The sequence below is a fragment of the Lissotriton helveticus genome, chromosome 11 (assembly GCF_964261635.1).
Source record: "Lissotriton helveticus chromosome 11, aLisHel1.1, whole genome shotgun sequence".
In the NCBI taxonomy this organism is placed as follows: Eukaryota; Metazoa; Chordata; class Amphibia; order Caudata; family Salamandridae; genus Lissotriton; species Lissotriton helveticus.
The window spans coordinates 382,160,542-382,232,630 of NC_136072.1; positions in this window are offsets into that span (position 1 = coordinate 382,160,542).

The following is a 72,089-nucleotide window of genomic DNA, read 5'->3' on the forward strand; positions in this document are numbered from 1 at the left end:
TGGCCCACAGATGTACCATTATCATTAGTGCAGTAGGTGCACTGGTACTGGACACCTGCAAGGGGAAGAGCCAACAGCAGCCTGTTTCAGGCATTAAGGACTGGGATGCTGCTATCATTATATTGAATTGTACTGCAGCACTTACACGGTGCTGCATAGTCTTATATGGGGTGCTGAAGCAAAATTTTGGAGAGTAGTTTGCTGCACCAAGAGAGTGTGTCTTTGGCAGAATGTTGCATTTATTGTGGTCATAGACATGCTCCTATCTTGTCTTGGGTCGCAGTGCCTGTGGATAGATAGGAACTGTGAGAGATAGGTTAATGTTAATATAGTTCGGACTGAAACATATAGGAAGCAACAAAGTCTTAGCATACTCAGAGGGACAACAGGCTGCTGAATGCATAGATCTCAAAAAGTGCAATAATCAGAGTTCTAGTAATAAAATTGGCAACATGCACAAGGCAAAAATCCGGTATAATTATGCCAAATTTGCAAGAATGGGAGTTGGTGATATGAGCAGTAGCCATGCACCTTTTTAAAGGCCTGCGCTCTACCTACCACTGTACAATTAGGTCATTGGCTTTGGGGCAGAACTCTATGAAATGTGAAAAGACTGGTTCACTGAAAGATCTTGAACTAAAAGAAGTGCTGTTCATGCATATTCTTGTCATAGTTTTATTATATTTAAAAGAAGACCATTGGCTCTGTTAAACTTGATTACATTGCAAAGGACTTGCGAAAAAAATTACACAAACATTGGCACACAGTCAACATTTTTGTACATATGCATATGTAAGTCAAAGCTACTGGCTTTGCTTCTGCTTCCGGAAAAAAAAGTAATCATACCACATTACAATATACATTTGTTTTGTAGGGCAATTGCATTTGTGGAGCCCAGCCTTTGAACTTAAGTTAAAGAACATTAAATTGTTGCAGCTTTTAACTTTTTTTTTCCACTGTACAGTATACTTTAAGCATGCTGTTATAATGCAAGTTGACTCTTCTGATAGGTCACTGCAGTTCATAGTAATCTAATGACACTGGGGCCAGGGGGTGAAAGCGGCCGGGCTGCCTCGGCGGGAGCTGGGGGTGTCAAAGTCTAGGCCCTTTGTCAATCAGAGGTGCCTGGGACCTCTTCCTCCTCGACTACTGGGATTACAAAGGAAGCCTGCACCTTGCACATCTGTACAAAAGGGGGTGGTGATGGATGGAGCATCCGAACCAATCAAGCACTCACACCCAGTCAAAAGATCTGGGTTTAATCCATCACCGTTCTTTAGCCCACTCTGCCACCCCAGTTCAGACATGGCTATATGCAAATCAGTCTGACCCTGTGCCTCATGGGAACAGTCCAGCCCGAACTGCCAAGCCATGCCTTCCCTGGACCGGAAACAAGCTTCCGGGGACCGGTTTCTAGCACTACAGCCGTCTTCAGCCCGGCTTGCTTGAATCCAGTGGCAAAGTGAGCAAGGGACTCACGTCTGAGCATACCCTGCCACACTTATGGCGGCCAAAGCGGTACAAAAGGGGGTGGTGATGGACGGAGCATCCGAACCAATCAAACACTCGCACCCAGTCAAAAGATCTATTTTCTAGCATATTAAAACAGTATGCTATCTATTTTACCTCTTGGGGGATTAGATGATCTGCCTGGGTAACCTCACCTGAGAAATGGAGTTCTTAACAGATGATCGTCTAATTGAAAGTGTGACTCTCAGTGCCTCATTACTTCAGGAAGCTTGTTTCCGGTCCAGGGAAGGCATGGCTTGGCAGTTCGGGCTGGAGTGTTCCCATGAGGCACAGGGTCAGACTGATTTGCATATGGCCATGTCTGAACTGGGGTGGCAGAGTGGGCTAAAGAACGGTGATGGATTAAACCCAGATCTTTTGACTGGGTGTGAGTGTTTGATTGGTTCAGATGCTCCGTCCATCACCAACCCCTTTTTTACTGCTTTTGGCTGCCATAAGTGTGGCAGGGTATGCTCAGACGTGAGTCCCTTGCTCACTTTGCCACTGGATTCAAGCAAGCCGGACTGAAGACGGCTGTAATGCCAGAAACCGGTCCTCGGAAGCTTGTTTCCGATCCAGGGAAGGCATGGCTTGGCAGTTCGGGCTGGACTGTTCCCATGAGGCACAGGGTCAGACTGATTTGCATATGGCCATGTCTGAACTGGGGTGGCAGAGTGGGCTAAAGAACGGTGATGGATTAAACCCAGATCTTTTGACTGGGTGTGAGTGTTTGATTGGTTCAGATGCTCCATTCATCACCACCCCCTTTTGTACCGCTTTTGGCCGCCATAGTGGGGCAGGGTATGCTCAGACGTGAGTCCCTTCTCACTTTGCCACTGGATTCAAGCAAGCCCGGCTGAAGATGGCTGTAATGCCAGAAACCGGTCCTCGGAAGCTTGTTTCCGGTCCAGGGAAGGCATGGCGTGGCAGTTCGGGCTGGACTGTTCCCATGAGGCACAGGGTCAGACTGATTTGCATATGGGCCATGTCTGAACTGGGGTGGCAGAGTGGGCTAAAGAACGGTGATGGATTAAACCCAGATCTTTTGACTGGATGTGAGTGTTTGATTGGTTCAGATGCTTCGTCCATCACCACCCCCTTTTGTACTGCACCTTGCACATCAGCAGGAGAGGGAAGGGTATGTTACAGAGGACTGAGGTGGGATCGAGCTCTTCCCTTTAGAAGTGTATTGTTCTCTAGTTTGACGGACGGGAAAAGAGAGCTTGCAATGTTAGACCGTGCAAAGGCGCATTTCAGCATATTGAAAGGCTAACATGAAAATTGTCTTTAAAATCTTAAAAAGAAGCGTGCACCCCAAGCAAAACAAAAGATGCCTTATTTCAAATATTTAAATATATTTATTTTTAAGAAAAGCTCTGCTCCTGCAGTATTGTGGGAGTTTTTTTTCTGAAAACACACACTTTCGCCTGCTCTGGATGTAGTTGTGCTTTTCCTCTGATCTGAGAATGTTATTTATAAAATGTTTGGGCTTGCTTTAAAGATATTCCATTGAGTGCTGCATGTAGAATTTCCCCACACTAGGTTGTAGCAAGGGGTGTGCGCAAATAGTGACATTTGCTTTTGGGCCATTGCGAAAAATTATGGCAAACTTGAGTGAAATGAGGTGTAATTGTGCTAAATGCAAATCTCACAATTTTCATTAAATTTTAGTGCAAAATGCATCCCCACATAAAAAAAATTGGGCAAGAGGATGCATTTAAACAAACGCACCGCAAACATCAGCCACTTACATTCTGTTGGTCCTGTGCATTCTCTATACATTTTTACTGCAAACTGTGCACTCACAGTAAATATTTACTGCACATTGCATGCAATTACACAAAGTGGAATAATGGCATAATTTTAGGAATTTTGCATAAGAGGCATAACACAACATTCAAGAAATTCAAGAAATTACACCGTTGAAATGTAAATTTCACCAAGGCCTGGTTACCCTTCATAAAAGGGAAGTTTAGCGCATAAGCGTTCGGCCTGCAAAGAGTAGCCAATGAAATGCTGGTTTTATTCTTTAAGGAACTAGTAGTTTAGATGAACACATTGAAAATGAAGGACTACACGCCTTATGAAGAAAAAAAGGAAGGATGAGTGCCTGGTAATGGATAACTTTATCTTTAGTAAATAAAAAAAATCTTATATCTTAGAATTCCAGTAAAAATAGCTATTTTAAGGCTTCCTTTGGGTAAACATGACCATTGTAACTGGGACTGAGCCAGGTTTGCCTAAACGCAAAATCAAGCTTGCAATTAACGTCTCTGATTATCATATGCAAATTAGAAACAGTTCAGTCTTGTTTTTTTTACTGGTCCTTCAGATTTAAATAGTCCTCAGACTCGCACAGATCCAGGAATTCATCATACATTTTGACAATGTGTTTAACCTTTGATTACTGAGCTGGGCATATAGTTGCATCCTAAGCCAGCCACTGGCTTGCAGCCTTTAGGGCTCCTAACTGATCTGGGCTTATTCAATGGCCTGAAATATGATCTGGTCAAGGGCCTAAAATCTTTGCTGGGCACACAGCAGCTGGCTGAGCTTGGGGCAGGCATGTAGTCGGAGATGTGCATGAGACAGCTTAGGCTTGACATCTGACTTGGGCATAGGGTGGCAAACTGAGGTGGACACAAGCCTGCATTCTCAATTGAGCACATGACCTCGGTCAAAGCTGGGCACAGACCTGTACTTGCAGCTGGGTACACACTTGTAGTCTGATCTGGGTACAGATCTGCAGTCTGGGCTGCACACACTACTGCAGTTAGAGATGGGCACAATAATAAAGTCAGAATTTGGTGCAGGCCTGCAGTTTAATCTGGGGACAGGTCTGCAGTCTGAGCTGGGCACAAGGATGCCAGTCTGAAGTGGACACAAGACTACAGTCTCTATTGGACACAGCCCTATAGTCGAACCTTAGCACAAGACTGAAGCCTGAGCTGGCTGCTGGGCTACAGTCTGAGCTGGTCAGAAGACTGTAGTCTGAGCTGGATATAGAGCTGCAGTCTGATCCTGGTACAGGCCTGCAGACTGAGCTGGGCACAGGTTTGAACCTTGAGCTGGGAACTGGATATAGGGACTGCAGACTCAGCTGGGCATAGGACTGCAAGTGGAGCTCATCACGGTCCTGCAGTCTCATGTGAGCATAGACCTCCAGTGCCAGTTTGTGAACCGGGCTGCAGTCTGTGATGGACCGAGTCCTGCTGTCTGAAGTATCTATAAGCCTGCAGTCTCAGTATGTCATTGGACAGAGTCTGAGCTGGAAACAGGACTACAATTTAAGCTGTGCTCAAGGCTGCAATCTGATGTGGGCACAGACCAGCACTCTGGCCTAGTGAAGGGTCTGAAGTCTGAGCTGGCCAAAAGCCTGAAATGTCAAAATGGGCACAGGGCTTCTGTTTTTTATCTAGGCATGAGACTGTAATCAGATATGTTCACAGACCTGTAGTCAGAGCTCTGCATGGCCTTAAAGTCTGACCGGGACACATGGCTATATTCGGAGGAGGTGGGAAGAGGCCTGTAGTCACAACTGGACGCAGGCATGAAGCCTGAGCTGGGCACAGATTTGTAGTCTGTGCTGAGCAAAGTCTTGCAATATTAGCTGGGCATACACCTGCAGTTTCATCTGGGAACTAGTCTGTGGTGATACACACAGGTCTGCCAGTATGAGGTGGGCACAAGACTGCAATCTCAGTTGGGCTCAGACCAGTATTCGGAGCTGGGCACAGACTTGTAGTTGGAGCATGCCACAGGCAATGAGTCTAAGCAGGCTGCAGGCTACAATCTGAGCTGGGAACAGGACTGCGGCGTCAGCTGGGCACAGGCTAGCATACTGATGTGGGCACATGGCAGCAATCTCATTTGGGCACAGGTCTCAGTTTCAGTTTGGGAACAAGTCTGCAGATTCTGATGGCACAGTGCTGTAGGTTGAAATGGCTAGAAGCCTGCAGTCTCATATGGTGCGCAGGGTAGCAGCCATGGGTGACACAGACCTGTAGTCAGAGCTCTGCACAGGTATGAAGTATGATATTCTATTCTAGTAAAGTGAAAAATCACTGAAAAAGTATGTCTCATATTCACACAGCTTTGTTATACAAAGCACCGCTTGTTTCAAAGTGATACAATTGAAGATGATGCAGTGAGCAGTAGAAAAGTTAGAAATATCATCTCAATGAATGATCTTAAGATTGGCACACTCAGATTGTCAACAGCAATCTGGTTTGCACAGCTGTCCAAGCAACCTTAACCTTTGAAAGTTTGAATAAAAAGGAAAAGTTAAGAGCATCAAATCTTTATGCCGTGATCAACAATCAAAAGCTTTCTTAAAGTGAAAATCAATGTGATAGTATGTTGTCCACTTACAAATAATTGCATTGATTTCTGATACAGTTTCCTGTTTATATATATATATATATATATATGACAGTTGCTATAACACAAACGTGAAAGTTAAATATTTACTGTGTCCAAGGCTTTGGGAGTGGTATGTAAACTAAAGAATTAACAGGCTTTCAATGGCAAGATATACAACCGAACAAGTTGCTTTGCAGCACTGTGTACGTATGGAGTCAACAATGTCATCAGGCCAATTCTTTAAGCTGTGCTGGATATACAATTCTATTATTTACAACAAGGGGTGGTGATGGACAGAGTCTCTGAATTAAGCAGAGTACTCTCACCCAGTCAAGAGATCAGGGCCAGTTTCAGAACCTGGCTGTATGCAAATTAGTCTGTCCCTGGCCCAGTGCATCATGGGAACAGGGCAAACCAGACTACAAAAGCCAATTCTTACACTGGGAAGGAAACAAGCTTCCAGGGACCGGTTTCTGCCATTTCAGGCGTCTTCGGCCCGGCTTGCTTGAATCCTGATGGTGCAATGAGCAAGGGACTCACATCTGAGTATACCCTTCCACGCTTAGGGTGGACAAAATTATTTACAACAAGGGGTGGTGATGGACAGAGTCTCTGAATTAAGCAGAGTACTCTCACCCAGTCAAGAGATCAGGGCTAGATCCAACACCGTTTTTTAGCTCATTGCACCATCCCAGTTTCAGAACCTGGCTGTATGCAAATTAGTCTGTCCCTGGCCCAGTGCATCATGGGAACAGGGCAGACCAGACTACAAAAGCCAATTCTTACACTGGGAAGGAAACAAGCTTCCGGGGACCGGTTTCTGCCATTTCAGGCGTCTTCGGCCCGGCTTGCTTGAATCCTGATGGTGCAATGAGCAAGGGACTCACATCTGAGTATACCCTTCCACGCTTAGGGTGGACAAAATTATTTACAACAAGGGGTGGTGATGGACAGAGTCTCTGAATTAAGCAGAGTACTCTCACCCAGTCAAGAGATCAGGGCTAGATCCAACACCGTTTTTTAGCTCATTGCACCATCCCAGTTTCAGAACCTGGCTGTATGCAAATTAGTCTGCCCCTGGCCCAGTGCATCATGGGAACAGGGCAGACCAGACTACAAAAGCCAATTCTTACACTGGGAAGGAAACAAGCTTCCGGGGACCGGTTTCTGCCATTTCAGGCGTCTTCGGCCCGGCTTGCTTGAATCCTGATGGTGCAATGAGCAAGGGACTCACATCTGAGTATACCCTTCCACGCTTAGGGTGGACAAAATTATTTACAACAAGGGGTGGTGATGACAGAGTCTCTGAATTAAGCAGAGTACTCTCACCCAGTCAAGAGATCAGGGCTAGATCCAACACCGTTTTTTAGCTCATTGCACCATCCCAGTTTCAGAACCTGGCTGTATGCAAATTAGTCTGTCCCTGGCCCAGTGCATCATGGGAACAGGGCAGACCAGACTACAAAAGCCAATTCTTACACTGGGAAGGAAACAAGCTTCCGGGGACCGGTTTCTGCCATTTCAGGCGTCTTCGGCCCGGCTTGCTTGAATCCTGATGGTGCAATGAGCAAGGGACTCACATCTGAGTATACCCTTCCACGCTTAGGGTGGACAAAATTATTTACAACAAGGGGTGGTGATGGACCGAGTCTCTGAATTAAGCAGAGTACTCCCACCCAGTCAAGAGATCAGGGCTAGATCCAACACCGTTTTTTAGTTCATTGCACCATCCCAGTTTCAGAACCTGGCTGTATGCAAATTAGTCTGTCCCTGGCCCAGTGCATCATGGGAACAGGGCAGACCAGACTACAAAAGCCAATTCTTACACTGGGAAGGAAACAAGCTTCCGGGGACCGGTTTCTGCCATTTCAGGCGTCTTCGGCCCGGCTTGCTTGAATCCTGATGGTGCAATGAGCAAGGGACTCACATCTGAGTATACCCTTCCACGCTTAGGGTGGACAAAATTATTTACAACAAGGGGTGGTGATGGACAGAGTCTCTGAATTAAGCAGAGTACTCTCACCCAGTCAAGAGATCAGGGCTAGATCCAACACCGTTTTTTAGCTCATTGCACCATCCCAGTTTCAGAACCTGGCTGTATGCAAATTAGTCTGTCCCTGGCCCAGTGCATCATGGGAACAGGGCAGACCAGACTACAAAAGCCAATTCTTACACTGGGAAGGAAACAAGCTTCCGGGGACCGGTTTCTGCCATTTCAGGCGTCTTCGGCCCGGCTTGCTTGAATCCTGATGGTGCAATGAGCAAGGGACTCACATCTGAGTATACCCTTCCACGCTTAGGGTGGACAAAATTATTTACAACAAGGGGTGGTGATGGACAGAGTCTCTGAATTAAGCAGAGTACTCTCACCCAGTCAAGAGATCAGGGCTAGATCCAACACCGTTTTTTAGCTCATTGCACCATCCCAGTTTCAGAACCTGGCTGTATGCAAATTAGTCTGTCCCTGGCCCAGTGCATCATGGGAACAGGGCAGACCAGACTACAAAAGCCAATTCTTACACTGGGAAGGAAACAAGCTTCCGGGGGCCGGTTTCTGCCATTTCAGGCGTCTTCGGCCCGGCTTGCTTGAATCCTGATGGTGCAATGAGCAAGGGACTCACATCTGAGTATACCCTTCCACGCTTAGGGTGGACAAAATTATTTACAACAAGGGGTGGTGATGGACAGAGTCTCTGAATTAAGCAGAGTACTCTCACCCAGTCAAGAGATCAGGGCTAGATCCAACACCGTTTTTTAGCTCATTGCACCATCCCAGTTTCAGAACCTGGCTGTATGCAAATTAGTCTGTCCCTGGCCCAGTGCATCATGGGAACAGGGCAGACCAGACTACAAAAGCCAATTCTTACACTGGGAAGGAAACAAGCTTCCGGGGACCGGTTTCTGCCATTTCAGGCGTCTTCGGCCCGGCTTGCTTGAATCCTGATGGTGCAATGAGCAAGGGACTCACATCTGAGTATACCCTTCCACGCTTAGGGTGGACAAAATTATTTACAACAAGGGGTGGTGATGGACAGAGTCTCTGAATTAAGCAGAGTACTCTCACCCAGTCAAGAGATCAGGGCTAGATCCAACACCGTTTTTTAGCTCATTGCACCATCCCAGTTTCAGAACCTGGCTGTATGCAAATTAGTCTGTCCCTGGCCCAGTGCATCATGGGAACAGGGCAGACCAGACTACAAAAGCCAATTCTTACACTGGGAAGGAAACAAGCTTCCGGGGACCGGTTTCTGCACAACATAAAAAGGTTGTGAAGAATGAACTGTAGAAATCCTGCTTCATTGATAATCATTGGGCAGGATTCCCTCTGTGAATCCTATCAGAGAGTTCCAAATATGAGGTATCAGGCCTGCAAAGGAGAGCTATTGTCTTCACTTCACCACAGAGTTGCTGTGTGGTTGTTATGTGCAAATCTCCACAGAAATGTTGTGTGGTAGTGCTTTTCATGTCCCCACAGAGCTGCTGTGTGATTGACATGTTCAAGTACCCACATAAATAGCGTGCATAGTGATGTTGAAGTCCTTACAGGGATGGTGCATGACAGTCATCTTCAAATCCACACAGAGATGTTTTAGTCTTGTTCCTGTCCTCACAGAGACAGTATGTTGTAACATTCAAATCTTTGCAATGAGAGTGTGTAGTACTGGTATTCAAGTCCCCAAAGAGATGTTGTGTGGTAGAGTTCAAGGTCTCACAGATATGATGGGTAACAGTTATGTTCAGGTTTTACTGAGATTGTGTATGATAGTCACCTGTAGTTTTCCACGTAGTTTGTGTGCTATTATAATGTTCAAGTCCCAACAGAAATTGCGTGTGTTAGTGCTGTTCAAGTCCCCACAGAGATGGTGTGTGGTAGTGTTGTTCAAGTCTAGGGGTATACAAAATTCATATAATTTGCCTTTGCATAATTACATGCATTTTTTGGGGAAATTAGGCACAATTACCCAAAATGCTAATCTGTCATTCAGTGGTATATTTTAGCATGGCATGCGTCTCCATATACATTTTTGATGCAATAATGGATTTTGTGGTTAAAACAAATGTCCCAAAAAATACAAGTGGTGCGACCAACAGCAGCTTGTCTTTCCGTTAGCATTAGGTCTGATATCTTGCGTAAAGGTTTGATTCGTATAGTGCATAATTACGCGTTGTGCCTCAATGTCAGAATTTTGGGAATTTCAGAAAGTATGTGTAATGCAAAAGTTAAAAAATTATGCAAATTCAATTTCGCCCACGTCTATTAGAGTCCCAAAAGAGATGGTTTGTGGTAGAAGTGTTTAAGGTCCCACAAAGATTGTCTGCAGTAGTTATGTTCATGTCCTTAAAAGATATTGTGTATGATCGATGTCTTCAATTCCCCACATAGTTGGTGTGTTAAAATGTAATGTTCAAGACCCCACACAGTTAATGTGTGTCAATGGTATTCAACTCCTCCTCCACTCACACCCCTCTATTCCACTCCACTCCACCCCACTCTACAACACCCCAGAACACTCATCTCCATGTTATGCCACTCCAGTACTCTCCACTCTACCCCTCCATTCTACTCCACTCTACTCCACAATACTCCACTCACTCTCTGCCAATCCACAACACTCCACTCTCCTCCCCTCCAATCTACACCACTCTATTCCACTCTACACCCCTCTACTTTACTCCACTCTACTGCACCCTACTCTACAACACTTCACAACTCTCCACAGCACTCCACTCTACTCCACGACACCCCACTGTACAACAATCCACTTTATGATACTCCACTCTATTCCACTCCACAACGCTCCTTGTCACTCTACTCCACACCACGCCACTCCATGCCACTCTACGTCACTCCACTCCACGCCATTCCATTCTACCAACACTATTCCCCTCTACACCACTCCATTTTATGACATTCCACTCCACACCACTCCATTTTATGACATTCCACTCCACACCACTCTCCTCTATGCCATTAGCATTTAACAATGCTGAACAGCAGCCATGCTGGTGTACATAATGGCTAAAACACGTTGGCAAAGTCAACAGCTCTTGCATAGGTGAGACCTAATGGCTTTGCCAATGCTTGTTATGACTGTTCTTCATCCACCCTTGGGAATGTAAAAAAACGTACATATTACGGCGATATTTGAATATATCGTCTAAGAAGTTCAATATTTTTATAAGAACTTGCCTTTTCTGTTAAAAATAAACTTTCCCATGCTGTGGGCACAATCTAGTGTCCGTTTGCTGTCTGTTAGAATGAGCCCTCACCGCAAAATAACGCTAGTCTCTCACTCATCTAGCCAGCCCATAAAAGAACATACTCCATGGCACATATTAATATTTAAACAAATAGAAATACTATGTATTTTTGTTGCCAGCACTACAATGAAACAATAGCCATTGATGCCTCTAGGTTACTTGCCAAAAACAATCAAATCAGTTTATTTGTCCTGCATCCTATTTCACCATCATTCTTTCCCTGCAAACAAGGATAACATTGCAGTAGTGAAGAATTCTGAGATTCAAAACTGACCCAAATTGCTTTTAGCAATGTTATAAAACCAGTAACAATTTTAAGAACCAAAAAGTCTAAATGCAATAGCTTCATGTCAATAACGTTTTATTTTCATAAATATTTCAATACATAGAGAAAAGGTTGAATGAATGAAAAATATTTGGATAAACATAGTGCTATGCAGCTTTTACTTTGAAATGACTGTCCTGTCTGCTGCCAATGTGTTTTTCTGGTGAGCAAAGTGTATTTAAATGCACAGGGGGATATTCTCAAGAACGTGTGATAATCAGCTCAAAATAACCATAACGCAACATTGCACATCTTAGTCAATCGCGGGAATTCACAACATGGTGGTACCATGCGATAGGCTCACGATAATGCATCAAATGTCCTCGTTAAAACCAACAGGAACCCGAAAAATCACGAAACACCAACGCGAAAATAGTTGCGATGAGGCCAATCGCGAAACAAACATCAGCGATAACCAGCGACAGGCCTGCGATTCCCATGCGTCATGCGGGAAAATGCTCCATAAAAGCAGATGAAAAAAAAGGTGAGATGACAACGTACGAGAACAGACTCCAAAGCCATGACGTAGATCAAATGACCATCGTCCCGTATTAGATAGGCATCTCCTCACAAACAGCCACAATGTACATTGACAATCATCCTGTATGTAAACTGAGCCATTGAGGAAACATACATGGAACACGCTTTGAAACCCAATCTCCCCTTCACATTGCAGAGGGACAATCAACACCTCCTGCACACAGATGTACCAGAGTCCATGACCAAACAATAATGAAAGCATGGACTAATGTATGGGCAGTGACGTACATGTTGCCCATGTCGTGCCCATGTCATGGGACTTGAGTCACGGGGTGCATCCCTGCATCATGGCGGCACATATCAGCGCCCAAAATAAGCCGTGTTGTCACTTGTAGGCCACAAATGACAGGCAAAGTGGAATGAATTGGGACACATGTGAAATGCCGAAGAGTAGGATACCGTACCAACTGTGACAGACAGAACTGGCAGTTCGAATACGTGACAAACAAACAGCCTCACTGCACAGAGGTGAGACACCCACCATCCATCAACAAATTCCAAAATTGCTAGCACTCCATGTCGCACCCACACTTGTCTGTGTGAAGTGCCTGTACAGATGAGTGACAAGCACGCAGGGAATGTGTCTTAGAATGCATTTATTTGAACATGCTGTGTCTGTGGTCATTCATCGTACTGTTCCATGATTGCTAAGGACTGCCACAACGTCACGTCAACATGAGAAGGAATTGTCAATGATGGTGTTCCTATGGGCTATTGCTGCTGCGGCAGCCACTGGGGTGGGGTCCAACTCCCTCATCATCATCATCGTCCATTGTATCTGGTACTCGTATCCATGGGGCATTGCTGCATACACATTAGTTGTGCAACATGCAACGATCATCTTGCACACAATGTCTGGGCTGTACAGGAACCTGCCACCTGTGACATCCAGGCACCTGAAATGTGACTTCAACTCGCCAAATGTGCGCTCCACGATGCCCCTGGTGCATTTGTGGGTCAAATTGTACTGCCTCTGGGCGTGTGTGTTTGGGGCTCGGGTGTCATAATCCAAGCACAGAGTGCATATCTGTGATCACCTGTGACAGTGCAGAGAGACATGAGTCAAGACTACGTACTGCATGATGTGCTGGCAAGCTCACTGGTACGTTGGTGTGTGATATGTGTGACTTAGTGATTCCTGTATGACATGAACTGCTTGTTGCTAATGAGCGGCATCAATGTGTATTACGTAGCATCACTGCTGCTCCTCCCTCCCCCCAGCATAGTCACTAGTGTTTGCAGCGCGGCTGCATCACATGCACCCCTATGGCACACCATTGTCATGCGCATGTCCACAAGACTGACTACAACACTGTGATGATGTGCACTGAAGGTGGCCAGCCAAGTGTGTGTAGGCCCATTGTAAGGACATGGCTGACACAGATGTAGAGCACCTGCGTGGCAGAACTCGCCATGCGGTCGAGGGTAGGCATTTGGGGCATGGTGCGCTAAAAGCGACACACACAACAGTTGGCATGTGTGATCCCTGACCCTGAGCCGGCGTGCCCTCCCTCATGTACCCCTTTGGCTGAGCCTGCACTCCGGGGGCATGCTACATAGCAACATTGTCCATTGCGGGATGGGTGGCGCAGACACTACAACAGAGACACACGCATCAGTCACTTCCTTGGCAAGGCCTAAACTTGACCACACCCAGCTCCGCGTGTGGAAGAGCCACATCCCTACGCTGTACTGTCATATGCCTGTCCACTCCACTTACGCTCACAGGGAGGTACAATACAGCTACATGTCCCAGGTCTACCCCACTGCCTGCGGTGACATGGTTGTGCCCGCTGTACAAAGCACAATGTAATGTGGTATGGCCCGGGGCCCGCTTGCATACATAATTACACACTGAGTGAGTTTGTGGACCTGGCTACTGGCAAGTGCGCCCGGCCCCTTTTATTGCCAGTGTCACATGTCCATTAACAAATGTGCTGGATGGTTGTTGGGCAGTGTGAGCCACCCCTCAGGGGTTTGTTTGATGCCCGCAACAACCACAACAGTGATCAGATAATCAGCAGTGCAAGGTTCAAACAGCAAGGGTCCATGACTTGAGCTGCACAAAGTTAGTGGCCCGGATGCACTGCAGCCGGCACAGGCCCACCGCCACGGGAAGGTGACTTGTGCTGCACTGAGGTAGGCCACGCGTGCTGAGCAGGTCCTCATCGAGGTCCAAGGTGAATGTCGTGGAGGGTTGAGGGGGACATTGGAAGGTGTCCTTCCAGGGCAGGATGTAGAGGGCAGAAGCAAGCAGAAACAGGTATATGGTGGTGTTGAATGCTACAGACTCCTCTTTATCACCATGTCAGTATCAGCTACATGATGATGGATACAACCTCCAGCCCATGGACTCAGACGCCACCAACGTTCAACCAGAGAGTGACCATGACTTTCGGGGAACATACTTAGTGGCACCAGAGCTGAAAGGGGAAGCAGTCTGCAGTGAGGCCTGTAGAAGGACATGAACTTTGCCATGGAGAGAGCAAGGCTCAGTTCCAATTGTGACCTACTCCACCGCAGTATGTGCCAGAGGCAGCGGTCAGCAGTTGCCCTAAGCCACGTGTCATAGGCCTGCGAAGGACAGAGTTAGTGGCACCAGTGCAGTTGTTGGTAGTGTCACATCACCTCCGTAACGGTGAGCCTTTTATCCTCCGGACTGAAGCGCGTCTTCCTCTTACTCCTTCCCTTGCGTACTGTGACATGAACACTGCCATGAAGTAATCAAGACTCAGTTCCAAATGTGTGACCTAGTTAACCGCAGTGTAGGCCAAAGGCAGCAGTCAGCACAGGTCAACTGCTGTCCAGCCATCTCCTCCTGGATCTCTAACACACGACGTTTAAATGGCATGTGGAGAAGATTTGTGGCTGATGGAGGTAGTGGCACCAGAGCTGAACAGGTGTGCAGCCTGCGACGATGCCGTGTCCTGCTAGATACGGTCTGCATTGGATTGGTGTGTGGCCTGCAGGACCGCAGTGTAGGCCAAATGCCGAAGTCAGCAAGGGCCCACAGACACATGTGGTTGGAATGCTTTGCACAGAGTTGGGGGCACCACGTTGAAGCGAGTATAGTGGCATCAAATCAGCCATAAATATTGACTCTGCCATTGTGTAATCAAGACTCAGTTCCAAATGTGTGGCCTACTAGTCCGCTGTGTCAGCCGGTGGAGTACGTCAATGACAAAGGAGTACTGCGGGCCTGTGTCGCGGAGGCCGTGATTGTCTGAGGAGGCTGCCAAGGTCGCGGGCCTTCGGGCTTGGAGCTTGCACTGGCACGTGGTCGGCCTTCCGTGACACACGCCGGTGTCAGCAGGTGAGCAGTGATGCCTGGATTTTCAGGGGTGGGCAAGACTGCCTCAGGGAGCAACGGCCCGGGGTGCACAGGCACACAAGATCGCAGGCGACGGCCTTTTGGTGGAGTGAGAGGCGCCGCCCTGGCAGAAACGTTGGGCATTCCAGAAGAGAACCACGCCTTGAGCTACGTGCTTTTTATTCACACCCCTACGCTAGTCGGGCGTACGCCGGGCCAGCCCACTCCCCACACGCTTACAGGGGGGACGTAACAAGCTACATTTCTGTGGTCTCCCCCACGAGCTAGGGTGACATGGTTGCGTCCACTGTCCACTGCACTCCTTACACCAGCAGTGTATGTTGACATGGATATGTGTGTGGTCTGCATACTGCAGTCTATCCAACACATCCACGCCACACTTGGCATTGTGTACATTCTCATTCATGGGTCACTTGCCTCCTTCGCACATGCCTGGTTCCCACCTCTCCCCACATTCTGCTAATGTGTGGCTGAGGTGCCATGACATTGATGGCTTGTGTACCTGCTGGCCCATATTCCCACAGTAAGTTGTGCTGTCATGTCTGGTGGGTGGGCATGTTGTTTGGGATGATGTATGTGACTTTGTGACATGTGCATACCAGAGTTGTGAATTGCATGATTGTAGATTTGAGGTGTGTGGTGTGTTCATTTGGTACTTACCAACAAGCAGTGCATTTATGTAAGTGCCAGCCTGGAAACGCTGGTTGATGATGGACTGTCAGAAGATTTTTTTTTTTTATTTTTATTTTATTTAGGTTTTTATAGAGCGCGTAGTCACCCTCGAGTATCCCAGCGCTGAAACCTCGTACTCCTACAGGGGGGGGGCAAGGGAAACTTCAAGTAGATCAAGGAAAAAGGAGGGTTTTGAGGGACTTCCTAAATCTTAGGAGGTTAGGTTCCGCTCTAAGGTTCGGGGGAAGAGCGTTCCATTTTCTGGCCGTGTTTACCGAGAATCTGCGACCGCCAAAGCGGGCTTTCTTCACCCTAGGGACAACGATAAGGTTTCCCTGTTCAGACCGGAGCGCTCTCGGTGGTCTGTAAGGGGGGATCCACGTGCTCAGAATGGGGGGGCCAGCGTTATGCAGTGTCTTGTGGGCTAGGCAGAGGGCCTTGAATGCGACTCTTTCCCTCACGGGGAGCCAATGAAGTTTTCTCAACGCTGGTTTGGCCGATGTTCTTGATGGGGTGTTTGTGAGCAGGCGGGCTGCGGCATTTTGGGTTTTTTGTAAGATCTGGTAGGTGGCTTCCGGCGCACCGAGGTAAATAGCGTTGCTGTAGTCTAGCCTTGCTAACACTAGACCTTGAATTAGCAGGAGACGAGACTGGAATGGTAGTAGGGGAAGTATCTTTCTGCATGATCTCAAAAGCCCGTAGCAGATGCCGGCAGTTTTCCTCGCCTGAGTCCTGAAGGTGAGGTCTGTCTCCAGCCACACTCCCAGACTCTTGACCTCTGTTTTGGGGGAGGGGGGGTCACCCATACAGGCGGGCCAGATGTCAGGTGGGAGACTCAAGGTTTTGTGGCCGAGGAGCAGGATCTCTGTTTTTGACCCGTTGAGCTTTAAGTCAGAGTCGCTCATCCATTGGTGGACGGTGGAAAGACAGTCACGCAGGTTGGAGGGTTTTAGCTTGGGGTGTGAGAGAGTCACCACCAACTGGGTGTCGTCAGCGTAGCTGACGATCGTGACTCCGAATGGGGCGACCAGCTCCTCCAGTGGGGCCATATACACGTTGAAAAGCGTAGGGCTCAGTGAAGAGCCCTGTGGCACTCCACACCGGAAGGGGATTCGGAGGGAGCGGCTTTCTCCTTCCCAAACTTGGAAGGAGCGTTGGGAGAGGAAGGATGTAAGCCATCTCAGCGCACTGTCTTGTATGCCTGTGTTGTCTAGGCGCTGGGCTAGGACCTGATGGTTGACAGTGTCGAATGCCGCGCTGAGGTCCAGGAGGACCACTGCCACTGATCCTCCTGTGTCAATAATTTCCCTCGCTTTTTCTACGGCCGCTAGGAGGGCGGTGTCTGTCCCCTGACCTGGTCTAAAGCCGGTTTGGGAGTTTTTTAAGAGAAGGTTTGCCTCCAAGAAGTGGGACAGCTGTTTATTTGCAAGTTTCTCTGCGACCTTCCCTATCCAGGGGAGGAGCGAGATGGGTCTGTAGTTGGACAAGTCCGTGGGGTCTAGTGATGGCTTCTTCAATACACCTTTGACCACGGCCTCCTTCCAGCTTTGAGGGACTTCTCCTTGGGTAAACGAGGTGTTAATTAGGGCCGTGAGTCTAGCTACAATAGTCCGGGCGATGTTTTTTGTAAACCGATGTAGGGATCATGTACACTGCCTGGGTAGTTTGCGACGACGTTGGTGAAGAGTACCTGGTGGTCCACTATTGCCTGCACATTGATAGAATGCATGTGATTTCTGTTGCAGTAATTGTGTGCAGTGTTGGCAGGGGGCACAAGTAGGACATGTGTGCAGTCAATAGCCCCCAACACGTGCGGGAAGCCAGCTACGGCGCAGAAGCCTTGCTTGGTCTTCAGCTGTTCCTGCTCAGTGTGGGGGAAGCATGGGTACTGGGGTACCAGGCTGATGATGGCATCCAGGACAGGTTTAAGAAACTTTGATAGGGCTGGCTGAGACTCCTCTGACTCTGGCGGTAGTTGGTTGGAAGGTACGAGTGGTCAACAGGTGCAGCACAGCCAGCAGCTTTGTCTGAGGTGGGATGTTGGTTGTCCGCTGTGTTGGTACCGTCAGCCTGTGGGCAATGATGTTCAGGATGCGGAGGATGGATGTTCTTTTGAGCCTGTAGTGGGCAATGATATGCTCTGGTGTTAACTCTGTGAGGCTTGTGCTTTTCCTGAAGGTCCGCTGTCTGTGTCGGCGCTGCCTGTGTGGTGGTCCGAGGGGTTGGGGGTGGCGGGCCTGGCGGTGGTGGCAGTGGGTGTAGAGGCTCTCTTCGGGCTCTGAGCTGCATGATCAGTAGCTCCATGGCTTCTGTTTGTCTTCAGGTGTGGCTATGGGCTGGGCTCCCTTTTCTGGTGCAGGCTGTTGTCCGACTTTACACCAGGTCAGAGCAGGTGTTAATTTCCTGCTGCTAATGCGCTTTATCACCTGTTTTGGGTTCTCATCACCAATCTGGCTGGCTGTTGAGAATGTTGTGGTGTGGTGTTGTCGCGGATTTTGGCACTGGGACGCCTACTCTGCATCTCATCAGCAATAGTTGCTAGGGTCATCTGTGTCGATGTTTTTTACGGCTGCTATCGCAGGTAAACTGGTGCTATGGGCTGTTATCACCAGCTGTGAATGGAGCGATAGTTTTATCGCCACTTTGGCTGCAATAAAGTGCCATTAACTCGACGATATATCCTTGAGAATATGCCCCAAAGTGTGTTTAAGACTGTAATAAAAAATACTGTCTACAGGGGCAGAGCTAAGGAAGAATATCAACACACTTAATGAAACACAGGTCCGCACAAGGCAATTTTGATTAAAGTTGTAAAAATTGACACAGATGTTCCTGAAGTCATTTTTTATTATTTAGAAGACATTACCTTGTGTTCACAAAAGATTTAAGAGGTGCACTCAATGGTGTGATTAACAAGAAAAGTTCATAGAATTCATAAGTCTTCTGTTCTTTCTTTATTGATTTCTTTTTTTCTTTCTTTTTTGAATCAAGAGGCACAGCCAACGCGTTTCATTCCCTTACGTGCCTTGGGAATTTCGTCAGGGCTAAGATAACATAAGATATGGTCCACGGCACCGTCTACTCCTCCATCTGTGTACTGGATGTAATTGAAAAATATTAACTTAACCATCGTTACTTCCAGTACACGGATAGAGGAGTAGACGGTGCCGTGGACCATATCAGAGGTCCTACAACAGATGATTTACACCGCTTTGATATTTTGAAGAAACACCACCCGTTATCGAGTTTACCCTTATTCATAGGAACTGTTGGCGCCAAGGACAACCCCCCCCCCCTGGGGGAAAGGACAACCTTTCGCTTTTTCGGCAAACATTACTATTCGCCATATACGGAGAAACACATTTGGACTTTCTTCCAGGGAACTACTCAGAATTAAGGTACCGGATACTTGGGTCCTTGGCAGTACACTTATCTTGCGCCTTCGGTGAATATGCACCATATCTTTCGAATTATCGGATTGAGATAATGTTATCTTAGCCCTGACGAAATTCCCAAGGCACGTAAGGGAATGAAACGCGTTGGCTGTGCCTCTTGATTCAAAAAAGAAAGAAAAAAAGAAATCAATAAAGAAAGAACAGAAGACTTATAAATTCTATGAACTTTTCTTGTTAATCACACCATTGAGTGCACCTCTTAAATCTTTTGTGAACTCTTTGTATAACAGACATCCTTGGCAGCGGATGTGGAGAGTAGTTGCACCGTAACAAATTCATGAAACAGAGGAAGTTGATGTGCTAAACCCTAGTCTGCTGCTGTGTGCTTTGGTTTTAGAATAAGACATTACCTTGTGGCGACCTGGGTTCAGGTCCCCACAGTGCCATCAAGTCCCCACAGCGTGAGTGTGTTATCATACCCAAGTCTTAGTGCTCTCATGTTAGCATATAATCGGGTCTGGTTTATATGTAGTATACATGCATTACCAAGAAAGCTCTGCTACACATGATACACCCGTCAATGAACCCTTATCTTGCATTCATTTCCTTCTTTAACCCATTGACCGCCGTGCGAATTCCGCCATGGTGAGGGTGATTTATGAAGTGGGCGTGTTTCAATCGGCCCCCGGCCGTCCTCCGCACACACACTGGGTTAACATTTGTTAGCAATTTTTGTAAATATTGTTATTTATTATATCTATTTTTTATGCATTTGTAATGTAGCGTAATGTGATGTTTTGTATTGGCCAGAAGAGATAAAGTAAAGCTCAAAGGGTTTAAACAGTAACTCAGTGCTGTAGATCATCTTGCTTAATGGTGTTAAGTGAGCACTGAGTTTCACCTTTCACATAGTCCATAACATGAGAATTCTTAAATAAGAAACACAACGCAGCATGCCAGCTAGCTGTGCTACGTGAAAGGCAAAGGGCAAGAATGCGTTGTATTTAAAATTATACATCGCATTTCTGTCCTTTTCTAGCGCTAGCGCACTTTTGGCTTACTAGCACCAAAGCAGGCACCCTTGCGTCATTTGGTAAGGGAGCCTACATGGTAGGCAGGATTGTTGTTGTGCAGGAAGGGACCCCTTCCTGCACAAAAGCATTCCTGAGAGGCATTTTCCTCTATGTGTACTGCTGAATGCAACACATGTAGATAGAGGAAAAAATATGAAAAAGAAAGATAGTTTTGGTGGTTATACTTCACCTGGGGAGGAATAGCATTTTTATGCACTCCTAGGTCTACCACTAATGGTAAATCTAGGAATGCGCCAAATCCATGGGTGAATGCGTTGGAGCACCCAAGCTCCACCCATGGAACCCCTCCATGGGGCAGAGAAACTCATGGAAGTGATTTGCGCTGTCTTGCGTTACTTTAGATTTATCAAGCCATGCTGGGCCATGGAAGGTGGGCTTGTGTGGCTTGAGAAATATCACTTAGATTTTTTATCACCTTGTGCCCCATTGCGTGGCACAAGGGCGACGCAAAACCTTGATAAATCTGGCCTTCAATCTCTCCATTAATTTAGGGCACGTAGTTGTGTGGGTTAAAGGCTCACCTATTTCTTCAATCAATAACCTTCTCTTAGAACACTTTCTTCAGTTTAATGAGTTTCTTCATTTCATCAACATCTATAGTACAAATAATGTGATTGTTCTTACTAATATAATAGGACACAATCCTGGGAAAAATTCAAGGTTTTTATCTATTGTATGCAAAGCTGACCCTGTTTTTTTTAAATATTCATACCTTTTCGCACCACTTTTTATGTAATCATGCATGTTGTGTTTGATGCATGAAATAGAGTTTCGAAGAGTCAATAAAAGCAGGTGAATATGCTGTTTGTAATAACTGTTATTTTAGTTAGGCTATGCAGAACCCACACTTCATAATACTCTCTCATCGATTCTAGCACTAAATCTTGTTTTGATAACAGCAACATTTTGCTTGCCAATATGTTATAATTCTCCTAGGAGAGCATGCTAATATTTGACCAACACAGTGTGGTGAATATTTCTTCTGTTGGTGGGTGTAGCATTTACCACATAACTATTCAATTCACGCACAACCATTAAATATGTGTAACCTTCCTTGAGTGACCATCGATTTTCTGTGAATCTTATTAAAAATGAACCATTGCTTATTGCTTCCAAAATGTTAGTTATTTCTGTTTTTGATTATACCTTTAGCTTACAAATGTCTGTTGTAATTAAAGCACAGAAGCAGAGGAAGTTCCGAGGGCTGTGTGAGGCATGACAGTCCTCCATCCGGCCCTGTTTGTGATGGACGACTGGTCGGTACTGGTGCATTTTGGAGCTTGGTGTTTAGTCAGTTCTTGATCCGCCTTGAGACTGTTTTGGTGACTGTTTGGTAACCCTGTCTTGTTTATGGGGGCGCTGAACTGGACAATGGTCCTGAAACTTTGGCGCCATTTGGTTTGGTTAGTTGTAATTCGGTTGCCATTTTCTCCTCCCTCCCCAGTCCTGGAATCGACCCTCCCTGGTCCTGTTGCTCCACTGAGAAGGGAAAGAGAAGAACAACTCTCTCCACCCAACTCCTAAGGTGGCCATCTTGAAAGGAAATCAGTCATGAGGATAAGCTATTTTAACATGCACCTTATCACTGTTACTTTAGTCTAAAGACATTTTGTCTTTGATCTTCATTAGCTATTCACCCCACCCTTTTTCACTCTAATTGCCTGCACCCTTTATGAGAGTCTGAACTGTTAAATGAAACTCCAAACCTTAGTCAGGGGTCTGTCATAACCAGCCCAGATCACCTTGGTTGCATGATATTTTTGATTTCTAGGTATTCATATTCTATCTTGCTGACTAAGTTTGTACCCTCCTTACTTGAGTAAGAGACTTTCTTCACCGAATGTCTATTCTATAATTTTGAACCTGAACAGCTGCAGGGTACTACTAATCTAATGCGCTCTTTGCACCCAAAAATATCTACCGCTATTTATTACATAATGTTCATCCTCACTGATTTACCTCATTTAGTTACTTTTATTTTTGGATTGTTTTTGTTGTCCGTTGCTCGAAAATTCATAATTTATTCTGAACAGTTGCTGGTTGTTATTTACTTTATGCTCTATGTGCACCCATAATGGTCTACCTCATCTTGATTTTTTGGTTTCAATTCTCTGAATGTTAAACTGCCTACCACTAAAGAAGACGCACAGCTGCACTTAGTACTTTCGTCTCCTTATACTCAACTGATCTGTTTATTATTATTGCTTCCCTCTGTTTCATTCTTCCCCCTTCCTTTTCCCAATGTCACTCTATTGTTTTATCTCTCAACTGGTTCTATCAGTTCTTACTCCCCTATCTCATGATACTGACCCTGTCTATTGTCTACTCCTGGACTCCCCCCTTCTTCCTTTCCCTCCAGCGCCTCCCGCTTGAGCCACCTCATCGCATGGCCCCTGCCCTTGTCTGGGAATATTATCATTCACTGACTTCCCCCCGCCCCTCCCTTTTATTTTCTGTGAATCTTATTATAAATGAACCATTGCTTATTGCTTCCAAAATGTTAGTTATTTCTGTTTTTGATTATACCTTTAGCTTACAAATGTCTGTTGTAATTAAAGCACAGAAGCAGAGGAAGTTCCGAGGGCTGTGTGAGGCATGACAGTCCTCCATCCGGCCCTGTTTGTGATGGGCGACTGGTCGGTACTGGTGCATTTTGGAGCTTAGTGTTTAGTCAGTTCTTGATCCGCCTTGAGACTGTTTTGGTGACTGTTTGGTAACCCTGTCTTGTTTATGGGGGCGCTGAACTGGACAATGGTGCTGAAACTTTGACGCCATTTGGTTTGGTTAGTTGTAATTCGGTTGCCATTTTGTCCTCCCTCCCCAGTCCTGGAATCGACCCTCCCTGGTCCTGTTGCTCCACTGAGAAGGGAAAGAGAAGAACAACTCTCTCCACCCCACTCCTAAGGTGGCCATCTTGAAAGGAAATCAGTCATGAGGATAAGCTATTTTAACATACACCTTATCACTGTTACTCTAGTCTAAAGACATTTTGTCTTTGATCTTCATTAGCTATTCACCCCACCCTTTTTCACTCTAATTGCCTGCACCCTTTATGAGAGTCTGAACTGTTAAATGAAACTCCAAACCTTAGTCAGGGGTCTGTCATAACCAGCCCAGATCACCTTGGTTGCATGATATTTTTGATTTCTAGGTATTCATATTCTATCTTGCTGACTAAGTTTGTACCCTCCTTACTTGAGTAAGAGACTTTCTTCACCGAATGTCTATTCTATAATTTTGAACCTGAACAGCTGCAGGGTACTACTAATCTAATGCGCTCTTTGCACCCAAAAATATCTACTGCTATTTATTACATAATGTTCATCCTCACTGATTTACCTCATATAGGGCCAGATGTAGGTGGCCAATTACCGGTCGGTAACGGCCGAATTCGGCCGTTACCGACCGGTAATTGGATTTTGAGATGTAGGAGCATGCTTTACAGAATCGGTATTTTACCGAATCTGTATTTACAGATTCGGTAAAATTACCGAATCGGTAAATACAGACTCGATAAAAATACCGAGTCTGTAAAAGCATATGTAGGTAGCACATCTTTGAGTGCCGCAGGCCTTTCAGATTCGGTATTTTAACACCCAATCCAATTGGGTGTTAAAATACCGAATTCAGGTGTGCATGCACATGTGTGCATGCACACCTAGCCATGTGACAGACAGACATGCCCTTAGGGCATGTCTGTGTGCCACATGGCGCACATGCCTATTTTTGGGGTGCCAGAGGGTGTCAAAGTGACACCCCCTGCACCCTTGCAAAATTCGGTATATACCGATTCTGTAATTACAGAATCGGTATTGCCCATTGATTACTATGGGCTTCAAGGCCCATAGGAATCAATGGTCAATACCGATTCGGTATTTACCGATTCGGTAAATACCGAATCTTAACGATTCGGTATTTACCGAACCTGAAATACCTACATCTCCCCCCCTCTATTTTACCACCTCTTAAATACCGATTCGGTATGAATCGGTATTTAAGAGGTGGTAATTTAAAATTACCTACATCTGGCCCTTAGTTACTTTTATTTTTGGATTGTTTTTGTTGTCCGTTGCTCGAAAATTCATAATTTATTCTGAACAGTTGCTGGTTGTTATTTACTTTATGCTCTATGTGCACCCATAATGGTCTACCTCATCTTGATTTTTTGGTTTCAATTCTCTGAATGTTAAACTGCCTACCACTAAAGAAGACGCACAGCTGCACTTAGTACTTTCGTCTCCTTATACTCAACTGATCTGTTTATTATTATTGCTTCCCTCTGTTTCATTCTTCCCCCTTCCTTTTCCCAATGTCACTCTATTGTTTTATCTCTCAACTGGTTCTATCAGTTCTTACTCCCCTATCTCATGATACTGACCCTGTCTATTGTCTACTCCTGGACTCCCCCCTTCTTCCTTTCCCTCCAGCGCCTCCCGCTTGAGCCACCTCATCGCATGGCCCCTGCCCTTGTCTGGGAATATTATCATTCACTGACTTCCCCCCGCCCCTCCCTTTTATTTCCCCTACCCTCTGTGCCCCACTCCAATCTCCCTCCCTCACATCTTTCCCTCGCCCCCTGACCACTTCAGTTGAATCATCATGCCTCCCCTCAATCATACTCTTGTGACACTGGACTCACCTAACACTAGGCATGGCCCTAACTATTGGTCCATCCTTTACCCCCCTCCACCGTTTTAAATATGGCAAGAAAAACTTTAAACACAAACTTCTAATATGCCACCAAGAAACCTTATTTGTTGACAACTACCTTAGCCTAACCTCCATTATAAAAAGTAATTACATCTTTTACTCCAAATGCCCCTCTAAAGGGAAAAGTATCATCCTCCACCTCCTTCCTATCATGAAATCCTGAAAAATCCCACATGGTTTGAAACTATCCACCACTCCTTCCCCCACTTTTCTTGGCAAAATCGACATCTCTATTTTCAAATCAGAAAATATCCTCATACAAGTCTCCGAAAACCACCTCACCATCTTTGAAAACCACTTCAGCACCTTATCCAACTACCTACTACCTACACTTACCTCTAACCTTTCAGCGCCCCTATCACAGGATGCCCTTTCGTCTTCTCCCTCCTCGACCACAACCCATCCTCTCCCTGACTTGTCAACCATCAATGAAATCCCCGAATCCCAGATGTATTTCCCCCTCCTCATTAGCATATCTCCCTCCTCCTGACATTCCTACAACTCTCTCAGCCACCCAAACCCTCTCTCCTCCTCTTGTACCCCTCACCCCGATCCCCCAACAGCTCCACTAATAGCTCCAATCTCCTTGTCTCCCCATAACCAAATTGACAGCCCTCTCTACCCCCATACCACCTTTTCTTCTCATGACACCCAGTCGACCCCTGGGAATGCTCTCTCATACCCTTCAAATCTACCTCTATCTTACAACCTAAACACCCCTCACTACCCCCCCAACTGGCTTCCCACCCAGTCCACAACCTAGACCTCCCTCCCCGACCACCATGAAACATACCCCTCTCCCACCCGACCTCCTAGCCCCTATCTCACTTCTTACCCTGTCACTTATCAATATAGAACTCCACCTCTCAACCCTCGTGTTAGAACTTTCTTCTCTCAGAAATGACTTCAACTTCCTCTCCTCAATGAATCCCTCCAATCATACCTATCCCTTGGGTTCCGTACAAACTAACACCACAGTCCCTCACATAGGAAGTACTTCCCCTTGCGGCAATTCTTCACCTAGATCGCCTTGCAGTAATTGTTTACTCAGTCCACCCCACTCCCAGAGCCATCTTCCCTCCTCCGACCTCCTTGACCTCAATAAATCCCACCCCCCTATCGCCTCGACTACGAACACCCTTTCACCTCACTCATCTATCTCTGTGACCCTGGGGACAAGCAGGATCCCTTCCTCCTCAGTCTCGCCCAGACCCCCACAACAACTCACCAGTATCTATCGTTGTTCCCCCACAAAAAACAAACCTAAACCCCTCAACTGCATGCTGGTTAACTGCCGATCGCCTGCTTGTCATGCAACAGAAATCGCGGAAACTATCCTTAGTGAGGTCATTGACGTCGCCTTTCTTATGGAAACCTGGCTCAATGCCCACTCGTCATCAATCCTTGACCTGCTCTCTCCCCTGGTTACTCCATCCTCAGAAAAGACAGGCATGACAAAATCAGTAGGGGCCTTGCCATAATCTATAAAGAATAACTTCAACCCTCACCTGTTCAGTACTCCAACCATACTTCTTTTGAATACCTTTGTACTGTACTTATAGTTCAGGGTTCCCCCCCTATTTGTCTATATAACATCTACCATCCCCCTGGGACCCTATTTCCTTTGTGGAGGAATTGTCCAATCTTGTTACCCAATCCTCGATTTCCAATTCTAGAAAACTCTTCTTCTGAGACTTTAATCTCCACTAGAACAAAAATGATGATCCCTCGGTTAGTCTCCCCAATGACCTACTCGATATTAGTGACTTGAAACAACTCTGCCATTCTCCCACACACTCCAAAAGTGCCACCCTTGACACTATCATCACTAGCAAGGAACTGGCTCGTTCCCATTGACTGGTCCCACCATCACATCATCCTCTTCACGATCTCCAGCTTTGTGCCCCCCTTCCCCTATAGCCATAAAACATAAGAAATTGACCAAAAATACTCACCTAATTCCTCCGGTTGAACTGGAGACTAAGACCAAAGCACATCTACGGCTTACTCCTCTCTCCCAAAGTGCATATGACCTTACTGAACACTACAACAAATCCATCATTGTAGTTCTTGACCAAATTGCCCCAGCCAAATTAAAACTGCAAAAACGTAACACCTCCAAATACTGGTTCAACGCTGACCTCAACAATGAGAGATGCGCTCTTAGGCTGACTGAAAGCACGTGGAGGCAACACCCTTCCCCCTCAAATCTTGTCCTCCTCAGAACTGCAAGGGCCAATTACAAAAAAAATATCTTCAATAAAAAGACCTTCTTCTTCCGTTGAGAACTCGAGTGGGCTAAAAACTGACCCAGGGAATTATTTAGCATAGTCAAAAACCAAACTGCTTCTGCCCCCCCCCCCCCCCCCCAAATTAATGGCTACAAACGAGCGCTGTGAAGAAATTGCTAGCTTCTTTTTGGGGGAAACGCTAAGATTGATCAATACTTCATCTTAACTCCCCTCCCGCATAGCCTACCACCCCTCCCTAACATTCCCCCTAAGTCTCCATCTACACCTACCCCTGCCCTGGACTCTTTCCAACTCCCCTCTGTTGTCACCCCTTCTGAAACCTACTACACCAGCCCCCAGCTAAAAAACAATGCATCCTGGAATAACCTTTGCCCAGTTTCCGAACGGGAAGTCCTCAATATCATCACCAAGCCTAAACCTTCCTCACATACCAGACATCCTTTCCCTGCTTACCTTGTCCTTGGACCACTGTCATCAACTCCTCCCTGGCCACCGGTAGTGTCCCTGCCTCCCTCCAGCTAAGGCAATTCACACCCTCCATCAAAAATGCTACAGCTGACACTAATGACTTAAATAATCTGCGCCCTAATTCAAACCTTCCGTTCCTCTCAAAGGCCCTTGAAAAATGCGTCCTGCTCCAGTTGGACAAACACATTGACTCATTCAACCTCTTGGACGCATTAAGGTCAGGCTTTCGAGAGGGCTGCAGCACTGAAACTGCCATGCTCAACATTATTGATGACATCCACCGCTCCCTAGACAATGGTGAATCCTCCCTTCTAATTCTCCTTGATCTCTCTGCTGCTTTTGATACTGTTAACCACTCAATATTCTCAAAGATTGTTTTGGCTTCAATGGTGCTGTTCTTAAATTGTTCACCTCCTTTTTCCAACACAGAACCCAACAAATTAAAGTCAGCAATTGCCTTTCTGAGCCTTTGCCGGGCTCCTTGGGTGTCCCCCAGGGTTCTATTCTCTCTCCAACTCAATTCAACCTCTTCAGGGAACCCCACACCCTCATTCTTAAGCAAGGGAGAATCAGTTACCACCTCTATGCCGATGACTCCCAACTTTATTGTAAGATTAAATCCCATGCTGACGTTCTATGCCTCAATGATGCCTTGACTATGATTCAATATTGGTCCCATCACAATCACCTCAAAATCAAACCCTCAAAAAACGGAAAACATTCTATTCTCTCCTAAAAACAACTCGCTCCACATTCAACAGTGGATCTCTGACCTCAAAGCTCTCAAATGTTTTCTTTCCATCTCTAACTCAGTTAAAACCCTCGGCATCAGCGTTGACCAGAGCCTCAGTCTTACGCCCCACATAAAAAATGTGGCCAAAGGCCCTCTCTTCACACTCCATCATCTCAAAAAAATGAAACCCTTCATTTCCGCTGATGACTTTAAATCAGTGGTGCAATCTCTGGTCCTGTCTAGACTCGACTAAGGTAATGCCATTCTCTCTGGAACTCTGAAAGTCCACCTAGCCCCAATCAAATCTGTACTGAACCTTGCTGTCAGGCTTATTACCAATTGTAAGTGGTTCAATTGCATGTCCCCTGTCCTCTAAGACCTTAAATGGCTTCCTAGTGAAGGCAGATCCACCTAAAAGACTGCTTGCATCACGGCCAAAGCCCTTCATCAAAACACCCCATCATACCTCTCCGATAAACTCCACAAAGCGGGCTGTACTAGAACAATGAGGAGCACTAACGCTCTCGTCCTAGTCCCTCCCTTGTTAAACAAGAAATCTACACAATCAGGCTCTTTCTCTGGAAATGCGCCTGCCATCAGGAACTCCCCCCCCTAAAGATCTACATTGCAACCCCTCCTACCTCAGCTTCAAAAAAGACCTCAAGCTGGACCTTTTCAACAAATACTGAGGTCGTTAATACCTTGTCACTGGACACTAACTCTTACCCCTGCCTGACTGTATAGGTTCCCTCTACTTATTGTGTCACCCCCTTCCCCCTATCAATCTTTCATTTATGACTACCTCTCCCCCTTCAATTTTTTGGGTAGTTCCCACCTATTTCCACCTGCTTTCCCTTACCCTTCACTCTCCAGTCGCCCTCCACTTTCACTCCCTCTCCCCTCTTCATCACTAACCAACTATGCTAGTCCTGCTATCTATGACCTGTTGTTTGACTAATGTATTCCTAGGTAATTTACCACATTTAATAATGATGCTGTTTAAAATTTTCTAATTGTCTTGTTTATTACCTCATTGTACAAATGCTATATTGCAATTTTCCATTACCAAACCTTGTAAAGCGCTCTGATACTCTTGAGTCCAGCCAGCACTATATAAATCCTTTTAAATAAAATAAAAATAAAAAAAGAATATGCTTTAATGGCTATCCAACTCTCCTCAACAAATGACATCTGTCAACATTCCAATGCAAGCTTCAGCGGAGCGTTCCAAGGTAAGGCGAAGGGAGGGGGATGGAATGCACCAAAGGAGAATTGTGAGATTGTAACAATGTCATTAACATTTGTTGTGTTGCATTCATTATAGAAACTTATCTGTTACAAATGAGTGGTTTTCTAAAGGGCTTGATTAGTATTTTTCACATAATCATACAGGTTGTTCCTTAAGCAACCAAGCATTGAATATGAAATCTCTCATGATTTAGATTGAGGCCATTTGTTATTATTATAATTTGCTTGTTTTAAGGCATTTCTGGCATGATGTATTGCCTATGTACATGGGGTTGTTTGTTTCACAATCTACACTAATGGAGAGTGGGTGGATCCTTTATCCTGGTATCCATGTGGCGTTCACTTTTTAACATTGGTCCTGCCAGTGTTTCTAGTTTTAAACGTCATTAGGCATCTTAAGCATGATTGCACTTTGATGTGAGCTTTCCTGCACTTTTCTTTGGGTTCTGATTGCTCTCCGTGGTCAGCTACTTGTTTCAGCTGCGACAGCCCATTTTCTGCCAGTTTACTCTTTCTGGGCCTCTAGAGGTGATATTTGTGTAGACGCGTTCCCTAGTTGCCTAGTATCAGCCATCTTCATGAGCCGTTTAAAGCAGGCTGCCTCACATACGTGCAGTGGGTGTACCACCTGCTCGCTGAAGGTGCACCCCAGGCAAATCCGTCTGTACCCATCTGCACCCTTTCCACGTCCAGCACCAGCCAATCTGCTTTTTGTCCATCAAGCAAGGTAGCCATACTTAATGGAAGAGGAAAGTTTGGGTTTCTGCATTACTCTGCCAAAAACGGTTTGCTGGAGTTCTGATTCATTATTCACCGGGGCAAGCTGCAGAATTGTTAAACTCCTTGGAAATGCTCTCTCTCTCTGGTGATAATACAGAATGCCAACTTTACACCATGAGGTGACTTTGACTTGTATGTGGAGGCAGTTATATACACATCAGACCAAGCTTTATTTGATTCGTAAAAAGGGACTTAATATGCATCAGTTTCAGTTAGCCACACATGCTATGTATCAATCTGGACACACTTTAAATAGCACATTTTCTATTCTTTTTTTTAATTGGTAGGAATGATTTATTGGGGGCGGGGGAGTCATTTAAGATGTAGACAATTATTTCTTGGATACTTAAGGACAGCAATCCTGGAGCCCAGATTAAGCTTGACCCCTCAAAAAGAAGATGTCCTCCAACTCCCTGGGTCATTCTAGAGCTGCTGATTCTCAAGCAACTCAGTAAACAGCTGGAGTGTAAATTGCGGTCAAACTACTGCCACATTGACAAGGAGTAATACAAGACAGCCCTGAACGTCTATCATCCGGAAATTAAGAAATTGCATCAGACTTTTTCAACTCAGTACATCTGCAGAGCTGAGAACGCCTCTAAAAGGAGATCCATCCTTGGTGGATCTTTGTGGAAAGCTAGCCACCTTCTTTGAATATGAAATCTCTAAGATCCACTGCTGGCCTAGAAACCCAATTCAATCCCCACTGCACTTGAACCGTCTGGGAGGGCTGGTTGTAGCTTGGACACATTTGGCCCTTTTCTGCTGTACAAATGGAATAACTTCTCAGACAATGTAAATCGGGCTCCCCCTGAGACCCTCATCCCTCCTGCTCTCCTGACATTGTCGGCAGAAGTTATACTGACCTTTCTCACAGAGCTCCTTTGCAGTACCGTAGACAAGGCAGTGGTGCCTCCAAGATGGAAAAGAAAAACTGTGCTGAAAAAGCAGTCCATTGACTCCACTAGCTTCTCATATTTAGACCTAGTTTTGTTCCTCCCAGCCTATGCAAAAAGTCTGGAAAAGCTGGTCAACTCTCAGTTATCCGTTTTTATGGAGGTGAACTATTTACTCGATTGTACTCAATCCAGCTTCTCCCCACAGTACAGCACTTTGAAAGACTTACTTGAGGTATCCAAGATCATTCAATTTATCTTGGATAAAGGCAGAGGCTCTGCCCCTACATTACTTTATTTATTTGCAGCATTTGATGACGGCTCCTATCTAATTCTCCTCCAGCATATAACAAACATCACAGTGCGGCCTGGAGCTGGCTACAAGTATTTCTAGAAGAGGGGATGATATATGGTTGGCTCTCTACAAGTCATCTAGCAAGCATATAGCATATGGGGTGCCAGAGGTCTCATCACTTAGCCCCACATTGCTTAACATATATATGGCACCACTAGCCAAATGTATTTAGTCATGCAGGGTGATTATTATCTCTTATGCAGATGATACCCCAGTTCACCTTACTTATATCTTACCATGACAGATATAGGCTTAATCTTTTACTCATGTCTGATAAATTCGATGAACTGGCTACAAACGATCCACCTACAATGCAATGCAGATAAAACAGATATACTTCTCCTTGGGCAAATAAGTGAGCAGTGGATCACCGCTTAGTGGCTGAATGATCTTCTGCCCCCCGAACCAACTGCCGTAGTTACAAAACTTAAGAGTCAGGAGTGACAAGAGGCTCTCTTTTCACTCCCAGATCCTTTCAGTAGCCAGCACCTATTTTGCCCAGCCGAGTTCTATCAGAAAATGTCTTGATTTTCTCCCTCTAGCAGACGCAGTTTAGTTGCCCAACCATTATTAACTACCAGGTTGGACTATGTGAAAATATTATCCCTGGGAATCCCTGATAAATGAATTGGAAGACTGCAGACAGTACAAAAGGCTGATATGCACCTTATTCTGGACATTCATAGACTGGAATTGGGTTGTTGCATAGGTTCTTCTACAAACAGGGCCGATGGCCTACAGTAACTGATAAGCAGGATACATTATTATAATCTCCCCCGCAATCTAACATCCTTGTCAGCCATATGAGTTAGGGTGCCACATTTTCCGAAAGTTAGGTGCAGAGGCCATTCTTTTATGGTGCTGGCTAGTAAGGAATGGAACTTGCTTCTCCACTCTTTGAAGACTATCATCAAGGCACTCCCATTCAGGAAGGCTTTAAAGACTTATCTCTTTGCCTTGGCCCATGGTGAAGGAGAAATGTGACAGCTGGATGTCTTTTGCACTGGAACACACTGTCCCAATAGCTGAGCGCTTTTCAAATCTTTCATTCATTTTTAAAAATTGAAGTTTACAGTTGTGCATACCTTCCAGCAGCTTGTTCATAAGACACCTATTAAGTTGAAAAAACATTATTAGGTGTCCTAATAACATTGTATACTTGATTCTTTATAGGGAGTGTAAGCAGTTCAAATTCCCACACTGAAATAAACTATGAGTAAAATGTTCCTTGGTTAGCATTTTCTGATGATCACTCGAATTATATGGCTTAAATATATTAAATATATCAACATCATCAGTTAAGCCATTTGAACTCTGTGATTTCAATTCTTGAAAACAGGTTTACAATGCAGATGTGCGGACTCCGCTTCAAACAAGAACAGTTAAATAAAGGATGAACAAAACACCTGTGTTGCATGCAGTAGGGTCATAGGTTCCTGGTGCAGTGTCTGCGTTACTGTGTTTGCTACTCATTTTCACATTTTGAACAACATTCTGTCCCCCTCTCCCTTTGCCTCTGGTCAGCATGTGGCTTGGGCAGAGCAATAATTGAGATAAGAATCTGGCCAGTGACATAACCAAAACTGTACACCATTTGTGGAGAAGTGTGGCTCACTGGTTGGAGGAGGCAGACCCTGAAGCAGAGGTCAGACCCGGGACCAGGGTTCAATTCCCGACGCGGCAGGGTCTTGAGCTCAAAATGTCCACGGACTCGATAATTTTCGCTTCGGTGCATACTCGAATCACGGGTTCACACTCTGCAATTCTGGGCAATAGCTTGTGCCCAGTACAGGTTATCTCACAGGGAAAAGCCAGGACGGGTTCCCAAAGCAAGCGCCTTGAGACCTTGCGGTGAAAAGGCGCTATATAAGAACCTTTAACATTTGACATAGACAGGGAGGAAGGGTGGATTGGGAGCACACAACAACACTTATGAGAGAAGTACGGTGGGTGGGGGCAACCAAAATAGGCGAATGCGGGTGGAAGGAAAACAAAGAGGGGCGGAAGAAGTACACACAGGAGGCAGTTGAAAAATAAACACTCTAGTAGAGTGCTTAAACACAAAGAAAAAGTAGAAGGACACAAGTGATGAGTATATGCTCCAAGGAGGGAGAAACAAACATAGAGGAAGGAAGTCTATAGTAGCTGACCAACAAAAATTAAACAAATGAGTGGCAATGAAGCTAACCAATGGTAAGAAATGGGTGGCCTCTAAGACCAGTGTTAGAAAACAAAAGGCCTTGAAGAGACAGCACATACGTTCCCCCAGGGAGACCTAAAAAGGTGGAGGCATTCTTCTATACAGCTGTGAGCTATGAAGATATTGTGAACACTTTACCTTGGAGGTGAACATGACTGCAAAGTAGCAATTGATTTTTCTAGGTTCATTGCAGAAGCATGAGAAATGGAAATATATGCGGTTTGGGGATGGGTTTCTTGGAAATTCCTCCAGAAAAGTACTGCAAAAAGTATTTCCAGCCCCTCAAATTTTACAAGCACGAAAGGTGAATTCAAAGTCAGACACTCGGAAAAACATTCCATTTTCCCCCAAAATTATTATTTCCACGATATGACATGTTAAGGACAATCCTGTGAGTTTTGTCTAGTTTCTATTCTTATCACTAACCCAAGATCAAACCCTCCACAGAAACAGTTTTACGTAGCGTAGATTTTCTTTTTTATGTTGATTCATTATGACATTTCATACATGTGATGATTGTAATCCCTTTTCAAAGGTCCTGTGGAGAAACGTGTTAAATAAAATTAATATTTAAAATTACCTGATGTGAGAATTCTTATTAGATTTTCACTTTCCCGCATACAATTATTTCCACTGTAGTAAATTAAAATGTTTTACAAGGGAAGTAAACGAAGAGCAAAAATTAGCTCCAGGCTATTTTTTATGTATTCGTCTCCAGTGCAACACATTTCAGAAATGAGTTGGCAATCATCAGATAGGCCATCTATTAAAACATTTCAGACCCATAATTATACTTAGTGCTCAGTTTGTTAAACAGAGAAAAGGGAAGTACTGTATCTTTAGTTTGTGAGATAATGGAAAGAGACGCTGGAACAGTAGGACTGGAATGAAAGCTAAGATCGAGACAGCGAGATAACAGTGCAGTGAGGGCAAGCCAAATGAGAATTTGAAGTTGAAGCAATGAAGCAATGAAATCTAAAATAATTATAAAGAGCCTGTGTCCTGCTGCAGAAGGGGGCAGTTGATATGAAGGTTAAAGAGACGGAGAGGTTGTGAAGGAGGTGGAAATGTAAAACAAAATGGATGTGAGAAAAAAAGTGTGTTTAAAGGGGTTAAGGTAGAGCTGAAATGAAAGGTGGAGGTGGAAAAAAGGCGTGCCATAAAAAAGAAGAAGAATCGGAAAAAGCTGTGCACAATAAACACACGTGGGAAGGTGAAAAGTGAAATCGCCTAGAGAGGAAGAGTCGATCTGGATTTAGTGAAGGTGAGAATATAGCACAAAAGGGGAAGAGAGCAGGAGGATGGCAGGCAGAGAAACGGTCGATAGAGGTTAAGACCACCGTTAAGAGGAAGCCAAGGGGACTGGATGGGAGGGGAAGGGTCAAAGGGTCAAGGAAGGAATGTTGCAAAAGAGCCAGAATGGAAAGTAGGCAGTGGTGAGGTAGGCAACACGAAACTAATGGAGAAGAGGATGGAGGCAGGAAGATGACTAGAGTGGAAATACAAGTGGAATGGGGGGAATGAAAGGGCAAGGAAGACAAAACAAGCATTTACAATGCAATGGTCTCTTCTTTGTTAAAGTTAGAGCTATTGGCATTGCTCATGGCATTATTTTTGTTTTTAAAACATATAAATAAATGGCATTGTCATTTACAATGCCAATAGCTTAATCTCTCGCAAATGCGAGACCTATTGCATTTGCACCCACACACATACACAGAGCCACACACAGAGCTACACGCACCCACCCACACACATAGACCCACACACACAGAGTCACGCACAGACACACACACACACGCACACACACACAGAGGCACACACACACAGACAGAGCCACACACACAGACAGAGCCACACACACAGACAGAGCCACACACACACAGAGCCACACACTAACACACAGACAGAGCCACACACACAGACAGAGCCACACACACAGACAGAGCCACACACACAGACAGAGCCACACACACAGACAGAGCCACACACAAACACACAGACAGAGCCACACACAAACACACAGACAGAGCCACACACACACAGACAGAGCCACACACACACAGACAGAGCCACACACACAGACAGAGCCACACACACAGACAGAGCCACATACACACACACACAGACAGAGCCACACAAAGAGCCACACACACACACACAGACAGACAGAGCCACACACACAGACAGACAGAGCCACACACACACAGACAGAGCCACACACACAGACAGAGCCACACACACACACACACAGACAGAGCCACAAACACACACACACAGAGACAGAGCCACAAACACACACACCCAGACAGAGCCACACACAGACAGAGCCCCACACACAGACAGAGCCCCACACACACAGAGCCCAACACTCACACACACACACACACACACACACACACACACACACACACACACAGAGCCCAACACACACACAGAGCCCAACACACACACACAGAGCCCAACACACACACACTGCCACACACACACACACACACACACACAGAGCGCCACACACACACAGAGCGCCACACACACACACACAGTGCGCAACACACACACACAGCGCCACACACAGCGCCACACACAAACGTGCCACACACACAGCGCCACACACACACACAGCGCCACACACACACAGCACCGAGGGTGAGGGGATGTGAGGGTGGGTGAGAGGGTGTGTGAGGGTGAGAGGGTGTGTGAGGGTGAGAGGGTTGTGTGAGGGTGAGAGGGTGTGTGAGGGTGAGAGGGTTGTGAGAGTGTGTGAGGGTGAGAGAGTGAGAGGGTTGTGAGGGTGGGTGAGGGTGTGTGAGGGTGGGTGAGGAGGTGTGAGGGTGAGGGTCTGAGGGGGTGTGAGGGTGAGGGTCTGAGGGAGGGTGAGGGTGTGTGAGGGTGGGTGAGGATGCAGTTTGACGAGATGTGGAAAGAAAAAGGGCCTATATGTCTAACATGGAGTGAACGTAATGGGAATGATTGACACACTCTGAAAACCACTTCTGTGGCAACATGCTTTAGAAATATTTCATTTACAGTCGAATCATTTCAGAATCTAAAAATATTCAATATTCATTCATTACAACAAATTCATTCTTGCTACTTGTTTATCTTAAACAGTGAGCAACCATTGACAAAGCCAATAGTCCTGGGTGGTTTTAGGTACATGTTAGTTATTTTGCTATATATCTGGCTGCAATAACAGAAAACTCAGTGAGTAACCCAAATGCTGATCAGGTGGCACATTATGGGAGTCAGAATTTAATTTGCATGTTTAAGTCACACCCTTATTTAAATAGGCCGTGCCCCTTCTAGAGCCCCCCACTTTTTTCATTTCACTTAAAACCCTGACCTTGCACGTGGCGTCTATTGATAACTTGCCGGGCTGAAACACGAACGTTTGTGTTTTTACTCTTATACCTGCTCAGTACTGCCATCTGATAAAACCATGCTTTCACTGTTGTACTAGAGAGTGCTCGGGGGTCTTATTACCTATTGGATTTTTAAGGTTTTTGACCAAAAGGGTTTGCAGAAAGAGTGTGACTTTATTGTGTGGAGGTAACAAAGCCAATGAGACTGGCTGAGAGTGAGACAGTGGTCCAATGTGTGAAAGTCGCACCCAGTGAGAGAGGCTCTGAGCACGAGCACCTTTTCACACCTGTGCAGGTCAGGTTGACCGCCTTTCACTGCCTTTGCCAGCATGAGGCGTGAAAGACAGACTTCACGCTGTGTAAACGTAAAATATAAAAAAAGGCTCCTTGTCAGCTCACTGCATTTCATCCTCTGTATGAAAACTGACGCTACAGACCAACGATTCAAGTCTTTGTATGATTAAGGACATTTGGGAGCCATTGCCTAAAACAAATTCCCCCGTTACTGCGTTGCTCCACTCTGAACAGCTCTAAAATATATTATTTTCAGAATATTTACAGCTAAACCAAGTGAACTGCTCTCAAGGACTGTGGCAGCTTTTTTCCCCCGCTCTCACCTTACAAGCAGTCAGTGCTTACAATAGGCCCTCTGGGGGTCCGTCCTTGGGGGCTTGATGGTTGCTGTGCCCCAGCGCCTCATGAGCACTCTATTTGTATTCATGGGCAGAGGGCTGTTGTTTTCCCACAGGGAAGCGCTCCTGCCCTTGTGTGCACATCGCGGCTGCCCACCCCGCTTATTGCAATATTTTTATTAGCAGGTGCCCACCCTGCGTTATGCCAGTGTTTTTAATTGTTGGTCGGTGCGGGTGCCCACCCTGATGTTTACTTTTGCTAGAGGGGGCCTACCTCTCGCTTTTGCCCTGGAGAAAAGGATCGCTGCCGCAGCCCTCCGCGAAAACCTGAAGTCAGGCAGGCCCGCTGGGATGAAGGCGGGCCTGCACCTAAGCCGGAAGAGGTTGGCATGGGCTATGGCGTGGGACTCCCATGCGCTAAGGAGAGCCCCGCGGTTGCGGCTGAGGAGAGAAAGCCCCGGGTCCCAGGAGGGGGCCTGGGTGAAGAGAGGCAGCGGTCGATGTAGTCAATGGCAGCGCGGGGCTCCCGTGAGGAGAGGGAAGCCCCACAGGTGCTGCAGACCACCGCCGGAAAAAAGACAGGGAAGCAGGGCAGCTGTTCCGCGGGGCTCCCATGTGCCAGGGAGAGCCCCGCCTTTGCCCGGAGGAGAAGTGCTGCCGCCCCCGGAAGCGAGGAGTCCCCTACGCCGGAGCCCGGTAAGTCCGGGCTGGTCAGGGGACATGGGTGTCTGACTGCTTCCGCTCCTTGAGGGAGCAGATCGTGTGGGTGGTGTCCACGTGAGGCCGCGCATCCGAGCAGCACCAGATGGCAGTGGGCCGCTCCAACATGCCCCATTGCTTGTAGGGCCCCTGTGGCGGTAGAGAGAGCCCTGGGGAGGACCCTGAAGGCAGGAGAGGAGCACTCCACACCACCATGTTTCTCCGAGGTCAAGCAGAAATGCCTCGGAGAAACGCCCCGTCATTTTCGGACTGGGTGGCGTGTTTTTCTTTCTCTCCTCTTCCCATTGGCTGGAATGTAAAATTCCAGCCAATGGGAAGAGGAGAGAAAGAAACGAAAAAACACATCCATCAATCCCGAAAAGACAGGGCTTAAATTAAAGGACAAACCTCTTCTCCAATGGCTGGCCAGCATTTAGGAGGCCAGCCAATGGAGAGGAGGGGCGGGTTAAAGCCCCACACTAAGAAACATAAGATCTCGCCGGCGAGACTGCGCAAGCGCAGCCTACGCAGGCCGAGACCTAAAAAGGAGGGAAAGAGAAAACTGAGGCATGGAGTGGCATTAGAAAGATAAAAGAGGTAGACAGACAGGTGCAATATGGAGCTGAGAAACCCAGGAAGGACAAAGACGATTCAAATGGGAGAGTTTGCGAGTAAGAAATGAGAGGCAGATGAATTGGAGAAATGACACACTGAAACTGAAAGATGATGAAGGTAGATATGAAGGGGAAACATAGACAGGAATTTACGGGGCTGCTGGAGGGTTGAAATGAAACAGTGTAGATATAGACGAGAAAGGAATTAACATATGGACATGGACATATGTTAGTGTTTGTAATATAGACAGACATTAAGAAAGGGCTGAAATAGAGGAGCTTGGAAAGGAGAGTGGAGAGAAAGGTTTTAGAGGAGAATGAAACTAGAATTAGATAACAGTAGTGGAGAGAATGGAATAGACATATGGACTTAGAGCAGTAAATGATGGTGAAAGCAGAGCAAGTAATAGTAGCAAGGTGAATAGTTGAGCTAGAAGGTAGGAAGTGAAAGAGTGGGTACTGGGGAATAGGAGTGAAGAGGTTTGAGTTGGAGAAAAAGAAAATGAAAAAGAAAACACATTTTGAAATGAAATAATAACTGAGACTAAAAAGAAAAAAGAATGCAGAACTAAAGAGAAGGGGTGATTAAGACCAAGAGTGTTCTCTATTTCACCCTGAGATCCAAGCTCTGGAATCCAGACATAAAGAGACCACTATATACCCACACCATGCTAAAGGATCTATCGCTACAATAAAGGGTGGGAAGGTTTTCAGATCCACCAGGCTTCAGCCAGCTCTAGCTGGCAGTAGATCTATATGTAATGGAAATAGTTGTCACTTGCACACCGAAAAGTACAAATCAATAGTCCTGGATGTGAACCAATAGTTTAAAAAAAAAATGAATCAAACGGAAGCGTGCTACACGGTGTAAGAGGGCTGCCAGTCCCTCATATGATGTGAACGTGTGTGATGATTCAAGACAGTGGTCGAGAATGAACCGTGTGCACAGCTAACGGAAAATTACATCTACTGTGTCAACTGCTTAACAAATGTTAAGACAATTTCATGCACAATATAACAAGAACAATAGTCTCATGCTGATATCACCATTGGTTTTCATTTGTTTTCAAATAAAACAGAATTTTTAACATCTTTCCATAGATACAAGTATAATTATCATTACTTCATAATAATCAATGCGTGAAAAACTTTTCACAGTCATAACATTATGTTAGTATCAACACGAAAAGTGGCGATTGATGACCTTCGGCCCAATGTATTCGGGACCTCGTGTCCCTTCCTTAGGGGCCACTGCAAGTGAATAATGGAAAATAACGACTATTATGAGGTAACAATACAGGTTTTTGTACACAATTTTATGCAAAAACATGTGGAGCCATCAGTTCCGACGACACCCAAATACAGTTCTGATGACAGGAATAGATGCACTAACACCCTGTGAAAAGATGAAAATCTGAGAAAATGTAGAGAAATGCAAAGACGGAGGTGAAATTGCAGTGCAAGATAGACAAGCAACACAAATAAGTGACATTTTCCTAGTTGAGACACGAGTATCCACTATGACAGCGTGAAGAGGCTGGCGATTGAGCGCGCTATACACCTATGTCCCTGAACGGGATTAGTCATTATGGATTTTCACACATTGGATAATAGTTTTTCAGAATCCGGAATCTCTGCCACTGGCCGGCGCAACGCTGTGGGACTGCCGTTGCGTTGTGGGACCACCATTGCCGCCTGAGCCTCAAAGACTTCATCTCCCGGTATTCTGTGCGGCGTGCACGTCGCACCGTCACGCGTCAGGAGGTGCTCAAAAGGGGGGCCAGGACAGGAGCCCACTTACTGACACCTTGCTGACTCTTTGCCTACCTGCAGAATCAGGGATCTCTGCCACTGGCCGGTGCGACGCTGTGGGACTGACGTTGCGTTACGGGACCACCATTGCCACCTGAGCCCCGAAGACTTCATCTCCCAGCATTCCGTGCAGCGCGCACGCCCTGCACCACACCGTCAAGCACCAGGAGGCGCTCAAAAGGGGGGCCCACTTACTGACTCTTTGCCTACCCGCAGAATCAGGGATCTCTGCCACTGGCCGGCGCGACTCTGTGGGACTGCCGTTGCGTTGTGGGACCACCATTGTCACCTGAGCCCTGAAGACTTCATCTCCCGGCATTCCGTGTGGCGCGCATGCCGCGCGCCGCACCATCAAGCACCAGGAGGCGCTCAAAAGGGGGTCCAGGGCCCGTCGAGCCAGGAGGAGGCAGGACTGGGCCAACCCTCTTTTGGCGTACATTCTGTCCCCCAGAATTTGGTCAGCCCTTATATTTCTTTTACTAGTTTAGTACTGTAGTATTGTAGTATTTTTTTGCATTCCTCCAAGTTAGTATGAACAAGGTTAGTCGCAAGGGGGTAGGAGGTCCACGGGTTGTGGGCATCCTGGATGCTTTCCTTACACGGGCGGAGTCGGTCCTCATTCACGAGATCGAGCTCACTTGAAAGGAGACTCTCATTAGACCTCCGTAGAGCTTACTCTGGAGCCCACCTACTTGGTCCCTTACTCATTCCTGACTCAGTTGTTGACTGTATGCCACTGGTGAATTCTCGGTCCCAAACATCCCTACCAAATGATTCTCTTATGGTAGCTAGCAACGTATCCCCTGATCCCTCTCCCCCGCAAAGATCCTCACACGACAACAAAGAACCGTGCAGAAAAAGGGTGGGGAAGACTCAAAATAAAAAGCGGAAGGCTCATGGTTTGCCCCAAACCTCACACCAGGCTAGCAAGGTGGCCAAAACAAAAGGGAATTGCCCAGGCAATGAGGGAGGACCAAATTTTGCTCCAGCACCAAGCACTTCGAGCTCCACAGGTGACAGGGATGTGACTAATATTTGAAAGGTGACTAGCAACTCCGAAGATCCCATTATAGCAAACCTCGAAGAGAAATTTGCAGCCCTGCTAGATCCTTTATTAACTAAACTGTCTGAAATAGAAACAAGACTGTCCAAAATCGAGCAACAGTTTTCTTCCCCAGTGTCTATCCAGAGAGAGGGAAAGCTAGATCACTGTCGAACACAGACTGGCACTGGCGCACAGTATAAGCAAACCAACCAACGAGGCCGGTTGTAGCGCTAATATCACAGTGCCAGTCCCTAAAGCAAACTCATTTAGTTCACATACCACTCCTGCAAATGCTGCCCTTAGTAGGGAACATTTGGGGCGCCACCATATAGGGACGAAACAGGAAGAAACTGAGGATCACAGTAAATGTCTCAATTTACCGCCCGAAGCCACACCGTATACCATCATACTCTCAAATGTGCCAGTCCTTTCTTCAGGTAGTGTTGAACATTGGGCTTCGCTTAAGAACAAAGCCCTCCACCTGTTGAACACTAGAACTGGGTTGGTAATTGCCTATTCCACAAATGTAAAATAATACACAGAGCTGCATGGGTAGGGAAAACCCCGAAATCTTTTAGTGGGGACTGTGTGGTGTTGAGCTTTGGGTCTCCATTGCTTGTTCAAACTATCCTAGATAGGGCAGGGTCAAGGCAATTGAGCATGGACAATATCCATATCCTGCCACTAGGTTACTTTTATCGTACTATTCCACCACAAACAACTGGTAGGGCCAGTTCTAGGGACGTAGCTCAGCACAAGGTCCTTATGATAATGCAGTCCCAACACTTAATAGATTCAAGCCCTTCTCTACCTTGGAGGACATCGACTGACTACGCTCTATTTCGAATTGTAGTATGGCCTCACTGTTAATGGCTGATTTGGGAGAGGGTGACAGGGCTATAGGCCCTATTACGACAGGAAGCTCTCCTTTACCCACACTGGACGGGCCGTAGCACGAAAAGACTGCGGGCCCATCCGGGATGGGTATGGGAAGGGACTGGGACATGAGAACTGTAGAAAATCATTTGTATGAAGGGGCTTCCAATCCTGGGGTGTCTATCGGTGTACCCCATCAGCCAGGTTATGGAAATAACAACAGCGATGATGCAGGATCTAAACTTGTCTCTTGGATCATCGCTGGGCTTCTACACAAAACAGCCTCTGCAGAATGGTCTACATTCATTGAGGAGACTGACATATTGTTTTTCCAAGAGACCTGGGCAATGAACCCAGTATTTTCCCATGGTTATTTAAACTTCTCTAAGACTGCGGAAAAAGGACAACGCGGCAGACCCAAAGGAGGATTGACCACTTGGGTTAGACAATGTGATCAGTACACGGGAGAAGAGCTCCATATCAATTGTAGAGACATCCTTATAATTAGGTTACACCAGGTCAATGTCCCTGACATGTTACTTATTAACGTTTATTCACGAGGCCTGCAAGGTGGGAAAGCCTCCCCAACTGTAGCTCTCTTAGATTTGTTTTTATTAGAACACAGAGGCGATAACAATGTCATAATAGCTGGTGATTTTAACTGTACATTTGAACCTCTTGATATTTACGACATAAATCTTGGTGCAGAGGAGGATGCCCAGTGGTACATTCCCCTGTTAGAACTCCCTGTAATAAAAAAATGGACGTGTGCAACACGGGGTTAGGGCTGCAGGTGGGAGATCCCCCTCTGACAAACTAGGTTTGCATACCTTTAGTACTGGACTGCGTACTAGCAGAAGAGATATTTTCTTACTCAATAAAGAGTTTTGGTCCAAACTTGTAGACATGGTGGTCTGTGAAAGACCCGAGAGGGACCACAAACCGCTTGTGCTTTCCTTACTGCCCACGTCTATATCTCGTGGAGCCAGTTCGGCCCCACGTATAGATTATGTGGAGGCCTAATTGACAAACGATACTAGACGTGTAAAATGGGCAAATGTGCTTAAAAAGGATGAGCACATGAAGCAAATGAGTAATTTGGTAGTTAATGCTTTAGGTACCTTACAGACCCGTGTAACACAGGAAGAGCTCAACGTTAAAGTTGTGCAGGTCCACGAGGAACTGTTTACACAGCTCAAAATTTTTTATTTCAAAAAGAAAAATTCTCACGATTCACTCGGGCTATAAAGCTGCCGCCTGGTATGGCACTTCTTGCCGCTTGGCCTAAAGAACCTTAACGCTAGCAATTAGGTCAAAAGATAGGGAAGAAATACGTAAGGCTAGGGCAGATTATAAGATAGAGCAATATCGTGCCAAAGGGGACTGGGACGAACAGCATTGGCCAGACCTGCTCGAAGCTTGTTCGGGGTGAAACATGACTGCTTTTTGGCACTTGGTGAGGTGGGGTAGTGGGCCCCCAACAAGGTCCCAACGAACCATGTGGAGCCATGACCAGTGGTACCACACACAAAGAAGGTCCCAGGGGTAAGTTTATAGATCCTACTGTTAAGCCCCCTGTATATAAGTCACACCAACCTAAAATTAACAGAGAGTCCAGAATCAGACGAACAATGTACCCAAATCAAGTTACACAGGAAATAGTTGTTAAACTATGCGAGTTCCCATCAGTCTACCATCGAGACCGCCCTTCATCATCTGGGATCTCTTATGCATGAATTCTGTCACATTGAAGGGTAAAAAACCTGTGCTGGCAGGTGACTACACCAGGCACAGGAAAAACCACAATGATGTATGCAGATGTGAAATGACGCCATCCCGTGGATGTCCCTCTAGTTGTAGGGTGTGTCGCACCAATAGATCCATATTTCATTTACATAACACAGCTATTGTGACAGGTAAACGGGCACGCGTGTCACTACAGAAGAGTTAGGTCTGTGTTTGTGTGACAATTTAACCTGTCCTAGTACATACCGAGTGAATGCACTTGGTGTTGTATGATGGGCTGATGCAGAGGGCGTTTCTGGTTTTCATTTGTCTAGTTGTCTGTGTAGCGGGATGATTAGCCTGTATGGCTTCTACCATATTGACCAGCCGCTTTTTCATTTCGCTCTCTTTCTTGGGTAATGAACCTAAGAGAGGGAAACTATGGACCCTTTTTCCATAATGCGGCAAATATTTCAGCATTTGCTTTAAAGGGGTATAAATCAATAAGGGTGATGACATGTTTTGAACGCAGCGTAATCTCAAGACCGCGTTCACTAATATCACCCTCTTTACATTATTTAACACCTCGCGATATAAATGTGGTGTTTTTTATTAAAAATTGTTTACGATACTGCACTCTGAATTAGTACTGGGCGCGGGCACCAGGGAGCCAGTATCGCGGAATAAACAGAGTCCGGGAACTACATTTCCCATCATGAGGAGCGCATTCACCAGCGAGTATGCGCGGGACGTCACCACGCACAGGGGGCGTCGGGCATCGTTGCGCTCCGAATGCGGAAGCGAGAAAGGCTTATTTACCTCGCCGGTGCACCGGGTCGGTTCCTCCCTACGATAGAGCTTAGAGGGACGACCGGTGCACCGACGGAGAGGTAAGACAGTATGCATGCGTGTGTGAGTGAGAGGGGTCGTGATTTTTTCGAACATTCTAAGTCGATTGACTTATACTCCCTTACTCAAACCAAGCCCATATGCATTTTACATGTGTTGGAAATAGGTAGTGGTGACTCTTTGTAGCGCCGGTAACGACCTATAACTATTGATTTATAACCTACAGCCATTCGACTAGGTGATGTTTCCATGGCACTTGCAGGAATGTGATGCTTGGTGCGGGGCATGCTTAGACCGGTCAGTTTAGGAATACATTTAGATGTGGATACATCTTTTGATTTGTTGTCTTTTTCTAGTGCGGTGCATCCATTAACCTGAGCTCGTGCCAGGTGAGGTGGAGTGGTTCCTTCTCATCAAGTGGGTGAGTGAACCCTAAAACTACAAATTTGCTGAATTGGTGATTTGTGACTGAGTTTAATAGTCTAAGTGCTGGGCAATATGAGTTTATGTCTAGCATATAATAATGACGGCACTAAATGTGCACGTTAAAATCCATATGTTAAAATCCATATGTATACATGACTTTGTACCCTTATATTATAATTTTCTCCCCTATCTCTAGGATGAGAAGATGTTCACACATACACTTTCAGGTGATATGGTTTTTGTTAATTTTTTCTAGCAGTAGCATTAATTGGTCCCGAAGAAGCAGCAGGAGATCGCTAGACTCCACGTGTCTGCAGAAACATGTCGACCTTTATCTTTAGTGGCTATTTGTTAAACCACTATTGCACTGTTTTTATTGATTTAGGAGTGTGAGGGTGTTTATTAAATTGTTTTCCCGATCACTACCTAATTTTAGAGCCTTTTCTTTTCACAATACACATCTTTTTTCACGCACTGCTACTCAGTTCCCATCTAGACACGCCATTCTGTTTCACATCTGCATACATCATTGTGGTTTTTCCTGTGCCTGGTGTAGTCACCTGCCAGCACAGGTTTTTTACCCTTCAATGTGACAGAATTCATGCATAAGAGATCCCAGATGATGAAGGGCGGTCTCGATGGTAGACTGATGGGAACTCGCATAGTTTAACAACTATTTCCTGTGTAACTTGATTTGGGTACATTGTTCGTCTGATTCTGGACTCTCTGTTAATTTTAGGTTGGTGTGCCATGACCAGTGGGTCTTACATTTTAAAACCCAATTTGCACGTCTTGGTGATGTGCATGATTTTTTTGATATGCCACCCCCGCCTCCACCCTTTATTTTACTAAGAAAGAGGTTGAAAATGCACTTCAGTTAGTACCAAGAGGTAGGGCACCAGGGCCCGATTGCATCCCTGCTGACCTGTTCTTTCATGATATACCCAACTGGGCATCATACATTCTGCTCGTAGTGAATGCTATTGCTAGCGGAGCACCGATGCCCGGCACTTGGGCAGGAGCAGAAATACTTCCAATTTTTAAAAAGGGTGATCACATTCTACCAGGGAATTACAGGCCCATTAGCCTCATCGATTGCATACAAAAATATTGGCAAGGCTGGTACTAAGTAGAATTCAGACCTGGATGGAGGAATGCGACATTCTGCCTCACCTTCAGGAGGGATTTCGGTCATGTACTAGCACCATCGACCAGGTGTTCAGGTTCACCCTCATTTATTGGTGTACCGTAGTTTTAGGGGGAGGTACCATCTATGCAGCCTTCGTCAACCTTAAGTCGGCCTTCGACCTCGTCCCCCGAACTAAGATGTGGCTCACTTTTTTGAAGCTAGGTATGCTGTTGGATATTCTGGCACTCCTAGTCAAGTTACATGCTGCTAACTATGCACGGGTGAGATGGGAGGCGGAGGGAAGTATCACCCACAAGTTTCCTGTAGATAAGGGGGTTAGACAGGGGTGCATTTTAGCACGCACCCTTTTCTCTCTATTTATAAATGGGGCGGTGAATTATTTTCAGAACTTTCCAATGGATGCTCCGTCATTAGGCGGGCAAAAGTTCCTGTTACTCATGTTTGCAGACAACACCCTCATTCTCTCCAAGACAAGAATGGGCCTTCAATGTGCCCTCTCGAGATTTGAGGAGTTTTGTGAGGACCATTATTTAATCATTAATGTGGATAAAACAAAATATATGGTCCTGCACAAATATAAGAAGATTATGGGTAGATTCAATATGAAGGGAGGTACTCTGGAATAAACAGAGATTTTTTCCTATTTAGGGGTAACTATTGATAAAAAACTAAGCTGGAAGCCCCAAATAGAATTGCTCACAGTTAAGCATGCCCAACTCTCAGGTGCATTGCATTAACCAAGAAAAGTTAGAGACCGGAAGTGGTAGAGGTTATATAGATAGATATGGAGAGAGAGAGAGAGAGAGAGAGAAAAAACTTTGAATGCAGTATTTGAGGTGTGTATCAGTTAAGAACAATTTCTGAATTTTGAAGGAATTCTCATAAATATTGACCCTAGAAATATAGGATATAACTATATTTATGTGCAAGAGAAAAATGGTTCAAGTTGTCGGAAGATTTTAAGAAATAATAAGTGCAAGAATTAAGGGACTGGTATAACATTAAGGTATCCTTACCTTCACCATTGGAGGAGGAACACATTAGCAACCACACAACCTATATTGTTGACCAAGAGAAGATAAGTAGGGACAGCATGAAGTGAAGAATTAGATATTGTGGACTACTAGGATCCCTAAGCCCTAACAATATAATTTCATTAAAAGTTGATAAATTATGAATAGCTAAACCTTTAGACGTTTTTGAATACTTATGTGTTTTAAGAATTTTGAATGTAAATAATAATGTTGAATGTACTGTGCATAGTCTTTATTAATGTTTATATAAATAGCCTTTGATTGTCTCGGTGCAATATTTTTTTTTTTTAAATGTCTCTTTTTATTTTAATTTTATTGCATTTTACAAACATAAGGATTGCATTTAGATACAGGATATACATTTATATATTTTATATTGTGGCATATCCAGAAGATACTCAGCGATGCAGCGTGTGCAAGGTACATTTTTTATTTCTTTAATTACTTACCTTACTCCTGTCCGTCGTATGTCAGACTCTACTAGTCCCCCACCCTGCCCCTGCCCTGCTCCACCCTGCTCCACTGCCCCGCAGCACTCCCTCAGCGATAAGCCATTACCACTCATTAACGGGTATCAGTGAAATGATACAGAAGCTAGATGGAGCATCAGTGTTCTCTATACAAGCCCTAAAGATGACATACCATCAAGTGGATCTGGCACCTGAATCTAAGTTTTTTACCATTTTCATAACACATTTCTCTGCTTCAAGAGTATGATTTTTGGGTTGGCTTTGGTATTATCAGTTTTTAGATGGACTCGTTTTTTCATAATTGTAAAGATTTTAATGCATTTGTGAAGATCTTTCAAGACATTATGTTTATAATTTTTTAATTTTAAAAAAGATTGTCGGTTTATTCTAGACTGCACAGTAAAGGTTTAGTATTGAGTGTGACAAGTGTTGCTCCTGTAAAAGGAAAATCAGTTATTTAGGGCACTCAATCTGTAATGAGGGAATAGTACCCAAGTTTGACCATGTAGAAGCAATAAATGGTGGACCAGCCTCAGTTGCCAAAAAATGTTCACTGTTTCAGGGCTATGTGAATATTACAGTGGATTTATTAACAAATTTGCAGAACTTATGTTACTTACATTACCCCTGAGCCAGTTACTTCAATATGAAGTAACAGTAACATGCAAGCCAAACAAAGAAAAGTATTGCATTGATATCATGGATCAGTATTGCCTTTTCGTTAAGAATCACTTAAGTATTATTCTAGATATAAACACTGGTGACTGGTTGAAGGTTCAATTGACAGAAATAGCAACTAACACTGATTCCAAATTCTCATGTTCTGGGAAAGTCATGAAAGTCAATAATGGTGTTGTAACCCATAATAGTAGAGGCTGAAATGCTGGAAGGGTGTTAAAGTAAAATGGGAATACAGTTCCTGATCAGGGGGACTCCTCTTGAGACCCTGAGACCAACATCCTATTGCTGCACAAGCGTGATTCAACCTCATCGAGACAAAGATATGATTTTCTCCCAAAAAGGCCTCCTGGAATATCTCAGAGTTGGTCCTTCATGTGCATTAAAGTCTATGGACCATATGTATGAGGGTCACGATTTGCGAATCAGAATTAGCGATTTTTACCGAATCGCAGATTCCGAATCGCAAATCCATATGTATGTACCAAATCGCAAATAAATAGTGATTCGGTAAAAATCGCTATTTAATTGCGAGAATCCGAAAATCGCTAAATTGTGATTCCTTAACGGGAAAAATCGCAATTTAGCGATTTTCGCTAAACAGCCAATCGGAAACCGGGTGCGGTTTGATGACATCACTACCAGGAAGTGACTGACTACCCATGCTGCAACAGTGCTGCTGAGAGAGAGTCACAGAGAGGGAAAGTGGTAGATTTGAAACTGCTACAGGTACACCATGGCTGAAAGTGGCAACATGGAAATGGCTGGAACACAGCAGGAGCAACAGCAGGAAGGAGAATGTTCCAGGAAGAGGAAAATGAAATTTTCTGAAGCAGAACTTGAAACCCTGATTCAGGAGATGGTGCCAAACCACGATGTGCTGTTTGGGAGGAGTTCCCTGAAGGTGCCAGAGGCCAGGAAGAGAAGCATTTGGGCAGCCATACAGGCTAAAGTGAATGCGGTGGGAGTGACACACCGGAGTGTGGACGTACTACGCAAGCGCTGGTACGACCTGCGCCAGCGCTCTAAAGAAAAGGTGGCTTCCAGGCTGGAGCAGTCACGAATAACCGGTGGAGGGACCTCAACTGTGCCAGAATCCACACCTCTAGAGGAACTAGTGGAGGCTACTCTGGGACCAGAGAGGGTGACGGGCGTGGCTGACCTAGACAGCTCAGACCAACAAACATCCAGACCAGGTAAGAAGCATGCCATCACACACCAAACCCCACCCCCCAGACTCCCTGCAGCAACCTAGAGGGTAGGGGAACCACATTTCATGCTAGAGCAGGTACAAAGGCAGTAACAACAATGCATTATGGGAGATGTAGTCACATGTAAATAAAAGTTGTGCAAACAACAAAGCTAGGCAATTTTTGCATGTGCAGGTCAAGTACGGAGAAAGAAAAAGTAATGTTAACCCAAACTGTGAAAACATTTATGTTCACTTTGCAAATGAGTAAAAAAACCAGACACTGGAGACGCAGGGCAGGAGCCAGAATCAGATGGGGAGTATAGCCCTGTCAATCCACCAAAGAGACAGAGGCGGCACATAGTGAGGCCACTGCCACCCATGGAGGACGAGGCAGAGGACAGTAACAACAATTTGCAGCCCGAAGACAAACGGCCACAGCAGGCGTCCATGCCTCAAAACAGCCAAGGCCTACATGGCACAACCAGGCGCAGAAACCGCACGGCCAGCAGCTTTGGGGACCAGGCAGATGATACAGTGTTTGCAGGCTTGGAATTGAACGTGCTCCAGGTTCAGCGCCTGCAAGCAAAACACATTAAGGTGTTACAGCGAGAGGTGAGGGCAGGGCTCAGGGGCATACAATGAGAAGTGAGGGGTGCCATGCAAGCGCTTTGTGGAGAGCTGCAAGCAGAACGTGCAGCAAGGAGCAGGGAGCTTGAGCGCATGGACCGTAATACATGGGCAATCAATAGATTGGCCTCTACTATCAACGTCCAGAACAGGCGCAGCATCCTAATGCAGCGTGAGTTCTCACATGGCATGCGGGATATCGCCACTGCAGTTGTGCAGGCAACATCTGCTCTGGACGAGCTGTGGGCCCTCCGTACTGCAGGCCCTGGAGTACTTACTCCTAGTGAGGAAGACGCACAATCAGTGCGGAGTAACAGCACCCCACCACCCGTCATGGAGCATCGGAATCGGCTCTTCAGTATGCCAAAAGTCCGTTCAATGGTGCCTCTTGTAGAAATGTGTACGCGATTGTATCGCCGCTCCCCAGCAGTAGCAGGATTGAGGTAGGGTGTCATGATGAAGTCCCGGACTGCATAGGCACTGTCACCTGTGGTTTGAAATGTAAATGGTTAGTCACTGAATTGCACATGGGAGTCAGTAGAAATGTGTCCTATGTTTAAATGCATTTACCTAGTAAGTATCCCTCGCCAAATTCACCTCTTGTGAGTCTACGGTATAGCCCACTGTGACGAAAGATGAACGAGTCATGTGTGCTGCCTGGATACTTTGCTACTATGTCAGTGATGATGTTTTTAGCATCACACACCACCTGTATGTTAAGTGAATGGTAGCATTTACGGTTCCTGAATATGTACTCATTGTTTGAGGGGGGTGATATTGCGACATGTGTCCCATCGATACATGCTATGACGTGGGGAAATTGGGCAATATTGTAAAAATCCTGCTTGGTCTGGGCTAGTTCCTGAGGGGTGCTGAGGAAGTGAATGTGGTGTTGCATCCTCTGTGCCATGGCATCGAGGAACGCATGGAAAAAGCGCGACAGGGCACTTTGTGACACCCCTCCTGCTGTGGCTATCACCCCCTGAAAACTACCTGAGGCCAGCAGGTGTAGCGAACACAGGACCTGGATGTGAGTGGGGATGGCTTGTGTCCTGCGTGTGGGGTGTTCAAGATAGGGTCTGAGTTCTTCAATTAAATCTAGTATACTGTCTTCCTCCAGTCTTTAGTGGGTGTAGATGTCCTCCTCAGTGCGCTGGTAGATTGTGGTGCGCGCACGAAAAATCCTCTCCTGGCGTCTCCTCCTCAGCGCAGCAGCTCTCAGTCTTCGCCTCCTCGCAATGACGTACAGCCCAGACATTGTGGAAAAGAGTCTGTTGCATTGCTGGCTTCCTTATATACTTTGGACCTGGTTACCACCTGCCCCCACTTGGTGGTAATTGCGATTTCTAAAATTGCGATTTTCGTGAATTCGCAATTTGCGATTTTTGATAAATTCCATTGCGATTCCTTATTAGCGATTTCTGATTTTGCGATTATCGCTAACTGCATGTTCGCACAATAAGGAATCGCAGAATTCTGACACTATTTTAGCGATTCCTTAAATTGCGATGTGATTTTGGCTTCATACATAGGAAATTGCTAATTTTTAATCGCAAACGCTATTTTTTGCGATTCGCAGGGTTTGCGAGGAAAAATTCGCTTCATACATATGGCCCTATAAGGCTTAACACCCCACCTCTAATCTTGATAGCTGTAAGAAGAAAACCTGATACTTTTAGGGTAAAAGATAATGCAAGATGTGGGGAACTACTTTGGTGACGAATGCAGAATTGATTTTATTTCCTTTTTATTTGGTTTTATCCTTTTTTTGTATGTTTAAGGGAAATGATGTGTTAAAGTCATGTTATATTCCATATTGTGTTGTTGTTATTGTATGTCCTTATCCTTTCTTTCCTTTCTCCTGCTGTCTTTCTTCTCATTTCTTCCTTTTCTTCTCCTTAGTATGCCCCTTAAGAATTGTGTATGCTTTGAAGTCAGTGGATCTTCAGATGCTGCTTTATTTAACCTAATACATCTATTACTTACTGTGCTACTGCAGAGCTTCAAATCTTTCAATGATCTTCATTCTACCAATACAGTTCCTGGTGCTTCAAGTGGAACTCAGTTACTTTGAAGTAATATTTTGGGAAAGAGAAAACGTTTTAAGTCCACAAATTACGGGGAAGAGAATAACATTGTAAAAATGCAAAATATTTGGGCCGGATGCATTGGGGAGGATTAAGGATGAAGCTTAATTTAGGGTCCACATAAAATGTCTGTAGTTGCAGTGTTATGGTTTATGACATTAAGAAATATCAAATACTTTTCCAAGAGAGAATAAGGTGCAGCAGGGAATTGTCAGGCCAGATATTATTTTCAAATATCTAGTGTTATCTTTTGGTTTAGTGTCGGGGACATCTGTATTTACAAAAACACATGAATTTACTTGTACAAAAGGCCTGAGCTGTCATATTGTACTTCAGGATCCTTGTAGTGTATGTAGAATCTATGGAAGAGCACAGCATTGCTTTAGATAAATAGTTATAAATAGTCTGTGCCATATTTGAAACAAAAATATGTATATATGTACTTATGTATGGATATAGTATTTCTATATCGTGAACCTGGACAAAAGACTGCAGAGGATCGTACTTCATCAAAGGCAAGCTTAAAGTCGGCGTGTATTGGGAAAAGAAGCTGAGTTGTGGATGGCTAATGCATTGCCCCGTAGTGTTCTGTAAGAGGTGAGTCTTAAACTCTTTCCGAAATTGGAGCGGCATTCGGGTGGTCATGATGAATCTCATGCACGGCAAATAAAAAAAGGGAAAGCATCCGGCCCAGATGGCCTTCCTGGGGAGCTCTATAAAGTATTGGAGGAGAATATCGTCCAAGTAATGACTAACCTTTTCAATAGAATCCTCAGGGAAGGAATGACACCGCCAAAATCATGGGGCGAGGCCACAATTGTTCTCATACCTAAACCTGGGAAGGATGTTTTAGACTGTGGGTCTTACAGACCAATATCATTGTTGAACAGTGATTATAAGATCTTCACCGCCATATTGTCAGCAAGATTGGGAAAGGTGATAGGCACTATCATCCATCAGGATCAGAAAGGTTTTATTAAGGGGCGACATCTTTCAGACCTTACACACGATCTGGTGGGGGCTATAGACATCGCCTCGGCGTTTTCCCTTCCATTGGCCACCCTAACTCTTGATGCAGCTAAGGCCTTTGATAGGGTCAATTGGCCCTATTTAAACGAAGTATTAAAAGGGTTTAATTTCGGAGAGGGTTTCCGTAAAACTATTGCTTTGCTATATGGTGCCCCTTCGGCTAGGCTGCTGATTAATGGGACTTTGACAGAACCCTTTAGGATTACTAGAGGCACGAGGCAGGGATATCCGCTTTCTCCCCTTCTTTTTAATTTATACATTGAACCATTTGCCCAGGTTCTGCGAGGAGACGAAAATATACCATCATTTAAATTTAAAGAGTGGGAGAGGCGGGCCGCATTATATGCGGATGATATCTTAATCTTTACCTCGGATCCGGTACTGTCCTTCCCTGCTGTGATACAAAGGGCAGAGGAGTTTAGTAAGATCTAGGGCTGTAGTATCAACTCAAGTAAAACCGAGGTCATGGTGTGGAACATTCCGGACCCACGGTTGGGCATAAACACTACCACATCGATGCGATATCTGGGGATTCGAATCACTCAAGACATCAGAACCATTGCACAAAGTAACCTAGATCGAGTCTCCAGGGAATGCAAAGGTCTACTGAAATCTTTGACTCATTTGCCAATTACTATAATGGGTACGGTGAACTTAATAAAAATGTCTATTCTTCCCAAGTTTATATTCATTTTTGGTGCCATTCCTTTGGGGTTTGATGTGAAGATGTTGGACAGTTGTCAGCGAGAGCTTAACTCCTTTATATGGAATTATAAGTCCACTAGAATTGCATGGAAGAAGCTGAGGAGGAGAAGGGGGTCTCGCCCTACCAGATCTAGTATAGTATGCATGGGCCTTCCAGTTATCCTACTCTAGGATGTTACTAAAGACACCATCTAGTCTTTTAGAGGGGACAATGTATAAAGTCATGTTAACCGGAGCAAATCTACCAGCTAATGGCTTTTTATATAAATTTGGGAGCCAGAAATGTTTCAAGGAAATAAGGCTGAAAATCATACAGTCATGGGCCAAGGGTTGGTGCACCATTAGAAGAAGATTGGGGCTGTCCTACTACTCTAACTTCGCTCCCATATGGGATTCCCCGGGCTTATCGGAGTGCTTAAGGGACAGTCTATCATCACCAGTGGAGGAGGCTGGGATTACTAGATGGGGAGAGCTAATGGTGGACGGATCGATACTTCCTTGGGATGAATTATTTGAGCGTATAGGTCCAGCATTTTCCAGATTTAAATTCATTCAGCTGGAAAGCTGGGGGAGAGCTCAGCGATGTAAAGATGTACTCTTCGGGAAATCAAGCTCTCTGGAGCAGCTGCTATTAGAAAAATCTAGGGGTGCTAAGGAGGTGACCTTCTGGTATTGGCAGCTTTTGGAGGAATCCGATGGGGATTTTACCCTTCCAGATGAACTGTGGGGAGAAACAACTGGCTTTCAGTATGAGGAGATATGGTTAAGATCTTTTGCGCTCCTCTATAAGGTGGTGAAGCCATCATGGTTGAGACGCAATAATTTCTTCACAGTACATCGGGCATACATAACACCGCTGAGACTTTCCAAATTTCTCCCGACAAGAAATGTAATAAATGCAACTTACCAGAAGCATCTGACATTCATATGTTTATGGAATGCCCCATCATCAGCCGGTTTTGGGAGGAAGTGTTGTCTACCTTGAGTTCCATCTTGAAAAAATCACTAGTAATTTCATTGCCACTTATCATCTTTGGCTTAGAGGATAGTATCTCTGGCAGGGCGAGATCTTTTTTGTTCTATGCCATTTTGTTGGCTAGAAGGCAGATTTGCATACGGTGGGTGGAGAAAACTGCCCCAATATATTCAGATTGGCTCACATCTTTATACGAAACATCAAAGATGGACATGGCTAGAGGGTGCAATAGTCGTAACTTGGCCTTTTGGGATCTGTTGATACAGTGGAGATAGTTTTCCGTTTTTTTTTTTTTCCCCGGGTCCTATGATTATGCCATCAATACTCCTTGGACCGGGTCTGGCCTCGATACGGTTTTTGGTCCTTCAGGTTGAAATATACCTAGATGGAGTCAGTGAAAGATCTTTAAATCCCCTTTTCCTCTTGGGATTTCCCTGCTACCAGTAAAAACATTTCATGTTCCGGTACTAGAGTTGGACATCATATTTTGGTTCCCTCTCTTGGTCAGGGACACGCAAGGTGGTTGGCATTTCCTAAGTATGGGGTAAGGCAAATGAGGACAAAAAAAAAATTTGTGATTTTCCTGAATTCGCAATTTGCGATTTTTTGATAAATTCCATTGCGATTCCTTATTAGCGATTTCTGATTTTGCGATTATCGCTAACTGCATGTTCGCACAATAAGGAATCGCAGAATTCGGACACTATTTTAGCGATTCCTTAAATTGCGATGTGATTTTGGCTTCATACATAGGAAATTGCTCATTTTTAATCGCAAACGCTATTTTTTGCGATTCGCAGCATTTGCGAGGAAAATTTAGCTTCATACATATGGCCCTATAAGGCTTAACACCCCACCTCTAATCTTGATAGCTGTAAGAAGAAAACCTGATACTTTTAGGGTAAAAGATAATGCAAGATGTGGGGAACTTCTTTGGTGACGAATGCAGAATTGATTTTATTTCCTTTTTATTTGGTTTTCTCCTTTTTTTGTATGTTTAAGGGAAATGATGTGTTAAAGTCATGTTATACTCCATATTGTGTTGTTGTTATTGTATGTCCTTATCCTTTCTTTCCTTTCTCCTGCTGTCTTTCTTCTCATTTCTTCCTTTTCTCCTCCTTAGTATGCCCCTTAAGAATTGTGTATGCTTTGAAGTCAGTGGATCTTCAGATGCTGCTTTATTTAACCTAATAAATCTATTACTTACTGTGCTACTGCAGAGCTTCAAATCTTTCAATGATCTTCATTCTACCAATACAGTTCCTGGTGCTTCAAGTGGAACTCAGTTACTTTGAAGTAATATTTTGGGAAAGAGAAAACGTTTTTAGTCCCCAAATTACGGGGAAGAGAATAACATTGTAAAAATGCAAAATATATGGGCCGAATGCATTGGGGAGGATTAAGGATGAAGCTTAATTTAGGGTCCACATAAAATGTCTGTAGTTGCAGTGTTATGGTTTATGACATTAAGAAACATCAAATACTTTTCCAAGAGAGAATAAGGTGCAGCAGGGAATTGTCAGGCCAGATATTATTTTCAAATATCTAGTGTTATCTTTTGGTTTAGTGTCGGGGACATCTGGATTTACAAAAACACATGAATTTACTTGTACAAAAGGCCTGAGCTGTCATATTGTACTTCAGGATCCTTGTAGTGTATGTAGAATCTATGGAAGAGCACAGCATTGCTTTAGATAAATAGTTATAAATAGTCTGTGCCATATTTGAAACAAAAATATGTATATATGTACTTATGTATGGATATAGTATTTCTATATAGTGAACCTGGACAAAAGACTGCAGAGGATTGTACTTCATCAAAGGCAAGCTTAAAGTCGGCGTGTATTGGGAAAAGAAGCTGAGTTGTGGATGGTTAATGCATTGCCCCGTAGTGTTCTGTAAGAGGTGAGTCTTAAACTCTTTCTGAAATTGGAGCGGCATTCGGGTGGTCATGATGAATCTCATGCATGGCAAATAAAAAAAGGGAAAGCATCCGGCCCAGATGGCCTTCCTGGGGAGCTCTATAAAGTATTGGAGGAGAATATCGTCCAAGTAATGACTAACCTTTTCAATTGAATCCTCAGGGAAGGAATGACACCGCCAAAATCATGGGGAGAGGCCACAATTGTTCTCATACCTAAACCTGGGAAGGATGTTTTAGACTGTGGGTCTTACAGACCAATATCATTGTTGAACAGTGATTATAAGATCTTCGCCGCCATATTGTCAGCAAGATTGGGAAAGGTGATAGGCACTATCATCCATCAGGATCAGAAAGGTTTTATTAAGGGGCGACATCTTTCAGACCTTACACACGATCTGGTGGGGGCTATAGACATCGCCTCGGCGCTTTCCCTTCCATTGGCCACCCTATCTCTTGATGCAGCTAAGGCCTTTGATAGGGTCAATTGGCCCTATTTAAACGAAGTATTAAAAGGGTTTAATTTCGGAGAGGGTTTCCGTAAAACTATTGCTTTGCTATATGGTGCCCCTTCGGCTAGGCTGCTGATTAATGGGACTTTGACAGAACCCTTTAAGATTACTAGAGGCACGAGGCAGGGATATCCGCTTTCTCCCCTTCTTTTTAATTTATACATTGAACCGTTTGCCCAGGTTCTGCGAGCAGACGAAAATATACCATCATTTAAATTTAAAGAGTGGGAGAGGCGGACCGCATTATATGCGGATGATATCTTAATCTTTACCTCGGATCCGGTACTGTCCTTCCCTGCTGTGATACAAAGGGCAGAGGAGTTTGGTAACATCTCGGGCTGTAGTATCAACTCAAGTAAAACCGAGGTCATGGTGTGGAACATTCCGGACCCACGGTTGGGCATAAACACTACCACATTGATGCGATATCTGGGGATCCGAATCACTCAAGACATCAGAACCATTGCACAAAGTAACCTAGATCGAGTCTCCAGGGAATGCAAAGGTCTACTGAAATCTTTGACTCATTTGCCACTTACTATAATGGGTAGGGTGAACTTAATAAAAATGTCTATTCTTCCCAAGTTTATATTCATTTTTGGTGCCATTCCTTTGGGGTTTGATGTGAAGATGTTGGACAGTTGTCAGCGAGAGCTTAACTCCTTTATATGGAATTATAAGTCCACTAGAATTGCATGGAAGAAGCTGAGGAGGAGAAGGGAGAAGGGGGTCTCGCCCTACCAGATCTAGTATAGTATGCATGGGCCTTCCAGTTATCCTACTCTAGGATATTACTAAAGACACCATCTAGTCTTTTAGAGGGGACAATGTATAAAGTCATGTTAACCGGAGCAAATCTACCAGCTAATGGCTTTTTATATAAATTTGGGAGCCAGAAATTTTTCAAGAAAATAAGGCTGAAAATCATACAGTCATGGGCCAAGGGTTGGTGCACCATTAGAAGAAGATTGGGGCTGTCCTACTACTCTAACTTCGCTCCCATATGGGATTCCCCGGGCTTACCGGAGTGCTTAAGGGACAGTCTATCATCACCAGTGGAGGAGGCTGGGATTACTAGATGGGGAGAGCTAATGGTGGGCGGATCGATACTTCCTTGGGATTAATTATTTGAGCGTATAGGTCCAGCATTTTCCAGATTTAAATTCATTCAGCTGGAAAGCTAGGGGAGAGCTCAGCGATGTAAAGATGTACTCTTCGGGAAATCAAGCTCTCTGGAGCAGCTGCTATTAGAAAAATCTAGGGGTGCTAAGGAGGTGACCTTCTGGTATTGTCAGCTTCTGGAGGAATCCGATGGGGATTTTACCCTTCCAGATGAACTGTGGGGAGAGACAACTGGCTTTCAGTGTGAGGAGATATGGTTAAGATCTTTTGCGCTCCTCTATAAGATGGTGAAGCCATCATGGTTGAGACGCAATCATTTGTTCACAGTACATCGGGCATACATAACACCGCTGAGACTTTCCAAATTTCTCCCGACAAGAAATGTAATAAATGCAACTTACCAGAAGCATCTGACATTCATATGTTTATGGAATGCCCCATCATCAGCCGGTTTTGGGAGGAAGTGTTGTCTACCTTGAGTTCCATCTTGAAAAAATCACTAGTAATTTCATTGCCACTTATCATCTTTGGCTTAGAGGATAGTATCTCTGGCAGGGCGAGATCTTTTTTGTTCTATGCCATTTTGTTGGCTAGAAGGCAGATTTGCATACGGTGGGTGGAGAAAACTGCCCCAATATATTCAGATTGGCTCACATCTTTATACGAAACATCAAAGCTGGACATGGCTAGAGGGTGCAATAGTCGTAACTTGGCCTTTTGGGATCTGTTGATACAGTGGAGATAGTTTTCCGTTTTTTTTTTTTTGTTTTTTTTTCCGGGTCCTATGATTATGCCATCAATACTCCTTGGACCGGGTCTGGCCTCGATACGGTTTTTGGTCCTTCAGGTTGAAATATACCTAGATGGAGTCAGTGAAAGATCTTTAAATCCCCTTTTCCTCTTGGGATTTCCCTGCTACCAGTAAAAACATTTCATGTTCCGGTACTAGAGTTGGACATCATATTTTGGTTCCCTCTCTTGGTCAGGGACACGCAAGGTGGTTGGCATTTCCTAAGTATGGGGTAAGGCAATTGAGGACAAAAAAAAAAAAATTGTGATTTTCCTGAATTCGCAATTCGCGATTTTTTGATAAATTCCATTGCGATTCCTTATTAGCGATTTCTGATTTTGCGATTATCGCTAACTGCATGTTCGCACAATAAGGAATCGCAGAATTCTGACACTATTTTAGCGATCCCTTAAATTGCGATGTGATTTTGGCTTCATACATAGGAAATTGCTCATTTTTAATCGCAAACGCTATTTTTTGCGTTCGCAGCATTTGCGAGGAAAAATTAGCTTCATACATATGGCCCTATAAGGCTTAACACCCCACCTCTAATCTTGATAGCTGTAAGAAGAAAACCTGATACTTTTAGGGTAAAAGATAATGCAAGATGTGGGGAACTTCTTTGGTGACGAATGCAGAATTGATTTTATTTCCTTTTTATTTGGTTTTCTCCTTTTTTTGTATCTTTAAGGGAAATGATGTGTTAAAGTCATGTTATACTCCATATTGTGTTGTTGTTATTGTATGTCCTTATCCTTTCTTTCCTTTCTCCTGCTGTCTTTCTTCTCATTTCTTCCTTTTCTCCTCCTTAGTATGCCCCTTAAGAATTGTGTGTGCTTTAAAGTCAGTGGATCTTCAGATGCTGCTTTATTTAACCTAATAAATCTATTACTTACTGTGCTACTGCAGAGCTTCAAATCTTTCAATGATCTTCATTCTACCAATACAGTTCCTGGTGCTTCAAGTGGAACTCAGTTACTTTGAAGTAATATTTTGGGAAAGAGAAAACGTTTTTAGTCCCCAAATTACGGGGAAGAGAATAACATTGTAAAAATGCAAAAAAAATTGGGCCGCATGCATTGGGGAGGATTAAGGATAAAGCTTAATTTAGGGTCAACAAAAAATGTCTGTAGTTGCAGAGTTATGGTTTATGACATTATTAAGAAACATCAAATACTTTTCCAAGAGAGAATAAGGTGCAGCAGGGAATTGTCAGGCCAGATATTATTTTCAAATATCTAATGTTATCTTTTGGTTTAGTGTCGGGGACATCTGGATTTACAAAAACACATGAATTTACTTGTACAAAAGGCCTGAGCTGTCATATTGTACTTCAGGATCCTTGTAGTGTATGTAGAATCTATGGAAGAGCACAGCATTGCTTTAAATAAATAGTTATAAATAGTCTGTGCCATATTTGAAACAAAAATATGTATATATGTACTTATGTATGGATATAGTATTTATATATCGTGAACCTGGACAAAAGACTGCAGAGGATCGTACTTCATCAAAGGCAAGCTTAAAGTCGGCGTGTATTGGGAAAAGAAGCTGAGTTGTGGATGGTTAATGCATTGTCCTGTAGTGTTCTGTAAGAGGTGAGTCTTAAACTCTTTCCGAAATTGGAGCGGCATTCGGGTGGTCATGATGAATCTCATGCACTGAGATCCTGCGTGCACAAATGAAAACGACCTGTTGTCTAGTTTTTGTTTTTTCACACAAATAAAATAAAATATGTGCAAGTGCATACAGAGTTTGTTATACGTTTGCCACTTCTGCTGCTTAATGCTGAGCATGGTAAATACCAAGGCTGTATTGCCTTGATCTTATCTTCAGCATTTTTCATCTGCCAGCCTTCCTGCTCTTATCTCACTCTTGCAGGTTTTTGGTCATCCTCTCTTATGTCCTTCCCCCTCTTTCCCTTTCTCTTCTCCTTCTTTCTCCCTTTAGTTTGTTGTTTTTTTCTGGTTCTGTCCAAAGTTAGATGATGAAAAACAAATCCCAGTTCTCAAGAACGTTTGCCATTGTCACGAGTTACAAAGCACCGTTGATACTTAAAGAGAATGCGATGACGGGTAAGCAAAAAAAGTATATGTTTCTAACTGTGGTTGTGGGGTACTTGGGAGTTGACTGACTTCTGAAGGGTTTAAGACTAAACCAATTTTGATTAATGCTATGCCACCTGTTCTGCTTTCTCTGATAAGGAATACATCCAGTTAGTTTTGTGACAGTTTAATTATTGTGAGATCTATGCTTACTTAGCCACTGAAATATTTCTTCATGCTGGTCTCATTTTAGCGGAATTCAAATCAAGAAAAACGCTTTAGAAAATGAATTCGGAAATCTGTCTTGAGCCTTGAATATATATTGTGGAATATATTGCAACAGCACATGAAATCATTTGGGTCTGGAAAATATGTTGTGTCTATTTGTGAAAACAAAATGTTCTTGTGTTTGCTTCAGAGACCTTGAGATTGGATGAGCACTTGTTGATTGAGTAGCAAGTCTTTGCGTGGTTATGACTGTTTGACCCTCATACATGAGTTTTGGGAGCAGGAGCTTAATTTAATGTCAATATGAATGAGAATTCACTTGTGAACTTGCTAAATGGAAATGGTGTGGCTAATATATCATCCAAGCAGACAAGAGTGACATTGAAGTTGTACAAATATAGTAGTAAAGTAAAATATATAAGTTGTGGGAAAAATGCCATAATTGATATTTAATCAAGTATGTTTTTTCCAGGTTTTGAGCTAGATTGAAAAGTTACGGATGATGAGTGTGTGGTAAAAGCTATAGACATTTCTGTTGTACCTGATGATATACTAACTCAGAAAGGCTACAAATGGTATTGGGAAAAATACCTATTTGGAAAGGGTATGATTTTATTTTTTAGGAGGAAGTGAACTATGGACAAGGATTTAGTGGCTTCATGTCATCTCTTTTGGAAGGCCAATCATGAATTGCCAGGGATAGGTGAAACTTTGTACCAGAGAGAAAAAAATGTGCCTAATCATGCTGTTGGCACACATTTATTTTTGTGACCCATGACATATGGCTGTGGCACTACAAAGGAGAATTAGAGAGAGATATTGTTTTGTATACATAAGTAAGTGATTACAGATTTGCAGAATTTGTTTCTCACAGGTGAGTTAACATTGTCGATTGTGCATGAAAACTGAGTTCAGTTTAGCAGAAACTATGAAATGTATAGAAAAAAGAGGTATTATACATAAGTTATTGGCTTTTCTAAGTTCTGTAAGCTACTATTCCTCCCATGTTGCTCTCACAACCACCACCAGTGAAGAAATGTGAGAAAATTGAAAAATCATTTCTTGACTTACCATTGTATAGCTCATTGCATGGCTGAGGCTTCCCTCTGTAGGTTGCCAGGTAGGCAACTGGACAACTAGTTTGCCACTTGTCTGTGACTTCTAGTTCCTGATTGTTCGAGACTGATCTAGTGACATAACAGCTGCCCAATTTTCCCGCTGGGGTTTTTTACCAATCTTGTTTTCCCACTCACTGTTCTACCAGCCAACAGAAGCCCTGCTCACCTCAGGATCTACTTAATGCAGGCCGCAGCATGACTGTACAGTGAATACACACAGCAGGTGCATTCCTGGTGTGCCACAAGTACACCAAAGACAAGCCAGTCTTTGCCAGTCTATGCCTGGACTGCACCCAGCACCACGACCCCTGGCACTCCCACCCACTAAAAATACACCATCAATGAGCTTCACACACTCAACACCGGATGCCGCAGCAAAAACTGCCACCGTGCCGACCCACTCTGGTTGACCTTTCACTTCCACCCACTGCAACTGCAAATACACCAACCAGCCCTACCTCAAACACACCACAGACACCACCTGAACAAAAACACCAACTTGCATGCGCCCTTCTCAAAACACGCTCACCATACAAGCATTCTGGGAGAGGCTTCAAGATTGATTTTTCAGGGTAACATGGCGGCCGCCAGCTGAACGGCCGCAGCTCGGCTCGGCTCCCCCTGTGGGGTTGCTTTAGACTTAAATAATAATGAGTTCTTGTTAAACTTTCAGTAAAAAGTAGGCGCTGACGGTGCTCACTCAGCCCCCCCCCTCCTTACTTTGTGATATGCTGCTGGAGTGGTCTTTTTTCGGCCCCGAATCATAGAGGCTTCTGGCTGCAGGCGATGCAGAGAGCAGTTCGGGTGGACAGCGAGGTGAGTGGCGGCTGGCACTGGGAGGAGGCGGCTCGATCGCGGAGGAGATGCGACACAGCTCTGTTCCTGTTACGGGCTATAGGAGGCAGAGCCAGTGGCAGTGGCGGTTTGCCGGTGACTGCGGAGGCGAAGTAGAGTGTGAGTTGCTGTGGGACCCACGCAGTGGATGCCAGCGTCAAGGTAGTGAGTCGATATCTCTATTTTTTGTTTCCCTCTGAGGGCACCAGCTACAGTATCAAGGAAGAGCAAATTCAATTACGATCTGGGGTGGTACACACGGACGTGTTAGGCAAATGCATGGATACAGAAGGAGCGATTAGAAGTGGAAGTTTTGGATGCATTAGCAGTACAGCAGTAGCAGGGTCAAAGGAGATACAGGCACCGAAAGTGAATAGATACGCCCTCCGTGCTAGGTCAGTTTTTTACCCCACTAAGGAAAAGTCGGTCTACCTCCCACGCGTTTCACCCCCAGTTTCTGAAATAAAGGCTCGCACCAGATAGGGTAAAGCCAAAGGGAGTAATGTTGATGAGGGCATTGAGCTTATTGGCAGATATTGGCAAGAGAAAGGGTAAGGGCAAAAAGGGGTCTTCCCCAAAACTAAAAGTTACTCCATCGCTTAAAACTGTTTACAAAGTTATGTCTACTACTTCAACCTCCACATCTTCCTTTCAGCCAACCCCTGTCGGCAATACTGTAGAAAATGCAAGCCAGGGTGACTCTCTGGGGACTTGTAGTATTTCAAACCCTGTAAAGGAAAGGGTCCCAGATACACAAGTGGATTCGGCCCTGAGCATGATACATTCAGCAGTGAGCATGGCAAATAGATACTCAGCATTGGCAAGTAACAATGTTGAGATTTCTCCTACGTAGTCATCTGAAGCCCACAACTCAGCCCTCAACCCAGTACAACCAGGCGCAACAGCAGATAATACTGCTATTAACAATGCAGGCACAGCAATTTTAGCAGGTAAATCTGATACACCATCACACTCTCTGGAGGATATACTCCTTGCAATGAAGGACAAAATAGCGTGTAGATTCACGGTGTCTGAAAACAATCAAGCAGAGATGACTAATAAACCCTTAGTCTCTGAAGCTAATCAGGCAGCAATCCAAGCCTCATGTGAAGCATTAACTAAAAGGTTGGATGAGGTCACTTTAAGAACTGAGGCCATTGAGAAGGAAATCCCGAATATCAAGGACTCCATGCGTTCCACCGAAGCAGAGGTAGCAAAACTATCTGCTCAGAATAAAGAACTAAAAGAAGACCTCAAGCGTTTAGAAAATCACTATCAACGGAACAACTTAAGGCTTTGAATGTTCCTGAAGCCCTGGAGGGGTCTGACATCAAGGGATTTGGTTTTATCTGTGTTAATGGGAACAGTTCTAAAAGGAACACCAGAAGTGGATTTAGTGTATGAAATCCAAAGGGTACATCAAGATCCTTTTAGGAGGAACCCGGCCAAACAAAAGTCAAGAAAGATTTTGGTTAATTTCTTAACATATTCAGTTAAGGAACAGATTTTGTCCTCTGCCATAAAAGAAGGCTCCATTTAACAGCTCTAACCCTTTTTCTTTTCAAATTAGATTGGACATTTCCCATACCACTGCAACTAGACAATGGGAGTTGGGGAAAAGGTTGGTGGAGCTGAACAGTATTGGGGCCAAGGCGCAGCTGAAGTTTCCAGCATCAATTTGTGTGATGTGGAACAATCATATGTATCAAATAAAATCGGGAGAGGAAGCTGATGCCCTTATTGTAAAGATTAAGGATGAGCGGGGAGGGAAACAGGGGGGGGGAGGTGAGTAAGCGAGTAAAATGATAAGTTCTTGTTTCCACTGAAAGGTATGTTCTTATTAATCTTTTTTTGTAACTAGGGGAGGGGGGCTTCGAGAAGAGCCGAATAGTCTTTTGCCTATTGGAATAGTGGGTTCCTCATGGGAACAGAGGGCACAGGGGCCTTGAGGAGGAGGGTGGGGGGGCACTTGGGTGGGGAGCAGTGGGTAAAAAAAAAGGGAAAAAAACCAACCTCATCTTACCTTAAAGTTAAGAACATTCTGTCAAATAGGGGCAATAGCCATACAGGTAGACCATGTTAATGGCAGGAAATCAGTATCTAAGGGGTAGAAGGACCATCATTATCTCTTGGAATGTAAATGGGTTGCGGTGTCCCCGGAGGCAAAGGCTAATTTTGAAATACTTGTAACTCTCTACTGCCCAAGTTTTTTTATTACAAGAGACGCATCTGAGCTTCGCAGAAAGTCGTCAAATCTTTTCCAAGGTTCCTTGGATAAAATGTTTTAGTGTGTCGCAGCAGACGTCTCATAGTAGAGGTGTGCCAATTTTGGTAAAGCATGGTGCCCCGTGTTCTATAAAAAAGTCACATTCAGACTCCTCTGGGAGTGGTTAGTGGCTCAAATCGTATTTGAGAAAGTGGACTTAGTGTGCGTTTCATTTTATAATGTCTTGTTGGATCCTTTAAAGGATAGGTCTAATTTGAGCCATTATATAGGAGCCCCAAAGATATGTCATGATTTAGTGAATAGGTTGCAAGATTTGGATCTGTTGGATGTATGGAGGGCCCAAAAAGGAGATCAACAGGGGTTCATGTTCTATAGCAAAAAATACAACTACTTCTCTAGGATTGATTATATATTTACGGATAGATCGTTTCTGAATAACCTAGAGGGGATTTCTGTTAGGCGAAGCCACCTCTCAGACCATGCACCAGTGCAATTTTCATACCAGAACAAAGGGTCACAGACACAGCCTAGATAGACGTTGAATAGGGCCAAGCTTCTGGACTTAGAAGTTATAGAGGCTGTGAAGTCTTCCTCCTTAGTATTTTTCTCCCTAAATATGGGATCCTCAACTATGGATTCAATTTGGGACGCATATAAGGTCAGTCTAAGGGGGAAGTTCTATGGCGTTATTTGTTCTGGGGATAGAGCTGAGGCTTGGATATTAAAAAACATCGAGGGGAAAATAAGTCAGTTGGAGAGGGAGCGGAAAAGATTATACGGGGACCTGTGTGTTACTCTCAAGTCTTGAAGGACTTGGATGAGCCAAGGCAGGAATAGAGGGGAAAATTAGAGGTCAGGTGCAGAGCGCAATGGAACTCTAGAAATATGCAAAACTTCGAAATTGGGGAGAAAGCCGGAGCTCTATTGGCATGGAAAGCCAGAACTGATCGTTCTAGGAACGATATTAAAGAACTGGTAGTAAATAGTAGTGGGGAAACATCAAGTAGTAATGAGAACATGCAAACTGGTCTTCTTTCGCTCTTTTCAGACCTCTATAGAGAGGATTTGGCTCCATCTTCGAGCTCCATCCGCTCTTGGCTGAGCAATAATTAATTGCCCTCCCTGTCGAAGGAAAGTAGAAACAACTTAGATGCCCCCTTTACGCTGGAGGAAATAACCAAGCAAATTAAAAAATCTAAGGAAAAAAAAGCTGCAGGCTCGGATTCACTTCCAAGTGAAGTATATAAATTGTTCGCAGAGGAGTTGATTCCTGTAATGGGCGCTATTTTCAACTCAGTTTATTGTCCCAAATGCAGAGTCCCCGAGTCCTGGAAAGAGGCAATAATTGTACTAATCTTGAAGCCAGGTAAGGACCCACTAAAAGCTGATTCATATCACCCAATCTCCCTGCTAAATGCCGATTATAAGATCTTTATGGGCATATTGGCAGGGAGATTGGCAAAACTGGTCCCCAAATTGGTGCATACAGATCAGAAGGGTTTTGTGGCAGGAAGGTACATCCAGGAGCAGACACAGCTTTAAATTGGCAAAATAGATCTAGCCATCTAGAGATCTGATCCCTTGGCCGTGGGGGCTTTGGACGTGGCCAAGGCATTTGACGGAGTCTGCTGGGTATACCTTTGGGAGGTGTTGGAGGTAACGGGATTTGGTCCCATTTTTATCCAGACCCAGCGGAAATGTTACCAGGGGGCCTCAACTTGGAATCCTTTTAAAAGGTCTATTAACCTCGAGTTTTAACATTCAGAGAGGAACCAGGCAGGGGTGCCCGATTTCGCCCCTCTTGTTTATCATTTACATAGAACCTCTGGCACAAGCCTTCAGACTGGATGAATTGATCTATCCATTTAGGTCCGAACAATATAGGTCTAAAATAGCTCTCTAAGCAGATGATCTGATACTATATACTAGTGACCCTGAGGTGGTGATTCCCCGGGATGAGAGGGTGTTGGTTGGATTTGGGTCTCTGTCTGGCTATTCAGTCAATAAATCAAAGACAGAGGTAATGTGCTGGAAATTGGAACAGTGGACAGGAGCAGTTAGTACAGAGTTTAGGTATCTGGGGGTTTACATTGTAAAAGATCTGGAAAAAATCCCCCAGATTAATCTTAATAGAGTGATCAAAGAAATAGATCATCTTTTTAGTAGATGGAGGAATCTCCCTTTAACCATTTATGGGAAAATCAATCTGGTAAAGATGGTCATTCTACCTAAGCTTTCCTATCTTTTTACTACTATACCTTCAACTTTTTTGAAAAAGAGCATCAGTAAGGTGCAGAGTAAGATAGGGAGTTTCGTGTAGGGAGATAAGGGGGTTCAACTGGCCTGGAAGAAACTTAAAGGTAGACTAATCAAAGGTGGGATGGCCCTCCCTGATATTGGTTTATACGCAGTAGCATTCCAGTTTAAAAGCATTCGGATGCTAATTGTGAAACCAGAGGGGTCAGCATGGGGCAGGCTGCTGGGAGAGATGGTGAGAGCTGAAGGAGGAGGTTGCGGGGAGGCCTTTTTCTATAAGTTTGGGTCTCCAAAATTGTTTACGCGGGTACGCCTGAAGGTCCTGAGGGCAGCCCTGGAGCTGTGGTACAGGGTGAGACTCAGCTGGGGGATAGGCTATTATTTGGACCTTGCACCTGTTTGGGATACACCAGAAACTCCGGACTGCCTGAGAGACAGTTTGGCGCTGCCTATAAAGAGGGCGGGTATAACTACTTGCTCCGAGCTGGTGGACTCCGAGGGGGTTCACCCCTGGGAATATTTGAGAGCTAAGATATGTACAGGGTTATCTAGATTTAAATATCTACAGTTAGTGTCATGGTATAATGCTGAAAAAAGGGAAGTAAGAGGGAATGGGGAGATCAAAAGATTGTGTCAATCCTCCCTCCCAATAAGGAGGGAAATCTCAGTATGGTATCATCATCTACTAGAAGCTGAAGATCTTGAGATTCCCTCCTTGGAGGTGGTGTGGAACCAAACTTCTCTTGGACCTTCAACAGAGTCCTATTTCAAGCCTTCAGTAAAGATACTATATAAGTACATCAAACCCACCTGTCTGAAAAAGAATCATTTCTTCGTTATAAATAGACTTGATTATACTCCTGCAAAGATTGCCAAGTTTGCTCCAGTACCATCTCCCAAGTGTCCAAGATGCCTCGCCCCTCTGGCCAATGACCTGCATGTCTTTTTCGAGTGTTCGGAACTAGGAACTTTTTGGAAAGAGGTTGAAGATTCACTCCGGCATATTTTTAAAACCAATATTGATCTCAATCTCCCATTAGTCCTCTTTGGGGATGACGGTTTATTCTGTCAGACGGCCCCACAGTCGCATAGAGGTCTCCTTTTGTATCTGGTATTATTAGCTCGGAGAGAGATCTGCAAGAAATGGAAAGATCCTCTCCCGCCAAAAAGGGAGGACTGGCTTAGAGCATCGTTCATCATGGCCAGATTGGAATATGAAGGTGTAGAGGATAAGCTATCAAACATCTGGTATCCTTTGATGAGTTGGGGTTGTAATTTACATCTGGTATAACTGGTCCTATGATTACACTGTGTTCCCTCAAAAAGGGGATTGGTCAGGAGACCTAAGCGAGTGCGGTAAGCCGAGAGGCCCACAGATCGAAATAGCGGCTTTATAAGATCCACAGAGGCTTAAAAGGTGCGATGAGGACTAACAAAAACACAAAAAAACTATACAAGCATTCTACTGAATTATGGAACTTCATTGACAGCCTCACACTTGACATAGTCTTCCTCACTGAGACCTGGCTCAACACTACATCCACACCAGACATTGCCACAGCAATCCCCGACAGATATAAAATCACTCACCAAGAATGCACCAACAAGACGGGAGAAGAAATTAGCTATCATCCACAAAGGAAACATACAGTATACCACCACCTCTGACAAAACCACCACACCCATGGAGCATCCCAACTTCAAGCTGCACATGGGCAAAAAGACAACCATCAGAGGCACCCTTGCATACAGACCCCCAGGGCTGTGCCCCAGGTTCTGCAACACCATGGAATGCTTAACTGTGCCCTTAGACTCGAAGAACTACATCTTCCTTGAGTACCTACATTTCCACATTGGTGACGCCAATGACAAAAACACCTCACACCTCTGTGACAGCATGAGCAGCCTTAGACTGACCCAGATCATCCACAACCCTTTACACACCGCAGGACACATGCTGGACCCAATTTGCCCCTCCAGCAACCTCGTCAAATACAGCCATATCACAGATCTCACATGGACTGATCACTCCATCGTCCACTTCAACATCTCCAGCCCTGGAACCTCCACCCCCAAGATGACCCCCACCTGAGGTGGAATAAAATCTCAGAGACTGACCGGGTGAATGCTCTCAACACGTTTAACACTGCTACCACCACCAACCTCGAACAGGAAGTCAAAAACATCAATACCTGGATAACCAATTGCACCGACAGCATCATTACCATCAAGAGCACCATCCAGAGAAAATCCTCTAAAAAGGCCAGCTGATACACTCAAGAAGTCAGAACAGTGAAACAAGACAGCAAACAGTTGGAGAGGAGATGGTGCACCAACAAGGACACATCTGATAGGGCAACCTTCCAGACTTCCCTCAAACTCTACCACCACCTTCTGAGGGCAATTGAGAAGACAGCCATTGCTGCATGCATCAAAACAAGCACCAACAACACCAAGAAACATTTCAACATTGTTAAGGAATTCTCCAACCTGGCTGCCAGCAAAAACATCATCACATCTTCGCATGAGCTGTGGGACAACCTCGCCCACTTCTTCCATGACAAAATTGCAAAAAAATACAGAAACTTTGAACCCCAATCCACACCTATGGACTTACACAACAGATATGCCACCACCATAACTGATTTAGAGGAAGGGGTATGCAGTTCCTATGGGTGGAAGGAGGGAGGCAGAGTCTAGGTCAGTAAAATATTCTTACCCTAAGGTGAAGACGGGGTGTCTCCCAATTTGGGAAAAGGGGCCCCCATACTCCCAGTTGGGTGTCATGCTTAATTATAGGGCATGCTCCTCGTCAGGCCAGTGATGCAATGCCTGATGTGCACCCTATGAGGGGCTCTTTGTCAGAGATCTTTTTCTCAAGCTGATAGGTGTGGTGCAGGTGTTGGGCCTCGG